The 70511-nt window shown below is 49.0% G+C and overlaps 2 protein-coding genes across 3 annotated transcripts; both read left to right on the top strand.

Annotated features, from left to right (window-relative positions):
- Positions 1-30102: 30102 nt before the first annotated feature.
- On the top strand, positions 30103-69062 carry COL6A2 (collagen type VI alpha 2 chain). Of its 2 annotated transcripts, none has more exons than XM_066369976.1 (28): positions 30103-30305; positions 51383-51522; positions 51702-52300; positions 52546-52566; positions 53300-53365; positions 53919-53972; positions 54055-54099; positions 54409-54435; positions 54684-54710; positions 54826-54870; positions 55486-55539; positions 55948-56010; positions 56667-56729; positions 56990-57079; positions 57782-57844; positions 58392-58454; positions 58668-58730; positions 59114-59176; positions 59456-59506; positions 59817-59852; positions 60209-60271; positions 60503-60565; positions 60742-60777; positions 61052-61097; positions 61305-61457; positions 61635-62087; positions 62264-62302; positions 65254-67902. In XM_066369976.1, exons 2-28 carry the CDS (start codon positions 51384-51386, stop codon positions 65547-65549), a joined length of 2781 nt encoding a protein of 926 aa, XP_066226073.1. In that variant the 5' UTR covers positions 30103-30305; position 51383; the 3' UTR covers positions 65550-67902. The 2 variants fall into 2 exon arrangements, with proteins under 2 accessions (XP_066226073.1, XP_066226074.1); XM_066369977.1 differs by lacking the exon at positions 65254-67902 and adding an exon at positions 67956-69062 and having other exon boundaries at positions 30154-30305.
- LOC136393289 (lysM and putative peptidoglycan-binding domain-containing protein 1-like) lies at positions 40066-40882 on the top strand. Its single transcript, XM_066365898.1, has one exon. The coding sequence runs from the start codon at positions 40066-40068 to the stop codon at positions 40747-40749; it is 684 nt and encodes a 227-aa protein (XP_066221995.1). The 3' UTR covers positions 40750-40882.
- Positions 69063-70511: the final 1449 nt, after the last annotated feature.

Here is a 70511-nt window from a genome sequence, read left to right as displayed (position 1 = left end):
AGTTCCCATTGAAATACTGGTTAGTTTGTTGATTTAAATTTACTTGTTCTTTATTTTAAATATTGTATAAATATGTGTTCCCGTTTTGTTTTTTTACTTTAAAATAAGATATGTGCAGTGTGCATAGGGATTTGTTCATATTTTTTTATAGTCTGGCCCTCCAACAGTCTGAGGGACAGTGAACTGGCCCCCTGTGTAAAAAGTTTGGGGACCCTTGCCTTACACCAATACCACAGTGTTAATCATTGTAGCTTTATATTAAGTCTTAAAATCAAGTGGTTTAAAACCTTCAACTTTCTTCCTTTAAAGATTATTTTGTCTATTCAAAGTCCTTTGAATTTTCATATGTTTTAGAATCAGCTTTTTAATGTCTGAAAATAAGCTTGATGGGTTCAACTGAGATCACATTAAATCTAAAGATCAATTTGAGGAAAACTTCTGAGCTTAATAATGCTGAGTCTCCCAATTCATGAACATGGTATAGTTCTCTGCTCAGTCTTCTTGATTTTCGGCCATGGTTTCAGCTTTCATTGTATTGATCTTGCACCTGTTTTTATAGATTTATTCCTAAGTAGTGTGTATTATTTGATGCAATGGTAAATAATCAGATGGTAAATTTTTCATTGCTAGAATCTAAAAATCTGGTTGGATTCCTGTATTAGTGTGGCTTCTTGCAGGAGAACTTAGTGTAGTTTGTCTGGTCAGCTCTGCTCTGGCACAAGCAGAGCAGTGAAGTGATGGGGAAAGGTTCTGAAGGCAGCAGACCAGAGCCCAGCCTGGCCTGGGGCCCTCTGACCTGCATCCTGTGATGTGGCAATGCACTTTGCCCTCTGCCAACCCAGTTCCCCAGGTCCCCAGAGATCAATTTGTCCCCAAGGTTTGTCTCTGGTTGAGGTCCTTTCTCCATCTAGGCATCCCCTCTGGCAAGACTTCAGAGGGACCCATCAGCTTCCTCTCCCCCATGACCCATATCTGGCCAAACACATGCATTCCTTCTCACTCCTCTTTCTCTGAGTGGAGTATGGTTTGTCCCCAGCCCAGCTCTTTGCTTCTTCTCTGCCTTGCGCAGCCTCCTCACAGTCCCAAAGGTCCCAGGCCTTCACCATTCAGCTTCCTGCCATTCACCAACAACAGAAAAACTCCTCAGGCACTGGGACGTGAAGGCACCAGCAGCAACTGCTGCCTCCAAAGAAAGAGCTTCACTAACCCTCTGCTCTCCACTCTGGACCTGTTCATGGACAGCTTGTGAGCCCAGTGCCTCCTAATCCAGTCTCAGTACCCCAGCAAAAGATTTCGGTGTGGTGGTCTAGACCTTCTCCACTTGAGATTACATCTTGGTCCATCAGCCAAAACTTCAAATTTAATAACTTTTTATGTGTCCTCTGTGGTACCAAGCTTCCCCAGGCTAATGCTCAGAATCTGGCCAAGCTGAGAGCCTCGACAGCAGTGTGGGGTAGTGGAAGGCATCCTCAAGTTAGCTGGTGAGCTTGATACTGAGACATACAGTTCATATCTCAGCAACTCAGCTCCTATAAGCTTATTGCTACTCTTGCCATGAGTTATAACAAGTTTTCAGAGCAGAGGTGCTTCAATCCCTGTGGTCATTTGGGGTGTTGGGATCCTTCCACTGATGGCTCTGTCCCCACGAGTTCTTTGGGGTGCCCATCACTGGAGCCTTCTGCACCTAGGGAAGTAAAAGGAAAGAGGAAATGTGGAGGATTGCCCAGAGATGGTTCATGGGCCAGACCTGGAAGTGGCACGCATTACTTCCACCTATGATCCACGGCCAGAACCCAGCCACATGACTCCATCCAACAGGAAAGAGGCTGGAAAATAAGGTGTAACTGTGTGCCCCAGAGGCGGGTGAACACACAGCAGGCCTGAGTTCAAGCCTCTGACCTGCCATTCATGACCTGTGTAGCTCAGCACAAGCTGCCTTGCTGGGTGAGGTCTCCTCATTACCAAGGGGAGGGTGAGTATCAGGAGCGTCTGTTCCTTCCTCCCTTCCACTTCGATTCTCTGCCTTGATTCTTTCATTTTGATTCACTATTGTCAAGACAGTGAGCTCCAGGACCTCTCTGCTGGTCCTTGGGAGCCATGGGGAACATTCACATGCCCAACTTGTGAACTCTCACTTGCCTGACAGATATCCAAGTGGAGAGGCCAGAAGCTCCAGTCATTGTGTTAGGAGTCAGCATGCCTTCCATAAGCCCCAGCGTTTCCTGTTTCCTCTGCCTGATCTGTCCTCCCCCTTCAGTTAGCTACCTTATTTTTGCACAGCCACCAGTGGCCTGTCAGTGCTGTGCTGTGGCGTTGTAGAATTCTAGACGGAGAATTGGGACAAACAGGAAGGAAAGAAAAAAGAAAGAAAGAAAGAAAGAGAGAGAGAGAGAGAAGGAAGGAAGGAAGGAAGGAAGGAAGGAAAAAAGAAAAAGAAAGAAAGAAAGAAAGAAAGAAAGAAAGAAAGAAAGAAAGAAAGAAAGAAAGAAACTGCCGTTTTGAAATTTAAAAACTGAGTCCACATAGCATGAGATTAAAAACTTTTTCACATAAACACTAAATAAGTATCTCTCTTGCCTGTTTTTCATTAAATTCACTAAATCTGTTGGTGGTTGGTTGTCCTGCGGTATGTACAAACACACCATGTGTAAGTCTACGCAGAAATAGCTTCACTTTGATTTTTGCCAACATCACTCAGTCCTAACTTTGAAAAAAAAAATCCTCTTTCATTAACTTTCAACTGACTTGAGATTCCCTTTCCCCAACTGAGAATCTTCCAATTTAGCCTTTTACTAGAAGGCACTCTGAGAAAGCTGAGCGAGTAAATTATTACTGCTGCTGGTGTCGTGTTTGCCAAGCTTCACCCACTGTCCTTCGCGCCCCAGCCTTTTGGCCCTCCGAGAAGGGAGCCAGCACTTCTGGACCATGCAGTATCTTTCCTTCGCTTGGCTGTTTAGTCATCTCCCAAGTAATTTGGCTTTGTCCGTGGCCCCTTCGAAATGTTTCCATTTATGGTTAGAATTTGGTTTTTCCAGTTTCGTCCTACAGATGGAAAAGCTTAAGTGAACAGGCTGCTTCAAGAGCTTCTCCCAAGAGCAGCCGAAGTGAGAGCCTGGGGGCTAGTGGCGAAAGGGGGCTCCCGGGCAGCTGTGACTGAGAAGACCACAGCTGGGTAGGGGTGGCCAGTGGTAGGACCGCTGCCGTCCAGGAAGTCTGTGCCACTCTTACACTCCTCCCTGGCACACGTCACCAACTCCCATCATACATGGGACACGTGCCCACTAGGGAACCACAATGAGTCTTGATACAGTTAGTTTTATTGCTTAGTTTCTTCTGTGTTTATTTCACATCTAATCCACATCTCACTGGGGCAGGAACCACCCAGTGGAGGGGCAGATGGTGAAGGGTAGAAAACCCCCCAGATTGGTCACTGCCTCAGTCCAAGTTCAAACCCAGCCCAGAGCACAGCCTTGACCAGGGCTGAGGTGGCCATGACAGTCCTGGATTTCTGGAGACCAGTGGACTGCATGTACATCAAGCTTTGCAAACCAACCTGCAAGGCTGTGGACCTGGCCCCCAAGCCCCTGCATCTTCTTCATGCGCAGAAATCTTGCTTTCATCTTTTATCTCCAACAATACCAGCCCCTCAGGGATTCCTGAGCACTTCTGTGGTTTGACCCTCCATGTTATCCACTCCTTTCCACCTGGTCCAGTGGAGGACACAGAGGGGGCAGAAGCTCCCTCCTGCAACCTAGACAACCAAAGAGCGTCTCTCCCCAACAGGGCTTTTCAATCTATCAGCTCGAGTGCAGCCAGTTTTTAAAATAACAGTCTCTCCCTTTATGCTCCATTACAGATTCATTAAAGAACAAAGTATTGTCTTTATCTCTTTGTTTTTACCTCAACTATAAGCCCTGTGAAAGCTGAGGCTATTTCTTCTTCACCATGCTGGATGCTCAGTGGAAGGGAAAGAGGGGGTAAGGGAGGGAGAAAGGGAGAGAGGGAGGGAGGGAGAGAGGGGAAAAGGAATGATAGTATTCATTGCATGCTCTTGAGCTTTATTCCACACCTCCTCTCAAGAGACTTTCTTTTGTGCATAGAATCACTGTTCATTCCTAGAAAAAACAAAACTTTCCCTTAGGGGGCTGGGTTTTCCTCTTTCAACCAGGGAGAGAGGTTTGACCAGTTGTCACAGCCTAGGTGGGTTTCTGTGTGCCTAGAAGAAATCCACATGAAAGTATATAGGGTACATCTCTACTCCAGACTGCTTCTGGAGTTCCTGTGCTCATGGGGCAAATGATGTAGCCTTGCCGCTCTCATTTATAGTTACAAAGGCCCCACAGGGACCTGCACGTCTTCACTGTCAAAGTAAAATTTCAAAAAATTAAAAACATAACTCTCACACAAATAAGGGATGAGGACACGGCAAAGAATCTATTCAGAGAGGAACTGGGGAGATGGTAGAGCCAGTTCAAATGGCTCTTAGAAGAGCAGAGATGATCTGTCCATCAGGATAGACTTTCTGAGATGAATATGCTGAGTGAGAGGCCAAAGTGCTATGTCCTACAGAGCAGAGGTCCCCAACCCCTGAGCCGTGGACCGGTGCCGGTCTGTGGGCCATTTGGTACTGATCCACAGAGAAAGAATAAATAACTTACATTATTTCCGTTTTATTTATATTTAAGTCTGAATGATGTTCTATTTTTTAAAAATGACCAGATTCTATTTTTTAAAAATGACCAGATTCCATCTGTCTAAGACTCACTCTTGATGCTTGTCTCGGTCACGTGATACATTTATCCATCCCACCCTAAAGGCCGGTCTGTGAAAATATTTTCTGACATTAAACCAGTCCGTGGCCCAAAAAAGGTTGGGGACCACTGCTACAGAGCAGTCAAACCATAACCTTTAGAGCAGGGGTCTCAAACTCGCGGCCCGCGGGCCACATGCGGCCTGCTGAACAATTTTGTGCGGCCTGCAGACTAATCCACGAAGTTCAAAATATTTTGGATAAAATTACGTAAGCCTAGGGGCCTACTTGTATTTTTCATTTCTCTAGCATCCTAGCTAGATATTAGCTTAGTTAACAGCAGTTGTGATGCGAACTACAGTTTCTGGTCGTTTTGTGACACTGAGTAAACTGCATGTACGATTGTGCTTGTTGTACTGATTTTTTTTTGTTTTCAACTGCAGAGAGAAAAGCGTTGCGTAACAGTTGCCTTTTGTAGACCTAGTGCGGCCCGCCGAATGGCTGTGATCTTGCTCTGCGGCCCACATGCTGAGTTGAGTTTGAGACCCCTGCTTTAGAGTTATCCTTTCTACCAAACAGGGACTGTTTGCATCTGTCCTGGGAGGAGCCTGCAAGCCAACATGAAGCTCCACAGAGCCTGCACCTCAGGGAATGGTGATGTCAAGGACAGGCAACCAATCTTAGATAACCCTTGGGGTAGCTGGTTAAACCATGCCCCAGGATAACATTAAAGGAACACATCACTCACCTTTTTGCCTTATTTCCAAGTTTTAAATAACCAAAGACTACAACCAAGGTTGCTAGACAACCAATGCTTCCTGAGCTCCCCCATCCTTCAGTGTGTCTGCAGACAAGTTATGTTCATTTACTTCTCTTTTTTTTTCTCTCTCTCTCTTATATGGCCATCTCAAAAAGTCAGAATACTATTGTTGTTTATAGTATTCGCTTAGCAGAGCTGTATGAACCATACTCTAAATTTTGAGAAATTAACAGAATGTTTTCTATTTCCAAGGGGAGTGCTTAATGGAGTGTGATTTCCTCAACCCCCCTTGGGCCCATGGAGCACACTGTGAAATAACCAGGGCACAGGGAAAGCTGAAGCACTTCATCCTGAAACTCTCTGAAGGTTAAAGAGGTCACCTGGGTGGAAACATTTGTTAAGATGTTAGCCATCATTTAAGAAATCACTTTTAGATGATTCTGTAGGAGAGAAAACACCCAACTTTCCCTAACGTACAGTCACATTGACTCACTGCTCACTGTCTTTGTGTCCTTAGCCAAGTTGTCTCCGCCACCTACCCAGACTCCTTTTCCCATTTGTCACAGGATTGGAGGTTCTATGAAGAGTTGGAGGAAACTATTTTATTTTGGAGGAGAAAATCAATTCAGGTAACATCACAGTGTTGTAGGACCTGTCTTGCCCTCCTGGTTCAACTTTTCCACCCTCGAAGTGTCATTGTGAATCTGAGCATTTTCAGCTCTGACTTCTTCCTCCAGCCTTGCTTTTTCACTGAGGAGGTGACCATGATGAAAAAAAGTATCATGAGAATCCACTCAGCCAAAGCTTACAGTGGAAAGTGGGTCACAGGGTGACCACAGTGAGTCATTCTGGATGGGGGAGAACACCCCCCCACACCCCAGCTACTTGGTCCTCTGGGAATTTCCAGTGGAAAGTCTCCACTTCTGACCAAGAAGGATGGGATGGCCTGTCCCAAAGGGAACACTGAAGGAAATCAATGCAACTCAATTCAACTTAAAATAAATGTTTATTGAGCTTTTATGACCCTCTGTCTGCCAAACCCTGTGTGTTACCATGAAGTGGGTCAGAGGTCACATACATTTGGATGGTTCCAGGAAAAGTTTTCATGCAGGAGTCTTGAAATGTGGTAGTTATTCACATAGATGAGGCTGGTGGGATAGCATTGCAAACCTTAGGGAAAGCATGCATCAAGTCGGGGAGGTGGTGCCCCACACATGGTCCCTGGAGGATGGAAAGCATCTACTTTGACAGGAGAATTTCCTATACCGGTCATGTTGCCAACTCTCAGCTAGGCTACTGTGGGGTGGAGGGCATCTCCTCAAGGTCCACCCTTTATGGTAATGTTTTTCCTTCATCCTGACCTTCTTAGTGCTGTCCTCGTTCCCCATGATCCCAGAGTCCCCAGGCTTAGTTTTAGACTGTGCTTGACTCTTCCTTCCCCCAAAACCATCAAGCAGTTGTCAGTACAGATCCTGCCCCCATGGCAACCTCTCATCCCCACCCCTCCCCCCTTCAACCTCTACATGACCCCTATTTTGGCTTTTGTAAGACATTCTTCCATTTTTTCCAAACCAGTCAGACATGTCTCTAACTCCCAGCTGTAGTGATCGCCTCCTTGTGTAGAACATGGCTCTGGTTCTGGGTTTCCAGAAAGGAAAGGTGCCCAGTCTGAGCATTGGGCTTCAGTGTGGGACAACCTGGGTTAGATTAGAAAGCTCGGTTCCCGTGCGGAGGACCCGGGTTCGATTCCCGGCCAGGGCACACGGGAGAAGCGCCCATTTGCTTCTCCACCCCTCCGCCGTGCTTTCCTCTCTGTCTCTCTCTTCCCCTCCCGCAGCTGAGGCTCCATTGGAGCAAAGATGGCCCGGGCGCTGGGGATGGCTCCTTGGCCTCTGCCCCAGGCGCTAGAGTGGCTCTGGTCGCAATATGGCGACGCCCAGGATGGGCAGAGCATCGCCCCCTGGTGGGCAGAGCGTCGCCCCTGGTGGGCGTGCCGGGTGGATCCCGGTCGGGCGCATGCGGGAGTCTGTCTGACTGTCTCTCCCTGTTTCCAGCTTCAGAAAAAAAAAAAAGAAAAAAAAAAGAAAGCTCGGTTCCACAGACAACTGAGAAATGTGGGAGTACCATGTTTGGTCAACAGGCATGGTCCTCTAGACAGGACTGCCCCCCAGAATGTTTAAGTAGTCAAACTGTGATAGGTTCTAATAAAGAGAGCTAAAGTGACACTCTCTCTATGCCTTCCCTTTGTTCCTGCTCACCCACCTGCTTCAGGCACTGAAAGAATAGGGAGGGGGCACTTCCCTCACACTTCAAAGAAGCAAACACAAATTTGAAGGAACAGGAGCAGCCAACACTTCAGGAATGTGATCCCCTACCGGCATCATTAGCTGCACTGTGAGGAGAGCACCAGGAACAGTCCTGCACCACTAGATAAGGAGTCCAAGTCTTCATGCTAAGTGCTCGGACCCAGAAGAAGTCAGCAGCTACCTTCCACGGGCTGTTTTCCAGCTGATGCAGCACGGCCCCCGGGATGGACGCTGCCTTTCAGTTCCCTCCCTGCTCCAGCTTTAAGGCCTTCCTCGCTTGCTTCCCCTCCACTGTGAACTGTCATTACCCAGAATAGCAACAGCCCAAACGTGGGTTCCAGGACCAAGAGGGGGACCAGGAAAGTGGGGGGGGACACACAGAAGGACCTCACCACATGACCATGACCTCACCCTAGCTCAGGAACCACAAGTCCCTGCAGCTGCCTCATGCAGGTGACCTCTTACCCCAGACATGCTCACAATGAGCCTGGCAAGCAGGAAACATGGATGTCATCTACTCCCAGCAGAAGGAAGACTCATGAACCAGAGGGAAGCTCACGAAGCCATGTAGGTCTACAGCCTTGGATCCAGACCCTGGTGATAGAAACTCCAGTGGGTGCTGCAAGTTCCAGCCCCACCTGAGAGTTTGTCCAGGCTCAGTACTGGGTGAAATGGTCCTACCTTCTTCTCTCTGCTTCCCTCACAGAGTAAAGGGGAGTAGTGAAGCTAATTTTGTAACCAAAAATGCAGGTTCAGCTGTCTGCCCCACTGAAAACCAAACTTTTGAGACAAGTGCTAGTGCAAAAGAAAAGAAGTTAATTTGAGTGCCACAACCCAGGAGAATGGCAGACTCCCCTTTCAAAGACCATCTTCCTTTCCTGCTCAATCAGGCCTGTGGTTCTGAATAAGGAGGGAAGTGCTTTCTTCTATCCAATTACCTTGCTAGTTTTTGATGTGCTTGGGCCCTGTCCACTAATCTTTCTGGCTTTTGGCATGCTTAGGGGAACACAGGCATGTTCCCAGTGGGGGAGACTGCCTGGTGCTCTTTGACTGTCTTCAGTAATAATTCCCCCTTTCACAGTGTAGAGGAGATGTGTTGTAGAATTGTGCACATGCAACTTGTATAATTTCATTAACTGGTGTCATGTCACTCCAATAAATTTAATTTTTAAAATTCTATCCATTATCCCATGACTCTTCCCCAGTTAAATACCTATCTGTGATCATCCAATGATTATAAATTAAAAGTGAACTTTAAAAATGACAATGAAAAAAATGTCTCCCTTCAAAACTCTAGACCCTTGTCATCTTACAAGGGTAAATAGATGGATGTCTCATCTTCTGTAGTTTCTTCCTGCTGTCAAGAGCATAGTCTTACCTATCCTCTGGTTTAGAGATTCTTGCTGTCTCTTAAAAGAAGAAGAAGGTCAAGAATGGATGGAATTCTTTATGTGAGGGAGAAGGACCTCTATCTTTGGAAGGCAGTGTACACAGTGTCTAGCAGAGGAGGTTGGCATCTCTTCCTGCTCAAGCCCATGGTTCTTGTAGGGATAGGGAGGGGAGAGCTTTCTTTCTATCCAATTATCTTGATAGCTTTTGGTGTGCTCAGACCCTGTCCATTCATCTTTCTAGCTCTTGGCATACTGGGTGTAAGAACTTCCTCTGTGTCTTCTCGGCCAATGTGGGAGACTCCTAGGTGCTACCTGACTGCCTATGATAACAATTTCGCATTACTCTCCAAAAGACAGTTGAGTGGATAAATGAATTGTGGTTTATCCACACAATGGGGTGTTTTATCCAGTCCCATAAAGGAATAATGTACTGATCTGCGCTACAACAGGTTAAACCTTGAAAACACTATACATGGTGAAAGAATTCAGATGCAAAATATCACATATTGTGTGATTCCATTTGAATGAATTACCCAACATCTGCAAATTCATGGAGACAGAAAGGCAACTGGTGACTGCCAGGGGTTAGGGTAGGGAGGAGAGGGGAAGGGAGCCACTGCCTAACGGGGACAAATTTCCTTTTGGGGTGATGAGGTAATGGCTGCACACACTGTGATTGTATTAAATGTCAATGAATTGTATACTTTAAAATGGTTAAAATGATGGATTTTATCTCAGTGAAATAAAGAAGAAGAGAGAGAGAGAGAGAAATAAAGAGAGAGAGAGAGAAAGAAAGAAAGAAAGAAAGAAAGAAAGAAAGAAAGAAAGAAAGAAAGAAAGAAAGAAAGAAAGAAGAAAGAAGCCTAAGCAGACTGTCTCTCCTTGGTAAGTGCCTTGAGGACAGGCTCTGAGTCTCAGTCTTTCTGGGGACCCCTCCCCTGGGAGGCAACTCTGAGGGTCCTGATAGTTGTGCAGGTGTGACAGAAATGCACATGCTGAGGCCCAGAGGAGGCCATGAGTCACTTCACAGACAGACAAAAGCCCAGTGACCACCCAGAATACCAGCTGACAGGAAGGCTGAGACCCACCCATTGGCATGTGTGTCTGGCACCCTGCAATGCCCTTTCTTCTGGGGCCTGGTTAAAAGACTGATCCCACCCCATTCCATGCCATGGAAAGGGCATTGGCAGGGTCTAGCATCTCGTCTACTCTGTGAAGACCTGAAGTTGTACAAGGGCCCAAGTCAGATCCTAGGGAATAAACTACAGCCCCTCTAGCCTGTCGCCTTTGGCTCTCTGCTTTTCCTTTAAGTCAGAAGAGATCAAGCCTCCTCCTTTCCGGTCCCCTGAATTCTGATGTTTAATGTGCTAATAGCCATCCCTCCCCTCCTATTTATAACCACTTAATAATGCAGACCAGTGTGTCTCTCTGAGGTCGGGTGGTTTTATTTAATCCACTGAGTAACCTAATGTAACAGTTAGAGTAGTGTGTTTCTCCCGACCCTGGCAAAGACTTACCTCACGTGGTGGCACCCTCCTGGCACCGAGACCGAGGGGCAGCCCCTTCCCACATGGAAAAACCAACTTGCTTTTCCGCTTCTATGAGTGGAAAAGTATGAGTGAGCACATGTGCATCTGGGTGAGGGTGGGGCAGGGGTGCGGGCAGGACAGAGAGCACCGTTAGGGCCATGTGTGCTGAGAGTCCCTCCTCTCCCCGCACACATGGACGTTTTTGAAGTCGGTCTGGATTTGGGTGAAAATTTCGTGGGTTTTTTTGTTTCTCCTCCTGTTTCTCTGGTAACATCAGAAACAAACACACACACAGCTGTGTCACCAGCTCCCACTACATTTTTCCAGCAGACACCTAGAGCTGGAAACTCGGCAGGATGTGGATTCCAGAAACCCAGACTAACTCTCACTAACCCTCTCTCCCATGCACTCTGTGCCTCAGCCCCGCCAGAGCTGGCCCGCCCTCTTCCGGGGCACCATGAACAAAGAGCCAGGATCCCCTTTCCTCCACCCTGGGACAGGCTGCTCCCCAGGCCCCTGCAGCAGCAATCTCCGCTCCCACATCTTCCACCCCTGCTCATGATTTAAACATAAGAACAAAAACGTTCGCAGCACGTGCTTCCTCTCCTCCTGACAGCCAGAGCTTTTGATGATGATACAGGCTGTATGTACCCCGAAGCTGAGGGATCCTTCCTTGTTTCTAGAAATCACAGGATTTGGTTGCTAGGAAAATATTGTTCTTTTATGCCTACTGTCTCATTGCAAAGTGAAGCATCTGAGGAGCAGATAGGCCGCGCGGCAAGTTAGTGGCAACATCAGCGAGAGGAGCCCTCACTGCCACGCTCCGGGCAGCACTCAGCGCAGTCGGCTCATCCCTGCTGAGAGAGGCACGCTGGAAGCCCCAGGCTCCAGACTGCTTCGCCCATTCTGCTTTTGCCGACTTGTTCCACTTTTGTCCGAAATAAGAAATTTCATATTTCTACCTGGTTTTGAATCTCAAATCTGTACTTTGATGATACAGAAAATTTTCTAATACATGCTAGCATATCCATCAAATGGCCCCTTTTACTCAGTTCACCAGATGGTCACTGAACACCTACCATGAGCGAAAGCTCCAAGAGTCCCAGTACCCTAATGCAATCATTTTTCCTGGGCCCCTTCCACTGCGGCACCTTCGGCAATTGTTCAGCCACCCCAAGCCTGTTAGATTGGAGAAGAGCAGAAGACTCTCAAATTATTTTATTATTGTTTCCTAAACATGACCTCACTGAGCACCCACTTTACTTTCCATGAGAACACATACAAAGGTAAATACAGTGTAACTTTATAGTATTCTACAGCTTACAGTATAGTTTGGGGAGAGAATTTCCAGCAAAACAGTACTTTGAAAAGCAACATGTAACTCTCCCAACCAAGAGTCCTATAAAAATCTAGGCTAGAAATTCCCTACCCACCCCTTAAAAATGTGTTCAGGCTAGAAGCCAAGGGAGAGGCTGGGCTGTTGCCCAAAAGCCTCAAGGCCTTCGTGTAAGTGATAAGCCCATCAGGGCCAGCTAAGGCCGTCTGGGGCTCTTCTCTTGCGAGTGACCAAGGCCCCTGACATGGGACCAGAGAGAACACAGACCTGGGACAGCTGGGGAACATAGATGCTCAAACTGTCTTGTCTCTTCTGAGAGGTGGCGGCATTTGGGTCACGTCGTCAGCTGGGGACACCCAGGACTGTTCCTGGACTAGCAGCCCTCCTTGGCACAGGATTTGTACTCCTTTCCAGAACTATCTCCAGAGCGCTGGCTGCCACGGCATTCCTCATTGGCTGCTGGATGTTAAAGTACACAAGCCCACGCAGGGTAAATCGTTGTCACTTCATCTGGCTCCGAAGGAATTTTGACCGGAGCTTACCAGTTTCAGACCGGTCCATTTCAGTTCTAACACAAATGGAATCAGTAGACCATTTAGACAGAGACTTTTCTCCAAAACACTGAATAATCTCTCAGCTTAATAAAAAAAAAATGCTAGCGTTTGAAAGAAAGGAGACAAGACATGCTAGTTCACGTCCTTTGGGAGGCAGATGCCAAGATAGGGTTAGTGCAGGTGTCTTGGGGGGGACATTTGTGAAAGACAAAATGGGAGGGGGTTAGGGGAGGGAAGAGAAGGATGGGACAGGAAGTCTGGATCTGCCCCAGTGGCTAGGAAGGCTCAGGCAGGCAGTGGAGGCTTCGGGAGCCCAGTTCCCCTTTCATGGGCCCAGTACTGATCTCTATTGCAGAGAATTTAAACATTCTGAGGTAGCTGGATCTGCCTCAAAAGTATGAGTTTGTATTTTTGGGTCCATGTCTATCATAGCCTCGATCCACACCACTGTGACCACCCATTCACATGCCCTCCGTGTCATATCTGGGTAACTGATAATGAAGACTGGAACATCCACTGGCCCAGTCATTTTGTCTGCTTGGTGGTCAGGGCCTCTTCCATGGTGAATATTTCCTGGTGGGTGTCAACAAGTGATACAAAGATCTTCACATTTTATGTCTACTCCCAAATGTCCATTCACATGCCTCTATCCCAGAATTCATCATCCCTGATCCTGTAGTCTTTTATTTCTGAGTTCCTGACCAGACAGACAGGCCATTAAATACTGCTCAGGAATCTATACATATTCTTATCCTGGCCACTGCTCCTTACACAAAAAGTGGATGCCCAGGTGCTCCAAGCACTGCCTAGAGAAGGGTAGCTGTCCTTCTCCACTGTCATCAGAGATACCCTTGACCACGGCTGGAAGGCAGCTGCCATTTATTTTCAGCTTGTTTCCATAACAGTCTGACCCCATCTATAAACCCAGATCAGACCTTTTCTTTCTTCTTCATCCTGCCATACAAAGCCCCCCACACACACACTCCAGCCATAAGTGTGAGCCGGGAGAGGCACTGGTATCATTTTTGTGGTGACATGGGGGTCAGAGCCTCCTGTTCATGCAGCTTACTCAGACTCTCTTGTCCATCTTCTGAAAGTCTGCTGCTGGACCCGTGCGGCCTTATAACATTATGAGTCCAACAGACTGTGCCTCAGAATGGGGAGTTTTAGACACACGTTATTGGTTGACCCCTGATCAAGTGTTCCATCCCATCAAGGTCATTAACATTCCAGGAGCATTTTCTCCAAGTGCATATGATTGTCTGCTGCAGGTGGCATGAGCTTGACCCAAAATCCCTCTTTTACATGCTGCCTGATCAACAGGAAGTCTCCCATGTAATTGACCTATCACATTCTATGAGATGTCCAGGTGGTCCATATTTCTTTGGACAATATTATGACAGAGGTCATAAGAGCTAACAGAACCTGAGACAAAACTGTAAATGAATATTTTAGTCCAGCCCACAACATTCTAGACTGTTTCTGAGAGGCTTTCTCATTAGAATATAAAAGAACACATTCACCAAACCAGTGGTCACATACGACACACTGAGGTCTCATTAACCGGCTCCAGAAGCAACACTGCATCTAGCACTGCAGCCACATTCCAGTTACTACTAGGTTACTCTTGTGGTAGATTGTAGTCTTTCTCCAGGACCCATGCAGGTGCTGCAGGGGTGAATTCGCACAGAGATGTGATCGGGAGCCAATGTGAGGCCTTTGTGGTGGCACTGCTTCCCGTCATCTCCTCTGGAATGCCATGCTGTTTCTAATTTTACTCTCGTGGGGGGTGGGGAACAGTTTCAGAGATTTCCATTCGGCCTTTCCCATTACTATAGCTTTTAATCCACAGGTCACAAAGTCAATGTGGCATTTACTCCCAGGGTGTTAGGAGAAGAGACAGTGATATCAAGGCCGGGCGGTGGGACACAGTGCACGTTACATATACAGAAACAGACTTCTTGACAGCCATTATGCAAGCCACACACAAGTGGGACAACATAGTTAGAGCACTGCAAGAAAAAAGTCCATTAACCTGTAATTCTATAATCTTACAAAGTAATCTTAGCAAAGTAATCTTCAAAATCGAAAGCACAATAAAGACATTTTCAAGCAAACAAAAGCTGAGAGAAACTCTCACTCACAGAACATCCCCTCCAGGAAATGATAAGAGAAGTCCTTTGGAAGAAGGAATAGTACACCAGATGGAAATCTAAATCTACATAACGAGGAACAAGGTGGGTAAGTATAAACAAACTTTTCTCCCTTTAAAATTATAATTGACTGTAAAGCAAAAATAATAATGCACTTTGGGGTTTGTAATGTGTGTTTAAGTAAAATATGTACTAGCAGTAACCTTAAGGGTGGGAGAGGGACATGGCAGTTCACCATTGTAAATTTATTACAGCACAAGTGATTACAAGACATTTGAAGAAAGGGAAACACCACCGGCTTTCCCGGGTATCCAGCTTCCAGATGACAAAGTGTGGCCTCCATAACCACATGAGACAATTTCTATTTTAAAAAATCTCATCATACATATGCTTATATATATGGATAGCCATAGCTATAGGATTTACATATAGGATCCACATATATCTATATACATCTTATAGATATAGACCCACTGGTTCTGTTTTTTTCTGGAAGATGCTAATACTCTTGCAGGGGTCCTACAGCCTAGAAGCACAGAGACAGTGACAGGCCTGGCCCACAGCGTCCTTCGGAATTCTTCCTGTGCCGAATCATGGTCCTGCGCCTTTCTCCTCACTGAGGGGTCTGGCAGACCCAGTCCTGGCAGCCACCAGACAGCCTCATGTGGCCCATGGAGCAACCCTGGTGGAAAAAGTCACCGATGGTTTCTCTGTGCTGCTGGCTCCCCAGGTAGATGCACCTCCCAGCCCTCCTGACTTCAGATAATGCAGAAAGCAGCGAAAAGGCCTGTTCTGACTTTTGTGTTTCAAAATCTTAGTCCCTGAGGGGGCTAGAAGGACCTCAGGTAGAGTGGAAGATTCTAGAAAGATCCTGCATTTCAGGCTTAGCCTGGGTTAGCCAACCTTGGCAGGAAGAGTGGCTTCCAAGATGGGGCGGGGCCATATTACTTCTACTGGGCTGGGCAAGGGTGAGGGTCTGACAGCGGGTCACCTGGCCCAAAGCCTCCTGGAATTGCCCCGCACAGCAGAGTCAAAACAGAAGGTGCATCCCTAAAGGGCCTGACCAGAGAAAAGGAGATGACCACTGGGTCCTGGGGCTGAGGCACCAAGGACCCAGCTGGGCAGTGGATGCTCTTGGCTCTGACCTAGGCAGAGATCTCCACTGTCCATCCCCTGCCCCATGCCACAGGGGCCTCCTGGATTCTCTAGAGCCGAGTTATAAAATTCCCAATAATGGAAACTAAAGAGCCACCATCTCAGGGGCATATAGCTGACTAGCCACGGAGCTGAGTTACAAGAAAATAAAGACCATGGTGTCCTGACACCCTGAGGGTGGGCACCTCAGACAGGACTGACCACATTGGCTAGACAGGCTCTCGGGGGAACACCAGGCCCACCAAGCTGCCAACTGTCAGCAAAACCCGAGGATTCAGATGGAAAAACAGACAATGCTTTTTATAATAATGATTTAAAATATTGATAGAAATGAAACAAAAAGAAATAAAATGCTTGAAAAATGTAATAAAAGTGTTCATTCAATTACCAAAAACAAAACCTTCAACAAACCAGTAAGGAAAAGCATAGCACATGAATGTGTAATCCACAGAACAATAGATATAGATAGACATACACATGAAAAAATTTTCTGCTTTACTAATAATAAAAGAAATACAAAATTAAAAAAAATAACAACAACAAGGATTCAGGCCAAGTGGTTCCAGATGTGGGGTCAGAAGTACTAACACGCAGCTGCTGGCGAGTGGGTGCCCAGTCAGGAGCTCCCGATGGCCCAGCATGGACGGGACCTGAGGGGTGCCCCAGGCTGCACAGGGCTGCTCTCAAACAGCGACCTCCCCACACTAGTCTCTGCCAGCAGCACACATAATTGAAAACAGACCCCGTGTGTGACTCAGAAGAAGCTGTTGCCTCCCTCCCCCACCACTCACAGGCTTTTTTCACCTGGGTTTCACTTCCTGTGAGCCCCTGGCTCGGTCTGGCTGACATGTGTAGGCTACACAGCTGATCTCATCCAGCTGAGGCCTTCTAGAACGTGCTGCTCCGTGCATGTCCACCCTAACCCAGGAAGTGCTCACCGCAATTTCTCATCCCTAGCAAGAGTACACATGCATACGTGCACTTACATACATAGAGATATTCATACACCTGCATGTGCATGTACAAATGCATGTATATGAGGGGATGCACATATGCACAAATACATATACATGCATATACATAGAGACACATGCTGATATACCTACATGCATGTATTGTGCGTGCCTATATAAATACAAACAGATACAGATACATATATGTATACATACATATGCACAGCACATTCCACCACTTCATTATGCCTATGAGGACATAGGATCCAAGCACGCTGAAGTGACCACTCTGGGCTACCTGTCTCAGATCCCTACCCAGGGGTTCTGCTTTGGGAAAATGCAAGAGAGACAGGCAGCTGCCATGGGAATGTGAGGAGCACCGAGACCTTCTTCCCAGCCACACAACTTTCCCTTATTCCTTGTCAAAAAGCAGCTTTCATGCTCATAGCAAATCGGTCCCTGCTCTGTGGGGATGCACTGTGGGGTGCTTACACACTGGGCTGTGTGCCATGGGGAGCTGTGTGCATTCATGAGAGGCCTGTGTACCATGAGTGTGCCATGTGCTGCACTCGGATAGAACATACATGCCACCTGCTCCCAGACTTGCCCAAAACTTGCCTGAGCACCTTCATCTCCTATCGCCCCTCCTCACATTACCCATTGTCGCTCCTGGAAGCTGGTTCTGATGAACTGTCTGGCCCACATGCACTTCACCTCTGGCCTCCTGGCTCTAGAACCTACTACCAGGTGACCTGGGAGTAGCCGTGCTCTTCTCATTATAATTCATTTTTATTGAGGTATACCTGTAATTGATATGTAACATTATATTAGTTTTAGGTATGTAAAGTAATGATCACCATAATAAGTCTAGTTAATATTACCACACATAGTCACAAAAGTATTTTCTTATGATGAGAACTTTTAAGCTCTACTCTCTTAGTAACTTTCATATATACAATAGAGCAGGGGTCCCCAAACTTTTTACACAGGGGGCCAGTTCACTGTCCCTCAGACCGTTGGAGGGCCAGACTATAAAAAAACACTAGGAACAAATCCCTATGCACCCTGCACATATCTTATTTTAAAGTAAACAAAATGGGAACAAATACAATATTTAAAATAAAGAACAAGTAAATTTAAATCAACAAACTGACCAGTATTTCAATGGGAACTATGGGCCTGCTTTTGGCTAATGAGATAGTCGATGTCCGGTTCCATATTTGTCACTGCTAGCCGTAACAAGTGATATGACGCGCTTCCGGAGCCATGACACGTGCGTCCCGCATCACCGGAAGTAGTACTGTACGTGAGCGAAGCTACGCTTTGCGTCGCTCTCTCACTGACCACCAATGAAAGAGGTGCCCCTTCCGGAAATGCAGTGGGGGCCGGATAAATGGCCTCAGGGGGCCGCATGCGGCCCACGGGCCATAGTTTGGGGACCCCTGCAATAGAGTATTGTTAGGGGAGGGCGTTGCGGGGAGGAGGGCAAGGGGGATCTGGTGGGGAACAGGAACACGGGGGAGACGGGAGACGGGGAGGTATTCGGAGGGACACTAGAATATATGTGCACCCAATAAATTAAAATAAAATAATTTTTTTAAAAAATAGAGTACTGTTGCCCTGGCCGGTTGGCTCAGTGGTGGAGCGTCAGCCTGGCGTGCAGGGGACCCGGGTTCGATTCCCGGCCAGGGAACATGGGAGAGGCGCCCATTTGCTTCTCCACCCCCCCCCCTCCTTCCTCTCTGTCTCTCTCTTCCTCTCCCGCAGCCGAGGCTCCATTGGAGCGAGGATGGCCCGGGCACAGGGGATGGCTCCTTGGCCTCTGCCCCAGGCGCTGGAGTGGCTCTGGTCGCGGCGGAGCGACACCCCGGAGGGGCGGAGCATCGCCCCCTGGTGGGCAGAGCGTCGCCCCTGGTGGGCGTGCTGGGTGGATCCCTGTCGGGCGCATGTGGGAGTCTGTCTGACTGTCTCTCCCCGTTTCCAGCTTCGGAAAAATACAAAAAAAAAAAAAAAAATAGAGTACTGTTAGCTACAGTCACCATGCTGCACATCACATCCTAGGCCTTACACTTATTTCATAACTGGAAGTTTGTACCTGTTGACCCACCTCACCCATTTCATCCACATTCCACTCCCCATCTCTGGCAACCAGCTATCTGTTCTCTGTACCTGTGAGCTCAGTTGTTTTGTTTTGGTTCTTCATATTCCACATATGAGTGAAATTATATGGCATTTGTCTTTGTCTGACTGAACTTAGCATATGCCCTCAAAGGGTCCATCCATAGTGTCACAAATGACAAGATTTCATTCCTTTTATGGCCGAGTAATATTCCATTGTATACATGAACCACATCTGCTTTATTCACTCATCTACTGATGGACACTTAGTTTGTTTCCATATTTTGGTTATTATAAATAATGCTGCAGTGAACATAGGGGTGTGTATGTCTTTTTGAATTAGTGTTTTGGGTTTCTTCAGATAAACACCCAGAAATGAAATTGTTGGGTCATATGGCAGTTCCATTTTTAATTCTTTGAGGAATCTCCATACTGTTCTCCATGATGGCTGCAGCAATTTGCTTTTGTACCAACAGTTCATGAAGGTTGCCTTTTCTCCACATCCTGGCCAACTGGTGTTTGTTGATTTACTTATGATAGCCATTCTGACAGGTATAAGGTGATGTTTCATTGTGGTTTTGATTTGCATTTCCCTGATGATTAGCAACTAGGATCTTGTCATGTACCTGTTGGCCATCTGTATGGCATTTGGAACGTGAGCATCTTACTGGGAGCTGGGAGCACACTCAGTGAGTGTCAGGAGGATGCAGCCCACAAACTACTGAGGTCTCCAGGTGCAGCAGGTCATCAATGCCAGCTCCACGTGCAGGGCAGGTGCGAGAGGCTGTCAGTTTTGCAAGGAGTTGGTGAGCCTTGCGCTTGGCTGGCAGGAACACCCCCAGAGCATATTTTTTCCACAAAGTACATTTTAAACGGCACCCACTCTTAGCCCACAGTCTGTTGGTGAGAAGTCTCAGACTGAGCTGGTGCTCATAGGCTGATATCTAGGTGACAGCAGGCTGAAGTCCAACCGCAGGCCCTCAGGAGGACCTGCTTCTAAGCTCATTGGGGCTGTTGGCCGAATTCAGTTCCCTGAAGCTGGAAGACTAGGTCTCCTGAGCGTCTGTTAGCATAGAGCCCTCACAGCTCTGTCCACATGTCCCCTTTTTCTCAGCAACTGAGAATCCCCTCCTGCACACCGAATCCCTGAGAGCTATGCAGTGAGGTCAGGCCCACCAAGGTGGTCTCCCATCCTAAGGTCAACTGCTTAGCCACCTTAACAGCACCTACAAATGGGACATGGCCCTCACAGGCCTGACCCCAAGGGCCACCTGAGAACTCTGCTGCCATGGGCACAAGCCAGACCCTGAGCTGGGCGCTGGGAAGGGCAGGCTTCAGGGAACAGTGAGGCTGGGAGTGGTGTGAGCCAATGCAGACCCCACAGGCCTCATGGGCATGAAATGACCTCTCTGGGACCATTCGACTATAGGAGCCACAAAGGCATGTGCCACTCATTTCCCCTCCACTGTGGCCACATGGAAGGCCTGTTCTGCAGAAAAGTGGGTGTTTGTTTCCACAGTTATTCACAAACAGCCAAATTCTTTCCTGACAAATTAGCTGTGGCACATTCACCTGGACCCTGTTCTCAGGCTGGGGCAGCCAAACCCCAGTCTAGACTCACTGTGTGTCTGATGATCACCCAGGTGGGACCCTCAACCTAGCAGCCTCCTCAGATCCCCTGCCGACCTCACATCACCTCATCCATGGTGGCCTTATGTTCGCAATGAGGGAGGGCCTGTGTAGCCAAGGGCCATGCGGGAGGGGCTCTGGGTGTTGAGGGTGGCTGAGCCTGAACCCCTCCTGGCCCTGAGAGTCCCTGATCCTGAAGAGAAATCTCTGGGCCCTTGTGGCATCTCAAAACATTCCGCATCATCATTACCCAGAGCCTTCAATCGGGCTCCTTAAAGTTGCTTCCAACTCACAAATCATTTTGGTCACCGCTCACAGCGCAGTCCCCCAAGTGCAGGTCTGTGGGAATTCATCAGTGCTGCTCATTTGTTCTGGGTCTCCAGGCTGTTAGCCCTCAGACAAGCTGGTTCTGTTTAGGACATGATTTGTCAGACAATTTAAAATTTCTTTCTGCCAGAAAGTGGTTCCATCAAAGGGAACTGATTCTACTCTGTGGCTAATGTCACTGAGTCTCCTCCACCAGAGTCAACCCAGAGGGCGGGGAGGGGGCAGCAGGCCATGTGTGGGTGCAAACCAGGGGAAGGGTCTGTGCAAGGGTCTCCAGGAAACAGTAAGGCACAAAATTGGCTTTCTCATAGCCTCCCCCCTTTCCTGACTTCAGGGAATGTTGCAGTTGGAGGGAGTAGGGGTCACACAGTCCCTGAGGTCTGGACCTGTGGGAGTAGCTGGGGTTGGGGATCTGTGAGATGTGTGTCCTTCCAGGTGGTCCCAAGCAACCCTTTTAGGCAGTGTTCCTAGTTGACTGCATGCCTGTTTCTTGTGCCCAAGGGGACCTTTGGCCTCCTAACTCCCTATACTGGGCAGCAAGGATCTAAGTGGGACAGTCCTCCATGTGTATACACTGGTCTCCTGCATCAGACAGAGGATCTGCTTCCTGCCCCAAGATAGGAGAACCCCATACACCCACCCAGGGCCCTTGCCCTTCTTTCTCCCTCGAGGCTTCATGAGTATAACTGAGGGACATGTCATGAGCACTACACCAGCATTATTTATCCATCATGAATATGTCTGCATCTTCACCTGCACAGCAAGACCTGTGAGAACAGAGGTTATGCCTTTCTAAGGTCCCAGCCCCTGACATGATCAGAGCCAGCCTTGGGAAGAAGGTGGTGTGGCTAGATAAAGATGAGGAAGGCTGCAGTGGGGGATAATACAGACTAGCCGTGTTCACATCCCACAAGAGCTGGAGCCCAGTTCTCCATTGCTTGAGTCATGGTGGCTTTGTGTCTGACTTTGACCAACAAAATATGGCAAAGTGATGCAGTATGGCTTCTGAGTCCACATCTCAGGAATCTGCACTTCTGCTCTCATTTGGTCACCATGAAACCAGGTCTAGATTATCCTTCTAGAGGAGCAACAGGGAGGAGAACTAAGATCCTGGCTCCACAAGACGTACAAGTAATGCCATCCTTTCCAGCTAACCTCCTCCAAGCTTCCAGCTGATGGCCACCACAGGAATGCACTCAGGTAAACCGTTAGATGAACTGACTGTTGAGTTCAGCCCAAAGTGTCAAACCCCCCCCCCAAAATAAAGCAAATAAAATGGTTGTGGCTTTTTGGGGGGGGTGTCTTTTTAAATTTATTGATGGCTTTAAAGAGACAGAAAGAAGAAGGAAGAAAGGGAGGCAGAGGGAAGCATTCATTTGTTGTTCTACTTAGCTGTACATTCATTGTTTGCTTCCCATATGTGCCCTGACCAGGGATCGAATCTACAACCTTGTCATTTCCAGATAATACTCTAACCCATTGAGCTAACCTGCAGGGCCAAATGGCTGTTTTAAGCCATGAAGTGTCGGGCTGGTTTGTTATGAAAGAACAGATAACTGATTCGATGATGACGGGACTGCCAGAGGTCAGGATGGTGATGAAGATGGTAGTGATGGTGATGTAATAGTGGGGAGGTGATAGTAGCGGTCATGGTGAAGATGATGACTCCAGACCTCCTAAGTCATCCCAGAAAGATGAATCTTTGTTCACTATGGTTCTTATGCATTTTATTGTGTCCAGTTCTTTGAACATATGCAATGTCTTTAGGATTACACGTACCTTTGAGAATCCAGTGAGACCTGTAGGCCCTCATTCCAGGAAGATACACATAGACAAAGTTTTGTCCAGACTTTGGGGCTTGGTGACCCTGCCCCTGGGGGAGACCCCTAAAGGGAAGTCCTGTAGTTGGTTACTTGGCGTGCTCACACCCAGAAGTCCAGGCCAGCCCCAGGAGTGTTCGTCAGTGTGGTCTTCCTAAGTCAGCAGACCTGTATGACCTTCTAGCGACCATTTCTACTTTGTACAGCACAACTGGTTAAGAGGAGATTTTTATGAGATGTAAATATGTTGAAGTATTTGTAATTTAATTTCATATAGTTTAGTTATACTCAGAGGTAGTGGAGGGAGAAGAAGTTCAAAGACCTGAAACTTTCTTCCCTCCCGTTCCCTCCTCCATGAGCATTGTCTCCTGTGAGGCTCTCATGATACAGGATCTGACTAATGCAAGTGTGTGAGGGGCGCTCTGTGGATGCCACCTTGGGGTACTGCTACCCTCCGGCTGACTTCACAGGTCAAGAAATGCTTGCCTGACCAGGTGGGGGCACAGTGGATAGAGCATCAGACTGGGACATGGAGAACCCAGGTTCGAAACCCTGATGTCGCCAGCTTGAGTGCGGGCTCATCTGGCTTGAGCAAGGCTCATCAGCTTGATCACGGGGTCACTGGCTTGAGCAAGGGATCATAGACATGACCCCATGGACTCTGGCTTGAGCCCAATGGTCGCTGGCTTAAAGCCCAAGGTCGCTGGCTTGAGCAAGGAGTCACTCGCTCTGCTGTAGCCCCCCCCCCCCAATCAAGGCACATATGAGAAAGCAGTCACTGAACAACTAAGGAACTGCAACAAAGAATTGATGCTTCTCATCTCTCTCCTTTTTTGTCTGTCTGTCCCTATCTGTCCCTCTCTCTGACTCTCTCTCTCTGTCTCTGTCAAAAAAAGAGAGAAATGAGCATATGCCCGAAGCCGGACATGCAGCGGAATTAACGACCCCTCAGCAGCATTGTTGTGGTTGGATTGAGTCCACCAGATGCTCACAGCTCCTTTCCATCCAGGGGTCAGCTATTGCCCACCAGCATGTATCCCTCAACCTTCCTGTCACCTAGTACCCTTGCCTTCCACATGAGGGTTCCTCCTCAGTGCCCGGCCTCTGTCCCGGCTTCCACTGAAGAAGTGAGCAATTGTCAACACAGAGTTCTTACAATATGTGAGTGTTGTAAAAAATTAGACCAAAGCAGAGGGGTCCTGTCGCCCAAGACCAGGTAAAATTACTGAGACTGGTGATTTAATTTGGGCTTAAAAAAAAAAAAAGCCCACTGCTCTACCACCAACTTGGACACAAACTGTGACACACTGTCCATTGCCTTTTAATGGTGGGTTTTGCAATTTCTGAGTAGTCCCTGAACCGTTTTAATGGGGGAGAAGAAAATTACTCTCAACCCAAGAGAGCAAAGGAAAATGTGAGTGTAGAGTTATGTTCTGAAATGTCTTCTTAAACGTGTTTCTAAGGCTGTAAGAGAAACACCCCACCACCCAGAATGGTCCCACAAGATGTGCTGAGCATGAGAAAGCCACAGAGGGCTGGTCCACACGGAACCACTTATTGCCTCCTCAGCCTGAGAACATGTGGGCAGACAGACGGAAATGGCATTACTCAGTGCTCCTCCAGTTGACAGACCAAATATAGAATGTTCCTGGCTAATGGCTCACACATGTCTCTGTAGGTATCCGTTAATCCCCTAAGTATCAAGGCATATCTGCGTTATTCATCTGTGCGCCATCTCCCCACAAGCAGGCTCGAAAGCAGCAAAAGGCAGTCATGTGACCTTAGCATGGGCTTCCACACTGGAAACTGGGAGCAGTATGACCCATGTGGGGCTTGTGCACATCAGACAGCCAACCACTCCAGGCCTTTCAAATAGAGAGCAGCCAGGTCAAAGCCTGCCAAGTCCTCGGGTCCAGGACACCTGGTGGTGGCAGGATTTCCTTAGGTGCCTCTCCATCCCTCTGCACCTCAGAATTCCTGAGCTGTCCTGCCTCTGCTTGTAGGAACAAGGGGACAGTGTGGGTGCTGGTGTGATTGTGGGCCCAGCAAACAAGGATGCCAAGAGGGGCATAATGAGGAGGAAGCAGACTGAGCCCACCTGCAATTCTAGAACATCAGAATGAGTCCACCAGTCAGCACATCAAGAAAAACAAATCTGGCCCTGGCCAGGTAGCTCATTTAGTTAGAGCATTGTCTCAGTACACCAAGGTTGCAGATTCTATCCGCAGTCAGGGCACATACAAGAGTCAAACAATGAACACATAAGAAAGTAGAACAACAAATTGATGTTTCTTTCTCTCTTCCTTTCTCTCACTGATCATCTCTCTCTAAAATCAATAAATAAATTCTTAGAAAAAGAAAAACAAATCTGGACAGAGAAGAGACAATAAAGACACAGTAAAGGAGAGTCTGGTCTCTCCAGGGCTGTCTCAATAAAGCCATAGTGGGAGGCCCTGTTGGTTTTCAAAAAAACGTGGGCACCTGGTGTCATTGCTGTGGTTTGAGGTCAGTCCTACACCTTGCAGACCCCACAGTCACCCCACAGCAGAGGATGGGATGAACCACCATGTGAACCCAGATGACAATATCTGGGTCCTGTATCCACCTGTGAATGTGCACAGGGCCCACTCTGTGCCTTGAGCCTGACCCTGCACCAGCTGGCCCTGTGGTGTTGAGAAAGTCATTCAGCCCTCCAGCCTCTTTCCTTTACAATAGAGGACAGGAGAGAGCTACATGGAGGGGTTCATGAGCTATACACATGGTGTCACACGTGGCACACTCCTCGGGGGCATGAAACAGTTGTATGGCTGATGTTATCATTACCGCCCAGAGAGGCAAACAGAAACCCAAAGTGCAGGGCCACCCATTAGTGGCCATTACAGCAGGACCCCTCCACAGATAGAAGGGGTAGGAACAGCAAGCCGTGTCCCAACAACGCCACAAAGCAAATGCCCAGCCTCTCCGATAGGTCTAACTCAAAGCCAGACACTGATGTCCACATGGGCAGATGCTGGAGGCAGCAGTTGCCCTGCCGAGGAGGACGAAGTGTTGCCCTAAAGGTGAAGGCTCTGCAGATGCACAGCCTTGCTGCAGCCCCCAGGCTCACCATGAGCTCTACAGGGCATCTTTTCCTACACTGACCCCTCCTATACCATGTTGTCCAAGCCTGGGCCAGCTGCACAGACATCCCTACTCCGGGCCCCCAAGCTGGCTGCCTCCATGCCACCTAAGATAAGAGCCAGAGCAGTGTTCCTAAGAGTGAGCTGTGTTGCCCTCAGAACCCAAAAAGGCCTACCAAGCCCTGTGCTTCCCCCATTGAAGTGGGGGGTTCAAGATACAGCAATTAGTCTTTTACTTTGGGGGGACAGCCAACACACCCTCGACCACCAGACCCCTACAAACTTCCCTGAAGTGCAGATCTCTGGATTTACACAGAGGTCATCTTTCACCCTTGGGAGTACATGTGTCTTATGGCCTTCAGAACCCTAGAACCTCTCATTTGTCCTGCCCAGTCAGCATGATGTCATCACTAATCTGTCTAGTGAACTGTGGGATGTCCAATTGGTCAAGGTCTCCTCAAACTATATGAGGACAAAGGAGGAGATAGCATAGCCCTGAAGCCAACCATAAGCGAGTATTAGTATCCCTCTCATGTGAATGCAAACTATACTAATCCTCTTTTCTAAATAGGATGAAAAAGAATTTGACTTCCAATCAGTGGCCTTATTAATCTGCTGTGACAAGGATACCACATCTGGCAGAGATGCAGTTAGGTTGCTACGGTAAACCCTCAGGGTCACTCTCCAGGATCTGATGTTCTCTGCAAGGCCCAGACCAGTCCTTGACCTCACAAAGACACGATGGCCCACCACACCTGTGTCCACCAGGACTTGAGCTCCAGGTTTACTATGTTGTTTGTGGTTTCCATCTAAGCCATGGAGGAGGGAGTTCAAGGTTTGCCCTTGGGCGTCCCTCCTATAATGTCTTTGGGCACACAGGCCAGGATCGCAATTTGCAGGTAGTTACACACTTGGGGACCATAGAAATAACCACTGGGTGCTCTGGTGACTAGGGGACCCACAGTGACCAACACTTCAGAATTCTTTCTACTTCCTGACTCCTCCTCCAACAGTGAGGCATGGTGACATTTTAGGTCTCCAGGTGTGTCTATTCAGAATCTGTGTCCAGTTGTCCTCAGAATGTCTTGGCAGATCCTTCCCCAGTGTTAAGTCACCCAGTAAATGCCGTTCACCTCTTTGGGGGAGAATTGGGGACTATTACAATATATGTGTGTGGAGGTGTGGCCTGGTCCCTCCTCCTGGTTACTGGCCACCTCTGCAGTCAACAGTTCTGGATGGGAAAATTAGCTCTAGTCCAAGAAGAGAATAGGGGTCACATCTTCTTTCTGGGTCCCTGCCTCTTTGTTCCTCCTTGGCCACCTATCAGAACAGCTTAAACATGTCTGCTCTACTCAGTATGGGCCAACATTTTCCCCAGAATTCAGTTTGCTCATGACCTGAAGAGCTTGCCAGGGGATTAAGTTTCATGTTCCGAGAAAGTGTTTCCAAGTCAATAACATTTGCTTCCCGTCTTCTGCCCTGGCCCCTCGTCAGTGACCCCACAGCTATCCCCAGGGCATGTGTATGGCTCCTGCAGTTGTGTGCTGGCAGCTCCTTTCAGCTGTGATCAGGCCCAGCACATCCCCATCCAGGTTTCATGGCCTATCTTACTGGTCACTGGCTTGGCAGCCAGAGAACAGGGTGGGGTGCCATCTCATGAGGGTTCCTGGAGCCTTAATAGGGGTGGGGGGCTCAGCATCTTCCAGCAGAGGAAGTGCTGGATCTTATAAGGGAGGAATGGCCCTCCAAAAGTTGTGAGAGGTCAGAGACCTACAGACCCATGTCCTCAGGCTTCCTCCACTCGGATGACCTGGTCTGTGTTTCGGGATCTCAGGTTATTCTGGCTGGGGTCTTGACCTTCACAGACTAGTGCAGTAAGCATTCAAACACACCTAGAGCCAGAGTCCTCTCATTATATCCTCTGCCGGAGATAAGATTTCCCTTCTGGCCCAAAAGACCTCTGGTTCTCACTCTGAGCCTCTCACTGTTGATGCACCGCACGGGCCTCCTTTATTCCTCTGCAGGGCCATCCGTGCAACTCAGCAGCCAACTCAACCCTCCCTTCACACACCTGAGTCTTCATACTTGCAAGCTGCTCCCTTCCACAGGGACAGTTTCCCAGCTCACCCTTCATGAAATCTAGCAATTGGGCCTTCATTTGTGCCAGGAACTACCTTTACCTCTCATACCAGCCAGAACAGTGTCCCCTTCACCTGCCAGTGGTAGGCAAGCTAGCAGGAATCCCGGTACTCACTGTGTCCACTGGGGTCCTCCAAGAAGGAGGCACCAGGGGCTGGATGTGATCAGAGAGCTACGGGGCAAAGGGTGCGAAGGATCCAGAGAGGGCTGAAGATGATGGACTATCCTGCAAACCACAGATGAGAGCCCTGGAAAGGATGGAGGTAGGGGAGATGGGAGCTGGGTGGGAGAAGTGGCAGGCTGTTGGGAATACTTGGAGCCAAATGACTCCATAATGAAAGGAGTGGGCCTGTATTGATATCCCAGGAGCAGCCAGTGAAAAGTGGAGCCCTGTGAGAGGGCGGGTAGGTGCAGAGTGCAGCACACAGGCCCTCAGTCAGCGTGCTCCGGGAGAGGGCCTGAGCTGTGTTCACGGCCGCCATGAGGCTGCTGCACTCTGCACATGTATACAGTCACACGTGCACTCGCATGTTCACAGGTGCACACACACACACACACACAATGACAGTCTCTACATACATACACACACACACTCTCTCAAGTGCCCCCTGGCTCCGGGAACCCACTGCCCACAGGAAAGGAGCTGTGGCCGAGGAGAGCAGTGACTGACATTGCCCAGGGAAGGAGGCAGTGGGAAGCAGAGTAGGCATGATGAATGTGCAGCGTGAGGGGGCTCTGGGAGCCAGAAACAAGGGGGAGGCCATGTGCTGGGGCGCAGGCAAACTTGCAGGACTTTGGACAGCAGAGCAGGGGCAGCCTGTTCCTCCTCACACAGGAAACTGTTCCCCTTTGCTCAAACAGCCACTACTGCTAGGTTCACTAAGAACACAGTAGCCTGCCTGACCTGTGGTGACACAGTGGATAAAACGTTGACCTGGAACGCTGAGGTCGCTGGTTTGAAACCCCGGGCTTGCCCAGTCAAGGCACATAGGAGAAGTAACTACTACGAGTTGATGCTTCCTGCTTCTCCTCTCTCTCTCTCTCTCTCTCTCTCTCTCTCTCTCTCTTTCCCCTCTATCTAAAAATCAATAAATAAAATAACACAAACACACACAGTAGCCTCTACAGACTTTTGGTACCTTGCTATCCAGCCAGGAGATGGGACCCGGGTGCACAGAATCAGGGCACAGATGGAAAAAGGTTGTCAGGAAGACCAGGGAGTGTGCATGCAGGAACACACAGGTGACCAGGAAGCTCTGGGGTCTCTCTCCTTTGGTTGGGGGAGGGCTCAGTCAGAGATTTGCAAAGCTGCTCATCTAGGCTGGAGTGCACTGTGCTGTCTGTCCCCCGCCCCAAGTGGCTTTAAGATCCTATCCCACAGCCCAGACACCTAGAACCCAGTCTTGCCAACATCTCATCTCAAGGAAAAGTCCTGGTCCTGGGAGGTTGCCCCTCCAGGGTTGAGAGTGGAAATCCCCACTAAAACTTTACCAGGGACCTCCTCTCCCCCTCTCCCAGACTCCTCTTAGGTAGGGACATCACAGAGGCCCCAGGGCCCAACAGCAAAGACACCTATAGGGTTTTTAGAGGGAAGAGGGCCAGGTTGCCTTTGCACCCCCCAGACGGCCCCTGCTCTCTGACGTCACTCTATAGTGCTCAGGGCGCAGAGCTGGAGGAACCCACCTAGCACTCATGTTCTGACCAGTGGCATTGCGGAAGCTGTGTCCCTGGTCTGGCCGAAGCTCCTCTGTGCCTGAGCAGGGGGCACTGAGTTGGGAGACGCCCGGCGGAAGGACCCTGCGGTACCTCCGCCAGCGTCAGCTCCTTCAAGGGGGAGTACAAGTCTCCTCGAGTGGACTCTGCCAGGGAAATGGGGCGAGAGCAACAGTTGGACCGGCCAGGCGAGGGGAGGGCCTCTGACTTTGTCCTGAACTGTTTCTGGAGAGGCGGCAGCGCCCCACCTTCGCCGCATCTTGGTTGGGGGCGGGGAGTGCTTTCCCTCTCCCACTCCCTTTCTGCCCTCCCGGGTTCCTCTCCTGTTCCCCTTGCCGGTCCCCCGCACAGGTCTATCCGCGGGGCCGTAGCGCCTCCCGGTGGCCGCGCCACGGGGGGGCAGGGTTGGGAGGGGGCGGGGTGGATATAAAGACTGCCGCCCCTCCCGTCGTCCCCTCCCTCCTGCCCACTCGGCGCCGACTCTCGGCAGTCAAGACCCGGAGCCTCCTTGGGACGTGTCTGGCCAGGGCGCCCCGTGTGCGCTCAGGGTCAGGTAAGTGCCCCTCGACCCCGGGACCGGGACCCGCCTCGTGGGGAATCTGTGGTCTGGCCCTGGGACCCGGACAAACCGTCTGGCGCCGTGTACTGGACAAGACAGTGCAGAAGCACAGAGGACCCGGGTCCTGCGGTCACCCCGGGTGGGCTCTCTCTGGCTGGCGCTCCCTCCCCCCCATGGGCTCTTACCGCCGTAAAGGGCCCTCCAGGGCCTGACTTCACCACTGGCCCCTAGATCAGAGGTGGGGCCAGGGGCTCCGAGTTAATGGTGTACTGTCCCCCGCCCTTGGCCTCTTCTGGGACAGAGTTGGGAAGTGGGGTACTCCTTATTACTGGGTTCGGTGTTAAGATGCAGCAGTTTAGGCTGTCTGCTGGGACCTCCTCAACTCCCCAAGTCACCAAATCGCTGGAGGAGCTCAGCATCTGCAGTCAGAGCCCTGTGGGGCCCTGGGAGGTCTGGTGTTATCTGTGGCCTGGAGGACACCTTCAGAGGGTTGAGGGCCCAAGTCACCCCTGGGAAGGCCCCCCTCCCTTTGATGTGGAACCGGTTACAGGGTCTCCAGTGGGGCTGGCCCCTCTCCCCTGGGCTGAGAAAGTGTTCCTCCTCCTGGAAAGAGTGACCAGGCTAGAATGAGCTCCTGGCCACAACAGAAGACAAGGGTGTCTGCCATACCCCAAGGGTAAAAACAGGGTAGAGGGAGGACAGGTTACACAGCCCTACCCTTGGAACAGCTACAACCCAGCCTCCCCCCATTCCTCTGAGGTTGGAGGCGCCTTCCACACCCTGGCCTCCTCCTCCCCCCAAAGTCTGCTGGGGAGACTAAGCAGGGAGCTGAGTGGCAGTCATAGGGAGTGAAGTGGGAACCCAGATGGCCATGCCTGTGGTGGCTTTCCTGCTGGGCCAATCCCACCCTACCCAGGACTCCTCACCCTTGCCAGCAGAGCTCCAGGGGCCAAGCACCCTCAGGGCATGGTGGGGTGGGGTTGTCAACCTCTGAGAGCCCTACTGACTGTAGTAACATAGTAACAACACAGAGAACAGCAGCAGGGTGTGGTGGCTCAGATGTCCCCATCATTCCATGTAGTGCCCGCCTGTACCCAGGGAAGAGACTGCCGGCTCCTGCGCCCATGCCTGGGTCTACCTAGCTGAGAGGGACTTTGCGTTTAGATGGACGCCCAAAAAGGAGTCTTGAGATCCAGAGATTTCCCTGTTTTTTTCTTTTCAGTGTGAGAGTTCTGACCAGGAGGCCATCTTACATTTGTTTAATAGCCAAGGCCAGTTGGCAGGACAGACACCAGCTCTAGGAGGGAAGTTGTCTGCCTTCCTTCAGTCATTCAGAGGCAGGAGAGTGGGGCAGAGGAGGGAGCCTGGGCCCCTGGGCAGAAGTGACTCAGAATCTCCTGACCAGATTGGTAGGGCTGGGCACCCCGGCCCCAGGTGTGTCCTCTTGGCTGGACGTGGGTTTTAGTAGGTCTCTGGGCCATTCTGGCCACTTTGAAACTGCCACACTGTGCTGGTGAAAGTGACCTGGGAGGCCTGTGAAGACCACAGCTGGTCAGGGCAGTTGTTGGACACGTCTGCAGTGGAAGCCACAGGGAAGGCAGAGTTCAGGGGGAAAGTTGGGCTTGATCCACTGGGCCACCTGGTCAGGTGGGGCACAAGTTCCTGCACTGGGCAGTGCACACCCCTACCCAGTGGCGACCACATTGCCAGCCATCAGGGGTGGCTCTTTTGTGGAAGTCCCCTGCCCCTGCAGTCCTTCAGGTGTCGTAGGGAGCCATGGGCAGCAGAGGCCTTCAGATGAGCAGGGCCAGACCAGGACAGAAAAAGAACAACCAGTGCCTGGAAAAGGGGCTGGGCCTGAAGGCCTTTCCTCAGCCTCAGCAAGGGGTGTGGGCCACGCCCAGCCTCCTCTTTAGCCTCTGGTTTCTCATCTGTAGAATGAGGTCAAGATTAATAGCACCTGCCCTTTCTTACCTGCCAGGGCTGCTAGGGTCTCCAGGTACATGGGTGTAGGTAGATCATGTTTGCAGCCACAAAACACTTTATAATGCCAGAAAAAGAACTAGCTCTTGTGATTGTAAGAAAACACAAATAGTTTCATTCCTTTTAAACATGGCCCCACATTTCGATGGGCCAGTGCCTCCTGTGGCTCCTTTTGCACATTGGTGCAAAGCCGGGGAACCCTGGTGCGGAACGCACTTGCAAAGAAACAGGGTTCATAGGATACAGTTCATTGAACAAGGCCTGGTGGGCCGGCCCCATCTGAGGGGCACACGTTGGGTTTTGGCTGTATCATATCATATCATTTAGATCCACAGGGGACCTAAAACACGCCACACCAGTGGGTCAGCTTTATGGCGGCCCATTGTAAACACTGTGGTGAGCAGATGGAGGGTGGGGACGCCAGCTGTGCAGGTCCCTGCCCCCAGGAGAGCAGAGCCTGGGTCAGAACTTCTGAAAGGTATCCAGGCTTTCAAGCTGTTGTCAGACACCCACCAAAGAATTGGAGAAGAACCTGGTGTCTGTCACCAGGGACAGACAACAGGCCGTGTCGCTGTCTTTTTTTCTTATTTGCCAATTTCATAGATGAGGAATGCCACCTTGTTGGTTTGTCTGCATGTTCTTAGAGGTTATTGTGCGGTTCAGCATTTTTTTATCACTAACTGTTTGTAGTGTTGTTACCCATTTGCCGTGTGGGTGCTGATTTTTTACTAATTCGTAAGAGCTTTCTTTTCCCCAATTTTTATTATGAAATACATATAACAAAATTTACTGTCTTAGCCATTTTTAAATGTATAGTTCAATGGGATTAAGTACATTCATATTGTTGTGCCCATCACCACCACATCCATCTTCACAATTCCTTTTGTTTCATAAAACTGAAATCTGACCCCACTGAACACTTAACTCCTATCCCCTCTCCCATGCCCTGGTAGCCACCATTCTGCCTCCTGTCACTATGATTTTTGAGATACTAAATATCTCATACAATTGGAATCATACAATATTTGTTTTCTTGTGACTGACTTATTTTATAAGCATGAGTTCCTTAAGGTTCATCCATGTTGTAACGTGTCAGAATTACCTTTCCTTTTCAGGCTGAATAATATTCCATTGTATGTATATACACATTATACTTACCCATTCATCTATCAATGGACACTTAGGTTGCTTCCACGTTTTACCCATTGTGAAGAGTACTGCTGTAAATATGAGTATACAAATATCTCTTTGAGAACCCACTCTGAATTCTTTTTAGTATATGCCCAGAAGTGGAATTGCTGGATCATATGGTAAATTCACTTTAATTTTTTTTTTTTTTCTGTATTTTTCTGAAGCCGGAAACGGGGAGAGACAGTCAGACAGACTCCCACATGCGCCTGACCGGGATCCACCCAGCACGCCCACCAGGGGGCGACGCTCTGCCCACCAGGGGGCGATGCTCTGCCCCTCTGGGGCGTCGCTCTGTTGCGACCAGAGCCGCTCTAGCGCCTGGGGCAGAGGCCGAGGAGCCATCCCCAGCGCCCGGGCCATCTTTGCTCCAGTGGAGCCTCGGCTGTGGGAGGGGAAGAGAGAGACAGAGAGGAAGGAGAGGGGGAGGGGTGGAGAAGCAGATGGGCGCTTCTCCTGTGTGCCTTGGCCGGGAATCGAACCCGGGACTTCTGCACGCCAGGCCGACACTCTACCACTGAGCCAACCGGCCAGGGCCCACTATAATTTTTTTAAGGAACCACCATACTGTTTTCTTTACCTTCCCACCAAACAATTTTAATTTCTTCTTTCTTTAATTAATTAATTTGTTTATTTATTTATGAGAGGAGAGGAGGCAGAGACAGACTCCAGCATGCGCCTCGACCGGGACCCACCCGGCAAGCCCACTAGGGGGCAATGCTCTGCCTATCTGGGGCCCTTGTTTGATTGCAACCAGAGCCATTTTTTAGTGCCTGAGGCAGACACCATGGACCCATCCTCAGCACATGGGGCCAACTCACTCCATTCGAGCCACAGCTGCAGAAGGGGAGGAGAAGCGAGTGAGGGAGGGGTAGAGAAGCAGATAGGCACTTCTCTTGTGTGCCCTGACCGGGAATCAAACCCAGGATATCCAAATGCCAGGCCAACACTCTACCACTGAGCCAACCAGTCAGGGCCCAAACAATTCCAATTTCCCCACATTCTTTCCAACACTTTTTATTACCTGAGTTTTTTTATAGTTGCTATCCTAATGAATATGATGTAATATCTCATCATTTTGATTTGCATTTCCCTAGCTAGTAATGTTGAACATCTTTTTGTATGCTTATTGGCCATTTGTAATTCTTCTTTAGAGAAATGTCTATTCAAGTCCTTTTCACATTTTTGAATTGGGATTATTTGGGAGGTTTTTGTTATTGATTTTTCATCCTCTAAATATTATGAATATTAATCCCTTATGAGAAAATGATTTGCAAATATTTTCTCACATTCTGTAGGTTGCTTTTTTACTCACAATTTTCTTTTTTATTTTTATGAAGTCCAGTTTGTCTTTTTTTTTAAGTTGCTTATGCTTTTAGTGTATATCCTAGAAATCATTGCCAAATCTGAAGTTGTGAAGATTTGGCCCTATGTTTTCTTCTAAATTTTTATAGAATTAGATCTTTCATTAGGTCTTGGATCACTGTGAGATTATGTTTATGTATGGCATTAGGTAAAGTTCCAACTTCATTCTTTTGCATGTGGAAACCCAGTTTTCGCCTGACCTGTGGTGGCACAGTGGATAAAGTGTCGACCTGGAAATGCTGAGGTCGCCAGTTCGAAACCATGGGCTTGCCTGGTCAAAGCACATATGGGAGTTGATGCTTCCTGCTCCTCCCCCCTTCTCTCTCTCTGTCTCTCTCTCCTCTCTCTCCCTCTCTGTCTCTCTCTCCTCTCTAAAAATAAATAAATAAAATTTTTAAAAAAATTGAAAAAAAAAAGAAACCCAGTTTTCCTGGCACTATTTGTTGAAAAACTTCTTTTCTCCCATTAAATGGTCATGACACTCTGTTGAAAATCATTTCATTATATTTGTGAGGATTATTTCTGGGCTCTCTATTCTATTCCATTGGTCTGTGTTATCTATATGCCATTACCACACTGATTTGATTATTGTAGCTTTGTAGTAAGTTTTGAAATCAGAAAGTATGAATTATTCAACTTTATTCTTGTCTTTTAGGATTGTTTATGCTATTTGGGGTCTTTTGAGACTCCTTGTGAATTTTACAATGGATTTTTCTATTTCTGCAAAAATCAACATTGAGATTTTGGTAAAGATTGTATTAAATGCTACTTTGGTAGTATTGACATCTTAATATTAAGTCTTCTAGTTCATGAACATAACATAGGTTTCCATTTATTTATATATTTAATGTCTCTCAGAAATGTTTTGTACTTTTCAGTGAGTAAGTATTTTACCTCTTTGGTAAAGGCAATTCCTAGGTACTTTATTCTTTTGATGCTAATGTAAATAAAATTGTTTTCTTAATTTCCCTTTTTTTTTTTTTTTGTATCTTTCTGAAGCTGGAAACGGGGAGAGACAGTCAGACAGACTCCCGCATGCGCCCGACCGGGATCCACCCGGCACGCCCACCAGGGGCGATGCTCTGCCCCTCCGGGGTGTCGCTCTGCCGTGACCAGAGCCACTCTAGCGCCTGGGGCAGAGGCCAAGGAGCCATCCCCAGCGCCCGGGCCATCTTTGCTCCAATGGAGCCTTGGCTGCGGGAGGGGAAGAGAGAGACAGAGAAGAAGGAGGGGGTGGGGGTGGAGAAGCAAATGGGTGCTTCTCCTATGTGCCCTGGCCAGGAATCGAACCCGGGTCCCCCGAACGCCAGGCCGATGCTCTACCACTGAGCCAACCGGCCAGGGCCTAATTTCCTTTTTTCATTGTTCATTGTTAGTGTACAAAACTGCAGCTAATTTTTGAGTGTTGACTTTGTATCCTGCTACTTTGCTAAATTTCTTTTAAGTTTTTTTGAGGGCCCTTTAACGTTTTCTAAATATAAGATTATATCAACTGTAAACTGATATTTTTATTTCATCTGTTCAATTTGAATGCCTTTTATTTCTTATTCTTGCATAATTGCTCTGGCTAGGATTTCTAATACTATGTTCAGTAGAAGTGACAAAAGTGGACATCGTTGCCATTGAGTATGATGTTTGTTATGGATTTTTTATATATAGCCTTTATTATATTGAGGTAGTTTTCTTCTAGTCCTAATTTGTTTAATGTTTTTATTATGAAAGTGTGTTGAATTTTAACAAAAGGTTTTCCTGTATCAATTGAGTTTATCATAAGGGTTTTTTCCTTCATTCTGTTCATATGATATATTACATTCACAGACTTTTATATGTTGAACTGTCCTTGCATTCCAGAAATAAGTCCCACTTGGTCATGGTGTTTACTACTTTTACTATCCTGCTGAATTCTGTTTGTTGGTATTTTGTTGAGAATTTTAGTACCAATATTCATAAGGGATATTGGTTTGTAGTTTTCTTTTCTTGTAGTGTCATTGCCTGGCTTTGGTATAAAGGCAATGTCAGCCTCGTAGAATGACTTAGGAATAATTTCCTTCTTTTCATTTGAAGTTTGATGAATTGAAATTGAAAAGTTTGAGAAGTATTGGTGTTAGTTTTTCTTTAAACATTTGGTATAATTTACCAGTGAACCATCATGTCAAGGGCTTTTCTTCATTAAGAGATTTTCAATTACTGATTCAACCTTCTTACTACTTATAGGTCAGTTCACAATTTCTATTTCTTCATGATTTGGTCTTTCCAGGTTTTGTGTTTTTAGAAATTTGTCCCATTTTATCTAGGTTACTTGATTTGTTGGCATACAATTGCTTATAGTACTCTCTTAAAATCCTTTTAATTTCTGTAGATATGGTAGTGAAGGCCCCAGTTTCATTTCTGACTTCAGTAATTTTAGTCTTCTCTATTTTATTTTTCATAGTCCATCTAGCTTTAGGTTTATCAATGTTGTTGCTCTTTTCAAAGAACCAACTTTTGGTTTCATTCATTTTCTCTGTTGTTTTTATATTTTGTATTTTATTTATTTCTGCTGTAATTTTTATTCTTTCCTTTTGCTAGTTTTGGATTTAGTTTGTTCTTTTTCTAATCACTTAAGTTGTAGACTTAGATTATTAATTATAAATGTTTCATGTTTTTTATGTAAATATTCAGAGCTGTAAATTTCCCCCTTAGCACTGCTTTCACTGTGTTTCATAAATTTTGATATATTTTGTTTTCATTTTTATTAGTCCCTGACTATTTTTTAGTTTTTCTTGTGATTTCTTATTTGATCTATTGGTTGTTTAAGAGTGAATTATTTAATTTCCACATTATTGTGAATTTCCCATTTTTCTTCTGTTATTGACTTATAACATTATCTAATTGCAATCAGAGAAAATACTTTGCGTAATACTTTATTTTTAAACCTATTGAGGCCACCATTGGTGTTACATTTCCCCCCATAATTTCAAGCCTCTTCCTCTCTGACTGACTTTACTTCAAGGGGATTTAAAGGTTTGCATCTTTTCCCTACATTTCTTTTTCTTTTTCTCCTTTTGGGAGCCATATACTGAGGACTATGACATTCAAAAGTAACTGCATATACATGCCCAGGAAAAGAGGAAGGCTCAAAAAAATTGAGAAGACCTTACATTTATATCACAAGCTGATCCTTGGCACAGATATAGCCTACAGTAGTCAAAACAAAGCAAACAAACAAAAACAGCAAACCCTAAGGAAAGGAATCTGATTTACCGTTACCACATTATTAGATTTAAATATCCAGTTTTGAACAAAAAAAATCACAAGATGTACAAAGAAACAAGAAAGTATCGCCCACTCAAAAGAAAAAATATGTAAGCAACAGAAACTGTCCTTGAAAAAGATCTGATGGTAGATCTACTAAAGAAAGACTTTAACTCAACCATCTTAAAGATGCTCAAAGAACTAAAGGAAGGCATGGAGACAGCCAAGAAAACAATGCCTGAACAAAACATAAATATCAATAAAAAGACAGAAAACCTAGATAGAATCTAGAAAAAAATAATTGAGCTGAAAAGTACAATAACTAAAATTCAAAATATTATATTAGAGAGATTCAGAGACAAATCTGAACAGACAGAAGAAAGAATGAGTGAAGTTTATGATAAGACAATGTTCTGAAGAATAGAAAGAAAAATGATTAAAGAAAAGTGAACAGAACCTATCGTATCTGCACACATGTTGTGGGAGTTCCAAAAGGAGATAGGGGTTGGGGGAGCAAAGAAAATAATTGAAGGAATAATGTCTAAAAACTTTTCAAATTTGATGAACAACATAAATATAAACATTCAAGAAAATCAACAAACTCCAAGCATAATGAACTCAAAGAGTCAACTGAGACATATTATAATCAAACTGCCAAAAGACAAGAGAATTTTTACATCAGCAGGAGAGAGGTGGTTAATCTTATCCAAGGGATGCTCAATAAGGTTATCAGCAGGTTTCTCATCAGAAACTTTGGAGATCAGAGGCAGTGAGCTGATATATTCAAAATGCTAAAAGAAAAAGAAAACTGTCACCCACGAATCCTATATCCAGCAAAACTGTCCTCCAAAAATGAAGGTAAAATTAAAATATTTCTAGATAAAGACCTGAGAAAGTGTGCTACCGTGAAAACTGCCCTGCAAGAAATGTTTAAGGGAGTCCTGCAGGGTGGAGTGAAAGGAAGCTAGACAGTTACTTGAAGCTGTATTAAGAAATAAAGATCTTGGCCCTGGCCAGTTGGCTCAGTAGATAGAGCATCAGCCAGGCATATGGACATCCCAAGTTCACTTCCCAATCAGGGCACACAGAAGAAGCGATCATCTGCTTCTCTCTCCCTCACTTTCTCCTTCTTTCCTTCTTTCTCTCCTGAAGCTAGTGGCTTGATTGGGTTGAGTGGCCCTGGGCACTGAGGTCAGCTAATTGATCCAAGTGTCAGCTTCAGGCACTAAAAATAGCTCAGTTAAGTCGAGAATCCGCCCCAAACAGGGGTTGCTGGTTGGATCCCGGTGTAAGTGGATGCGGGACTCTTGTCTTACTATCTCCCCACCTCTCACTTAAGGAAGGAAAAAAGGAAGGAAAAGAAAAGGATGGAAAGGGGAGGGGAGGGGAGGGGAGGGGAGGGGAGGGAAGGGAAGGGAAGGGAAGGGAAGGGAAGGGAAGGGAAGGGAAGGGAAGGGAAGGGAAGGGAAGGGAAGGGAAGGGAAGGGAAGGGAAGGGAAGAGAGAAAAGGAGGAAAGAAAAAAGAAAGATCTCAGTAAAGATAAGTACAAGAGCAGTTATAAAAACTGTTACCCCAACCCTAGTGGATCAACCGCTGAATGAGGCGGAGCCGAGAGGTAGGGGGGCCCGAAGGCAGAGCTGCCAGACCTAGTGACAAACTGAGCCGAATGTTGAGGAAAGTGTCTGGAGTTCAAAGGTCAGAAGTCAATGTTGCGCATTGTAGAGGGTCGAAAGTCGGAGAGGTACTAAGGAGAGACTCAGGTAGGGACTGAATACTCAGAGTACAGATTTGTGGGAAAGGGGCTTGAAGGAAGGAGAAGCGAGGGTGGAGGGGGTGCATAGTGCTGGGGGAGACGGGGAGACTTGGGAGAGAAGACAGAAAGGAATTCCCTGGTTATTCGTTCCCAGTTTCCAGGCCTGTCACTATCGGTCACTTATTCAGGCGTCCCGCAGTTAAGACCCCAGCTGCCTGCAGGGTGAGGAGATGGCTTCTCCTTCTAGACAGGCCCCCCTTGGTGGGTCAGGACTGCTTCAAGGGAGCCAGGCTCGTTCTTATGGAAGCCTGGTGCAGTCTGCCTGCTCCCCAGTGAGGGAAAGACGCCTGGAGCATCAGTTGGCGCCTGGAGACACCCTGGCTGGACTAGCACTCAAATACAGGGTGACGATGGAACAAATTAAGCGTGCAAACTGCCTTTATACTAATGACTCTATCTTCCTGAAAAAAACCCTCTACATCCCCGTCCTAACAGAGCCCAGAGACCTGTTCAGTGCTTTGGATTCTGAGAAAGAGAAAGCTAGAGAGGAAGAGATTCTGCTGAGTAAGGATGAAGTTTGTCCACACTCTGCTGAGAGGAAGAAACAAGAGACAGGTTCAGGACGTTCCATTGGTGAAGTCCTTCCCACACCTGGCTGGGAACCCCCCAGCCCCATCAATGACCTCTCTGCCTCTGATTTCCTCAAGAAGCTTGATTCCCAGATCAGCCAGTCAAAGAAGGCTGCTGCTCAGAAGCTGAAAAAAGGGGAAAGTGGGGTGCCTGGGAAGGAGTCAGGTCTTCACTGGAGCTCCCCTCAGACGCAGCAGCGAGCAGTCCTGGGTCCTGTGCCACTGACGCAGACCTCTCGAACCCAGACACTTCGGGATCAGGAGGATGAAACCTTCAAATTCTGATGATGTCCCCAGAACCAACTGAGAGAAGCAAGATGATGAAGGAGCAACTTGAGGGGGAGAGGAGTCGGAGGTGAGGCTCAAGAACACGGCTTCCCAGCCCACCTTCCTCACTGCTGCCTAGCTCATCCATCAAGAGTTCCTTGGCCTGGCCCAGTTTTATTGGCAAAAGTAGGGGGTAGGAAATAGAACCCTTCTCAGTTCTTGGGCTGAATCTAGAGTTGTCCTTTAGATTCAAAAGGCTCTTTGCTATTCTTTTCACCATTCCTTGGCCTAGAGCAGGGAAGCAGGGACTCCCTAGCCCTCAACTTCCTCCTAATCTCCAACTATGTTACTTAATTTATTTGGTGCTATGTTGAAGTAATATTTATTTGCTGAATTTTATTCTTTCCCACTCTTAGCTGAAAAATGAGATTTTTATAGCCCTGGTGTAAGAGAAATCCAGGAACAGCGAGCTAGTGACTGCTGGCTGCCCACCTTCTCCACCTTCTTAGCCAAGCATGTTATTGAGGACGGGGCAGTCAGTGATCTAACCCACTGCAGAAATGGTGGGCTGTGCCAGGCCTTTTCCTCAATTTCAGAGTAAACAATTTGGACCTAGTCTTGACTCACCAGTTCACTATAACTTTTTCATAACTCTTGGTCTGAGAAAAAAAACAGTGATGTAGATACCCGGCACCCCGTTCACCCTCCTAACCTGCTGCTCTGTTCAGCCTGTGTGAGGCTAAGGGATGGAAGAAGAATTGCCTTGGTATTTGAAGAGGACAGCTTCAGGGGTCCTTTTGTTGTGGGGAGCTTTTTGTTGTACCCCCTCTACACCAGAGCCTGTTGATCTATGCCTTGCTCCTCACTGTGTATTTATTTGCAGTTTGTAACACTGATCTGCAGTACAGTGTTTTTGAGTTTCTTAAATAGAAGTAGGCAAGGGAACCCCAATATACTGAGTCTCCTGTATGGAAACAGTGAGTGGTGAGATAAGTGGTGTTTGTGTACCTCCATGATGTTAGAAGATATAAGAAGCTGGAGAGATTAAACACTTGAGTCCTATGCAAAAAAAAACAAAAAAAAAACTGTTATTATTGTAACAATAATGTATAACTCCACTTTGGTTTTATTTTATTTTTTTTTTCTGTGGGTTTTTTTATTAAGTGGGAGAGACAGGGAGGCAGACAGACTCCCGCTAGTGCCCCAACCGGATCCACCTGGCAAGCCCTCTATGGGGCATTCTTTGCCCATCTGGGGCATGCTCTGTTGCTCTGCAACCTAGCTATTTTAGTGCCTGAGGTGAAGCCATGGAGCCATCCTCAGCACCAGGGGTCAACACGCTCAAACTATTTGAGCCATTTGAGTGAAGAAGCAGATGGTTGCTTCTGCTGTGTGCCCTGACTGGGAACTGAACCCAGGATTTCCACATACCAGGCCGACACTCTACCACTGAACCAAGCAGCCAGGGCCCCACGTTGTTTTCTACCTGATTTAAGAAAGCTAATTTTTTGCCAATATATCTCCACGGACAAGTGAAATAAAAGACCAAATAAACAAATGAGACTACATCAAACTAAAAAGTTTTTGCACGGCGAAAGACACTATTAACAAAATAAAAAGACAAGCCACACAATGGGAGAACATATTCACCAATACATCTGATAAGAGGTTAATAACCAAAATTTATAAAGAACTTCTAAAACTCAACACTAGGAAGGTAAACAATCCAATTAAAAAATGGGCAAAAGAACTAAATAGACACTTCTCCAAAGAGGACAAACAGATGGCCAATAAGCGTATGAAGAAATGGTCAATATCACTAATCATCAGAGAAATGCAAAGTAAAACCACAATGAGATACCACCTCATACCTGTCAGAATGGCGCTCATTAACAAAACAACACATAATAAGTGCTGGCAAGGATGTGGAGAAAAGGGAACCCTCCTGCACTGCTGGTGGGAATGCAGACTGGTGCAGCCGCTGTGGAAAACAGTATGGTATTTCCTCAAAAAAATAAAAAAGGAAACTGCCTTTTGACCCAGACATTCCACTTTTACGAATATATCCTAAGAATCCCAAAACACTAATTCAAAAGAAGATAGGCACCTCCATGTTTATTGCAGCATTTACAATAGCCAAGATCTGGAAACAGCCCAGGTGTCCATCAATAGATGAGTGGAGAAAAAAAGCTGTGGAGCCCTGGCTTGTTGGCTCAGCAGTAAAATATCAGCCCAGCGTGTGGAAGTCCCAGGTTCTATTCCCAGCCAGGGCACACAGTAGAAGCACCCATATACTTCTCCACCCTTCCTCCTCTCCTTTCTCTCTGTCTCTCTCTTCCCCTCCTGCAGTCAAGGCTCCATTGGAGCAAAGTTGGCCAGGGTGCTGAGGATGGCTCCATGACCTCCGCCTCAGGTGCTAGAATGGCTCTGGTCGCAACGGAGCTACACCCCAGATGGGCAGAGCATCACTCCTGGTGGACATACCAGGTGGATCCCGGTTGGGCACATGCAGGAGTCTGTCTGCCTCCCCACTTCTAACTTTGGAAAAATACAAAAAAAAAAAAGCTGTGAGATTTTATTTATATTTATATATATAATGGAATACTATGTGGCCATGAAAAAGAAGGAAATCTTACCTTTTGCAATTGCATGGATGGACCTGGAGATTATTATGCTAAGTGAAATAAGTCAGGCAGAGAAGACAAATATCATATGATCTCACTTATATGTGGAATCTAATGAACACAGTCCACTGAGAAATGGAAGAGAGGCAGAGGCAGGGTCACAGGGAGCAGAGGGACAGCTGTCAGATGTAAGGGAGATAAGGGGAGAGATCAGAGAAGATGAAGGGATTAATGAAACTATATATATAATACATAGATAGAGATAACAGGACAGCAAATCCCAGAGGGAAGGGGAGGAGTGAACCAGGGGGAGGGGACAAAGGGAGGCAATAGGGGACATGTTGTTGGAGGGTGAGGATGTTATATCAAGTGGCACAATTGAATCCATGTTAACACAATAAATTAAAAAATTTAGTAATAAAAGAAAAGAAACCTTATACGCCTTAAATAAGGAAGGAAGGAAGGAAGGAAGGAAGGAAGGAAGGAAGGAAGGAAGGAAGGAAGGAAGGAAGGAAGGAAGGAAGGAAGGAAAAGAAAAAGAAAGCTAGGAACTATATGATTTCACACATAAGTGGGATATAAAACTGAAACTCATGGACACAGATAAAAGTGAAGTGATTACAGAGGTCAGTAGGTAGTAAAGAGGGACAAATATACAGGGACAGAAAATGATTTGACTTTGGGTGATGAGCACACAACACAATTAACCATTCAAATTTTCTAAATAAAGTTTAAAAAAAGAAATGAGTACTTAATAAAAAAACAACTATTAGTCTAAAAGTCTATTAGTATTATTGTAACTTTGACTGTAACTCCACTTCTTTTTTTTCTACATAATTAAGGAGTTAATGTATTAGAAGTATCTGCTATGTTTTTGGACATACAGTATATAAAGATGTAATTTTCATCTGGAACTAATACAAAATAATAATAAATGTAAATTGTAATTGAAGAAATCTTTTTCTTAATTTTAAAGGAACAAAGCCCTGGCCGGTTGGCTCAGTGATAGAGTGTTGGCCTGGCGTGCAGGAGTCCCGGGTTCAATTCCCGGCCAGGGCACACAGGAGAAGCGCCCATCTGCTTCTCCACCCCTCCCCCTCTCCTTCCTCTCTGTCTCTGTCTTCCCCTCCTGCAACCAGGGCTCCATTGGAGCAAAGTTGGCCCCGATGCTAAGGATGGCTCTGCCTCAGGCGCTAGAATGGCTCTGGTTGCAACAGAGCAACGCCCCAGATGGGCAGAGCATCGCCCCCTGGTGGGCATGCTGGGTGGATCCTGGTCGGGCACATGTGGGAGTCTGTCTGACGGCCTCCCTGTTTCCAACTTCAGAAAAATACAAAAATAATAATAATAAATAAATAAAATAAAGAAGCATGTTATTTTGTGGTATCAATAACTGAAATGGCTGGAGATGGAGTTTTATACATTATTAAAGTCAAGCTGGTATAACTTCAAATTAGAATAACTTTAGGATGTTAAATGTAAGCCCCATGGTAACCACAAAGAAAATACCCAAAGTATATATACAAAAAGAAGTGACAAAGGAATGTAAATGTTTCACTACAAAAATCAACTATACAAAAAAGAAGGAAATAATGCAGGAAATGAGGAATAAAGAACTATAAGACATATGAATACAACGGCAAAATGATGAAAGTGAGCCTCTCCTTATCAGTAGTTACTTTAATTATGAATGGGTAAACCCTCCAATCAAAACACAGAGACTGGCAGAATGGATTTGTTAAAAAAAGATTCAATATATTGCTGTCTACAAGAGATTTACTTTATATCCAAAGATACAAATAGATTGTAAGTGGAAAGATGGAAAAGGTTATGCCATGCACAAAGGAACCAAAAGAATGCACGAGTAGTTATATTAATATCAGATAAAATGGACTTTAATCAAAAACAGTTATGAAACAAAGAAAGACATTATATATTAACAAAGGTTCAATACAGCAAGAAGATATGACAGTTATAAATATTTACACACTAATGAATCATCAAAAATTTAAACCTTAAGAATGTAAAATCTTGATCATGCATTGGGACAACTGTTGCCTTGCCTCTTGGTCTGTTTCCATTCTGCTCATGTTGTTTTTGCTGTAATGAAGTTCATGTGTAGAAGCCCAGTTATCAAGAGTATGAACTTGGACTCAAGTTGCGTGGGTTTGGACCCTATTAGCTAAAGACCTTGGACAAGTTACTTAAACTTACTTTAAGTTTCCTCATCTATGAAATGGTGTTATAATCTTACCTATGTCCAAGGACTGTTGTGAGTGCTAAGTGTTGTAGCATACTGTCTGGTGGAGAGTAATCACAGAAGATATTTCATTGTCATTTTATCCTTTCTATTTTCTTTTAAGACTTTTTGGTCCCTATTTTGCATTCAGTTACCTCTCCTGAGATTTATTTGGGTGCCCTGTGTGAGACAGGATTACCTTTATTTCTACAGTCATGTCCTCAGTTTGTGGATGTTGCTATGCTCACTGCTGTGTGGTCTGCTCATTCCAACACCGAAACCACAAATGCTTAATTATTGTAATTATATTTTATTATCTGCACTTGATAGCATGTTTCCTTTTAACCCTTTATTTTTTTATTTTTCTGAGCTACTTTTACGTGTGCTTCCAGGTGAATCTTAGATTTATTTTGTCAATGCAGACCAGCAAAAAAGCAAACACTTTTCTTGAAGATTTTAATCAAAATTTTCATTCAATTTTAGATTTAGTTAGAAACAAATGATAGCCTTAAACATTGTGTTTCTCATCCAAAAACAAAATTCATCACTCGGATGTGTTTCTTAGAATTTTTTAGTTTTTTTCATAAGTTTTGTGTATTCTAAAAATAGATTCTTGGTAATTTTATTCCTTGGATTATAGTATTTTTTCATTACATTATTTAATTGGTTGTTGCTAACAGAAGATCTATAGCTTTTTGTATATTATGTATGTATGTATGTATGTATGTATGTATGTATTTGTCACTGCCTCACTACATTCCCCTCTCCCACCTTTCTCTTTTTCCCCTCAAACTTTGTTCAGTTGATGTCATTGGATTTTCTGGGTAGACAATCCCATCTTTAAACAGACAGTTTCCATGACTTTCTTTCCAAGTCTTATATTTTAGGGTTTTATTTTCCCCAATCTTATTGCTTTGGCTTCCAACACAACACTGAATAAATGAAGTGAGAGGAACACTTTTTGTCTTTTTCTGTTTTTGTACTCTAATGGACATTCTTTGAGAGCAGGAATTTTTAATCCAGGATCAGGTCCGTAGATAGACCCTATGAATTCATAAAGGATTTCATTTCTGATGTATGCATATCTGTGCATTTGTGTCAAGGGAGATTATCCAGAGCCCTAAAAGCGTCTGTAGCACACGAGAACCTCTAATTCTGTTTTTGTGTAAAATGATATTGGCTCTTAATTTGAAATTTATATCCTTTATAATATTAATCCAACTCCTAAGTTTCTTGTGAGGTTTTGCCTTGTCTTTTTTTTTTTAAATCATAAATGGACAGTTGGGGGTTCTATTAAAGCAATAACATGATTTTCTCCTTTTTATAATTAATCTGAACTACATTAATATATTCCCTAGTGTGGCATCATTGTGTTTCTAACTAAATTTTTGTTCTGGTATAGTGGTCCTTAATATGCTACTAGATTTTATTTTCTAATATTTTTTAGGATTTTTGCATTTATATTCAAAAGTGAGATTAATGTGTAGAGAGGTCCTTCTAGAGATTTCTTTTGTCAAGTTGCAGTCTCAAGTTTTGCCAAGTTTAAAAATAAGTTGAAAAGAAGCTTATAATATTATGTTCTGAAGCAGATTAACTAGCAGATACATGTTTGTCCAAGATGATGCAAAAGAACTCATTTAAAAGCTGTCTAGGCCAGAGCTTTTTGGGGATGTATTTCCTTCCAGTGTGTCCATTTTTTCCAAGGCAGAGTCCAGCCAGTTCCTTGCCTCTTATCAAAACTTATCCCAAAAAATTGGCTTTCACATTTATTACCTTAGAGCTACATGTGGTATGTGCTCTTAAAAACAAGCAGCCACAAAAGCCTTTCTCACATACCATATTATTTTATTCATTAATTTTGTATATTTATATATTTGTTACTTATTTATTAGACTTTCTAAAAAAAACTTTCTATTTTACTGGCCTTTTCACAGAATCAAGTTATCTATTTATTATTCTACTCTGGTTATGTTTTTAATCAGTTGATTTATTTTTTTCTCTCTTTCTCTTGCTTTCCTAAGATTCATCTTGTTAATTTTCTTTGTCTCTAGTTACTTCAACTGAATGCCTAATTTGTTACACTAATTTCTTATTTTATAACAAAGCATCTAAGGCTATATATTTTCCTCTGATTATGGCTTTGGCCTTCTCCTGTGTGTTTTTTTTTCTCATTGTCACTAAATCCTATGTGGTTTTTGTAAGACAGAGTATTTTAATTTCCAAATACTTTGGGGTTTTTTTATATGTATTTTATTAGTGACTGGTTTTGCATTGTAGCTCAGAGAATTTCCAATTAAAAAAATAAATTTAATCTTTCTTGTGGCTTACTCTAGGATCAAATTTTGTAAAAATTTTAAAAGAACATATATTCCTTACTTAGAGGTTTCAAAAACATTAAGATATAATATGTATTTTTTTTACTCACATTATCCAAATTCTTTGTTTAAAATATATATATTCCCTACCTGTTACTATCAAAGTTTTATAAAACATGACATTCAAATTCGCTATTTTTTGTTTATGTGATCTGCCAATAACTTAAAAACATGAGTTAGTCTTCTGCCAGTTTTGCAGTTTTTCTTTAATTTTTTAGATTTTACTTTATACAGTTTTATGTTATAAAATTTAGTACATAAAGACTTATAACTAGACTAAAGCCTTTATCTTTTCTTTGGCTCCATCCCATATGTTTCTGTCTTAAATTGTACCTAGTCTCACACAATACTGCCGCTCGAGTGTCATTTATATCCACCTCTCCCCACTTCATTTTCTTTGCACCGTCTGTGACGTTCTATTTCAAGTGTGACTCTCATAAACCTCATGGAGATGGGTTTCATTTTTTGACCCAACTTAAGAATGCTTGTCTTTAACAGAAGAGTTTAAACCATTCACATTTATTGTCACAACTGATCTAGGTAATATTTCTGGCATTTAACTGTATGTTTCCTGACTCTTCCCCCTTCATTTTCTCTATTTTGTGGTATTTCTCACATTTCTTTGCTTTTTAATTTATTTGTATTTATTTCTCTCTTATTTGGAGAAATTTCTTGTAGAAACTTTTTAAAATGGTATATAGGTGGCATAGATCTGAGTCAATTTTCACCTGAGACTTTTGTTCTTGTACATGAAAGAAGAGATGACTAGGAAGACTTTGTTGGTTCATTTTATTTTTCTCAAAATTCTCAGGTTTTTTACCTCATTGTCTTCAGTCTACAATTCTGTGGAGAAAAGTTTGATGCCTTTATTAGTTCTCTATTGCCACTTAATAAATTGCCTCAAAATGTAGTGATTTAAAACAAAAGCATTTACTATCTCATCATTTATTTAGTACAGGAATTTAGGAGGGGCTTGACTGAGTGGTTCTAGCTCAGAGGCCCCAAGGAGGGGTGCAGTCACAATGTTGGCCAGGGTCGTGGCCATCTATAGCCTTGACCGAGATGCAGTATCTGCTTCTAAGATGGCTCACTCCCCCGGCTGTTGGCTGGAGGCCTCAGCTCCTTCCCTCTGCAAAGGCTCCTTGAGAGTATTCATGTTTAGCTGGCTTCCTCTTTAGCAAGCAATCCAAAAAAGCCACAGTCTCTTTTATGACCTAGTCTTGAATGTCACACACCTTTACTTCCAGGTTATTCTGTTGGTCATACAGTCCAGCAATGATTCAATGTGAGAGGACTTCATAAGGGCATGGATACCAGGAGATAAGAATAATTGGGGGCCAACTTGGAAACTGTCACCACATTGTCAAAGTGATTTTTCCTGTTAGGTGTTTCCTATATTTTGTTGTTGCTATTGTGTATTTCCCTATGTAGATACTTTTAATTTTTTTTAAAATTAGAGCAAAGAGTAAGATTTTCCACCAGTACACTTTATTATGTGGCCTCTTTATTGTGTTATGTGTATGTGTATAAGAGTGTGTATGGGTATAGCATGTGTTGTGTGTGTGTGCCACCTGTATGTGTTATGTGTGTGATGTGTGGGGTGTGAGTGTGTGCACATGCACACACACGGAGAGTAGGGCCAGTCTGAGTGCAGACTTTCTGGCCCCTTGGTCCTCTTCTCCCCCATCTGTAGCATACCAGTCTGACTGGCACCCATAGCACCCCCACTGAGAAATCTCCCCCATGGGGGCAGCAGGGTGAGGGGTAGTGGAGGATGGAACTGTGCCTACATTCTGGTGTTCAGCTGAATTAAGGCCCCCTGACTAATTTCCCATGGTGGCCATTACCAAATGGTTGATGGATCTAGACCCATTGGCTGTGACTGTCAACAATTCGACTCCCTCATGGCCTCCAGGTTCTTTAGAGCCCTAGCTTACCCCACCCCTCACTCTACCTTCTCAGTCCCCACCTCAACTATGTGGCCCCTAACCCTTCTCTTTGAACCAGCTCTGCTCAACCAGTAGGTCCCTTCCTTGGGCTAGTTTTCTCAGTCTGGCACATCTGTCACCCTCTGCAGGGAACCCTTGTGGATTCTCTGGTGCTCCCACTGAGCTTGCTTTGATCTCAGCAACTGCCAAAACCTACAAGGTCACAGCTATTACTTGCAGGATCACAGCATCTTGTCCTAACCATGTCCCCGTGTCAGGGAAGTAGGGTCATGCCTTGTTTACTGCTAACTATGCCAGGACTAGCCGCTGTCACCATAAATCCAGGTGTAGCAACATCTGCCCCCCTGAGTCCAACCCCTCTCAAACATAAGAGGTTCCCACAGTGTGTAGGGGCGTCACCAGTAAAGCTGTATTTAAGTGCCCCAATGCCTCTGCTTCCCCACAAAGCTCTCAAGGCACTGCCTCTCATCCTCAGCCCTGCGAGAGCCTAGCCAGCTAGTGCTGCTCCCAACCAGCACTGCCCCAACTTCCTGGTGGGGCCACATCTTAGTTGGGTCTGCCCTGTGTACTGGGAGCTTTACAAAGCAGCTACGTGGGTGCTTGCATGAAGCAGGCTGCAAGGGTTCCCACCAAAGGGACCAAGCCCCTTCCTTACCTTCCCACAGAGAGTCCTTGTACCTCTCACATATGGTCCCAAACCCTAGCCAGCCCGCCCACCCATGCCAGCCTCCAGGTTCTCTCCCTGCCTGTGTAGGCACAGAAGGCAGCAAGTGGCAGGGAAATCTCAGACTCATGAACACATGCCGGGGTACAGTGACTGGCTCTGCAGAAGATCCCTCAACCCCAAGCATCCACTCCTTGCCGGCCCCCTAGGCCTGTCTGCATTTTAGCTCTTATATTCCAGGCCATTCTCCCTAACCAGTCAACATGGGGTCTTTGAACTGCTGGAATCAAGTACCAAGGCCCACCCTCCCTACCCCACCCTGGGCCTCTCTCACCCTTCGCCTGATGCCCCTCCTCCCAATCTCTCTCTGTCTCTCTCTGTCTCTCTCTGTCTCTCTCTCTCTCTCTCACACACACACACACACACACACACACACACACAAGCACGTGCGTTCCTGCAAGCTTGCTCGCCCCTCTGCCCTAAGCACCTCCCCCTCCTCACTTTGCAGTCACTGGTATTTCAGTCCCTGAAAATCTACCTATCTTCCAGACCCAGGCTCCAGGGCAGGAACAGCAGTGAATATGCTAATCCTACCCAAAACAGAGACCGAAGCTGGCAGTCTCTATTCCCACTAAAGTTTGTGGCCTCCACCCAAGGTTCTGGAGCCCAAATGCTTGCTGACCCACTTGTGTGTGCTGATCCCATCATGGCAGGAAGAGGACTATGGGGACCAGGAGGAGCTGCTACACCACACACGCTCCGTGGAACGTTGTCTGCAGCGGTGCTCTTCCCTGTTGCAGGATGTCAGGGACCATGGGTGCTGCCAAGATGTTCCAAGGTTCCTGCTCCGCCCTCCTGTTCTGGGGGTTCCTGGGGACCTTGAATGCCCAGCAGCAGGAGGTCATCTCACCTGGCACCTCTGAGAGAAACAACTGCCCAGGTACAGCCATGGGGGCTCCTGGGGTCAGCAAAGGGGCAGCAGGCACAGCTGGTGGAGAGGCAGGGCTCATTGTGCAGGTGTAGGGCAGAGCCCAGGACCACCCACGTGCACGGGGGCCTCAGGATGGCTCACCGTAGGCCCTCCGTGTGCAGTCCTCTCACTTCTTCTGTGTCCCCCAGAGAAAGCCGACTGCCCCGTCAACGTGTACTTTGTGCTGGACACCTCGGAAAGCGTCACCATGCAGTCCCCCACCGACAGCCTGCTCTACCACATGCAGCAGTTTGTTCCGCAGTTCATCAGCCAGCTGCAGGACGAGCTGTACCTGGACCAGGTGGCCCTTAGCTGGCGCTATGGCGGTCTGCACTTCTCCGACCAGGTGGAGGTGTTCAGCCCGCCGGGCAGCGACCGGGCCTCCTTCACCAAGAGCTTACAGGGCATCCGCTCCTTCCGCCGAGGCACGTTCACCGACTGCGCGCTGAGCAACATGACCAGGGAGGTCCGGCAGCACGGGGGCAAGGATGTGGTCAACTTCGCAGTGGTTATCACCGACGGCCACGTCACTGGCAGCCCGTGCGGTGGCATCAAGCTGCAGGCTGAGCGGGCCCGTGAGGAGAGCATCCGGCTCTTTGCCGTGTCCCCTAACCGGAACCTGAACGAGCAGGGTTTGCGCGACATCGCCAGCACACCCCTCGAGCTCTACCGCAGCAACTACGCCACCATGCGGCCAGACTCCACCGAGATCGACCAGGACACCATCAACCGCATCATCAAGGTCATGGTGAGCAGGCACCACGCCCCAACCTCCCGGTGCCATAGCCCAACCACCGACATGGGCTGGAGAGTGGGATCCAGAGCCCTGGGACCCAGTCCCTGGGCATGCCCCTGTTTACCCCTCTGTGAGTGAGACCACTGAAGGGGCCCTGCTCCCTCCTGCTCTGGTGTTCTGATGTTCTGCCTTCCCTGCCACATAGGGAACTGCCCCAATCTCGTTGCTAACCAGGGTTTTCTCTCTCTTTTCTCCAGAAACATGAGGCCTATGGAGAGGTGAGAGGCATTTCTTTCCTTGCTGCTCCAGCTGCACTCTTTGGCCTCTGAGGTGCTGACCCACCAAAGCTTACACAGCTTACCTTGCCAGCTCCCTGGCACTCCCTGGACACCAGGGAGAGAGACCCTTTTGCTTCATGTAGGGCCTGAGACTCTTGAGTTTGGGATGAGAGGCTTCTGACCCAAACCAGCTTGTTTAAACCCAGGAGGTCAGTGTTAGGGTCATCCACTGAGCACGCACTAAGTAGATGAGTGTTGAGGCCCTCTGGACTGACAGGCTCCATTCACCTGAGTCAGGCCAAGAGAAGACAGGTGGCTGGTTAGGTACCTAGTATGGAATCTGCAGCCTTGGGTCCCTGCTACTCCCCCACCCCTTTGAATCCCAGTGTCAGCTCACTGCCCAGGAAGAAATGCCTCCCACTCAGCTAGGATCCTACAAGCACACACTTCCTTAGAAGAGCTGCTCACAACACAGTGGTATAACACACAAGCACAAGGGTGCCTGGCCAGCTGTTATTTAATCCTTGCTACTGTCAGTCATTGCTCAACCCAGCCTCAGTTTCCAAAACTTGACTAGAGCTTATATAGACCCCCACCCTGGTAGATACTTCCTGAGTCTAGTCCTTCATCCATCCCTGTGCTTGGGACAGCCTACCACCAGCAGGCCGGGGACCTGGGCAGTGTCCTCCCCCCCTCCCAGCTGAGACTCATCATGCTGGGCTTCTTGTTTCAGTGCTACAAGGTTAGCTGTCTGGAGATCCCCGGGCCCCCCGGGCCCAAAGGCTACCGTGGACAGAAGGTAAGATTCCCAGGAAGATAAGATGCCCTACCAGGAAGCCCTGATCCCTCTTGAACTGTGAATTTAGGGCCAACTAAAGCTCGATGGACTCAACACTTCTAATCCTGGAGGAACTAAATTCTATTTTTATCTACTTCTTCTTAAAAGGCATTTTGAGAAAAGTAGAGACATTTTTTAAATTATGAACTTTCATTAAAATACTCGTACAAAGTAAACAAGTTGGTGTTGTGGGCAGTTTTAAGGTGGGTGCCATCCAAGCTGGTATGGAATTAGAGCCACTGCTACAGAGGCCTGGCAGGCACCCTACCCTGGGACTGTCAGAGCTGAGAAACAGTCAAAATGGGCCCTGGTCTGACAGAGGCCAGATTCTCACGGACAGCTGAACTTACCCTGGGATGTCTCAATGTGACATTGCCATTGTCACCTGGGTGGGACCAGCAGCCAAGCAATGCTGACCATGAGACTTAGTCTTCCACTACTCAGAAGCCAGTGACAGGGTCCCTGGTGGCCCCTCCCTGCCTCAGTTTACTCATTTTCTGCTGTTTGCTTTTAGGGTGCCAAGGGCAACATGGGTGAGCCTGGAGAGCCTGGACAGAAGGGACGACAGGTAAGTGTCCCCACACCCCATCCAGTAGCCCCTGCTCTCCAGGTTGGGATTGCAGCCATGACTCTTTGTTCTTCTTATACAGGGGGATCCAGGCATTGAAGGACCCATCGGATTCCCAGGACCCAAGGCAAGTTGCCCCTGGCCCTGCCCTAATGGTTGGAGACACAGCGGTAAACCAAGGGCCACCTGGCTCCAGGTGGAGCCAGCCTACAGGGTCAAGATGTCTCTGGCCCAATCTGCCCTCCCTTCCCCAAACCCAAGGAAGTGAAACATCTCAGTATTTTGAGTGTTATCCCCAAACCAAGCATCTAACCTTAAGTATAACCCAGTCATGCCTCCTCACCGAAGGCTGAGTCCCACCACCCACTCTGATGGACTGCTGGGTCCCACACACAAGCCCCACCTTAATGCTGCTTTTCTTTTCTTCCGACCTCAGGGTGTTCCTGGTTTCAAAGGAGAGAAGGTGAGATTCCAACATTGAGTAACCAGACTCCATACAGCTTCTGCTTAAGCCTCAGCCCCAGCTCCTCACAGTGTCCTCAGCAAGCCTGTGGTTCTTGCTGGGGTCACAATGCAGCATCCTGGTGGTAGTGGACTTGTTCTGGGGTCCTTCTGGCCTTGTGTTTGGCTAAGAACAGACTTGGGACCTTAACGCGGTAGGTCTGTGATGTTGGAGACCTGAGCTAATGGCCTCACTTCCCTTCTGTACAGGGAGAATTTGGAGCTGATGGACGGAAGGTAAGCCACATGGTGGGCTGAGTGGGCAGGTCACCACACCTCACCACACCTCCTTGCCGCCCCAAGGGAATGATGATCGGGGCTGACTGGAGTCCCCTCTTTCTTCTCCTTCCAGGGTGCTTCCGGCCTGGCTGGCAAGAACGGGACCGATGGACAGAAGGTAGAGTGCTCCCCAGGATGTGTTATGTGCTGAGCAGGAGGGTCATGCACTGCAGCATGTCAAATATAGGAATGAACAAGGAAGGACTCAGGTCCGTCCCTGGGGCACTGGCCACTGCCAAGAATTTGTGCCATTGGCAGTCCCAGTTTGCACCTGTCTAGGGGACTCAGGGCAAATAAGAGCATTGCAAGAGTAGTAATGGACATTTGCTTCTAAAAACCAAGGATCGGCCTTGCAGGAAGTTCCCAGTCTGTTCTCCAGAACCCCAGATTGGCCTGAGTGGCAGTTCACACACATACACATGTGTACGCAAACATCATGTGCAGACACTCACATGTGCACACACAGAACACATGCACTTTTACATGCATATAGACATGCACCACATGGAACACTGGACATCCACGTACCTGGACACTCACGCTCGCAGGTACAGCCAGGGTCCCTGCCGCCTTTGCAGAGGTGCTGCCATCACAGTCAAGCCATTAAAACACAGTCACACGTGTGTCCGGTACTTGTAGGCCAATATGGACTGTGCCTGCCATTTATACCTGTCATTGGTGTATCATCCCTCTTTCTCACCCCTAACACATCTCCTACCTTATTCTCCTTCAGGGCAAGCTGGGGCGCATCGGACCTCCTGGCTGCAAGGGAGACTCTGGGAGTCCGGTAAGCATGGCCTTGGCTCCTCCTTGCATTAACATTAATCCCCTAAGGAGGCTCCAGATGCCAGTCGCCAGTCTCCAGTCGGGAAAGCCGAGAGTCCCTGACCTGGGATTATTCCTTCAGCCCTGCCCTGCCTGTCCCTAACCCCCAGCCTGGATTAGGGCAACAACAGGATGAAATGGCTTCTGGGACAGCTGCTTCCCAGAGTCCTGATGGGCTTGGCTCTGAGGTTTGGTTGTCCTACCTAAGCCTGGTGGGTTCCAGCCACCAGGACCCAGGTGGAGTGTCCAGTCCAGAAGATGGAGGGGCTGGTCACCTTTCCTGTGTCAGCTGGCCCTGGGCTAATGAGAAACCCCAAGTGCAGCTCTCAACAAGAGACCCAGGACAGCCTCTCTCTTCCTTCTCTCCCAGGGCCTTGATGGCTACCCAGGGGACGCAGGCAGTCCTGGGGAACCTGGAGACCAAGGTGCCAAGGTAGGCAACCTGGCCAAGAAGGCGATGGCCAGAGCAGACTGGGGTCACTGACCGCCAGGTGGCCTTGTCTCTGCTGCAGTGCCAGGCCTCTGCGGGAGACAAGTGGGCCAAGAAGCACAGCAAAGGGGTCCTATCTCTGCCCACCAGACAGTCAGGGCAGGAGGCTTAGGCATGCCTGCCTGGGCTGTTGTGGGCGCTCACGCTGAGGGGTTGTAGGGTGCCCTCGCAGAGCCTCACCAGCTCTTGTCTAACTCAGGGCGTGTGTCCTGGGTCAGGCAGCTGTGTGGTGCTAGAATGGCCACAACAAGCCCATCCTCCTCCCAGGGCTCCAGGGTGCTCCCAAGAAGGCTCTTTAGTGCCTGAGGGGGTTCTGCCTCTCAGGCTACCTGAGGCTTCACTCTGCCTGCCTGCATCCACTCTTCTGGCCACCTAGGACACCGGAGGGGCAGGAAGGGTAGCCATTCCCCTGAGAAGCCAGCACCCTCAGACAGAAGCTGTGCCTGATTAGTTCACCTGGAAGGCTGCATGAAGGCCCTATCCCCCAAGAGTATGCTTCCCCAACATGGGACAGGAAGCATGAGCCGCAGCCCTTCCAGAATCCTGCCTCAAGGCCAGCATCCAAGAGACATAAGGCTGATTTCTCCAAACTTTTCCAGGGGGACCCTGGCCGCCCAGGACGCAGAGGGCCCCCAGGCGAAGATGGGGCCAAAGGAAGCAAGGCAAGTACCCCTGAGGGTTCCTGTTTCCTGCCCCAGCCACACACCAGTGGTGCCCACTGAACCCACAGAAGTGGGGGGCAGGAGGGACAGCAGACATCCTCATCAGCTCCGTGCCCTGAGCAGGCCACCAACCTCTCTGTCCCACTGCCAAGTTATGGGGCACCCACTCCTTAAGGCAAACACAATCCCCTCTGACCAAGTGAGGCCAAACCTGCTTATGTGGCCCAGGTCATCCTGCCTAAGTGATCACCTCTCTGCAGGGGTATCAAGGCAACAACGGAGCCCCAGGAAGTTCTGGCGTGAAAGGAGCCAAAGGCGGGCCTGGACCCCGGGGACCCAAAGGCGAGCCCGTGAGTCCACACCCGTCTGGCCCCTCAAGCCCAGGTTCCAGAGCACTGTCTCCTCCAGCCCACCTGCACAGTGCCTTCCAGCCTGTGCCCTGCTCTGGGTCTTTCTGAACCTGAGGGTACCCCACTGCGCCTCCACGACCCTGTTGACGCAGAGGAATGGTTTAGCCACACCGCTGCCAGACACTCAGTGCCCATGAAGAGGCCCTGAACCCCCACCTTGCCCTCCTGGGCAAGGGTTGCAGGACACCCCTGAGGGCTGAACACAGACCTGGTCACACAGTCTGTGGGTCCCATGCTGTGTCGTCATCCCACCAGCCAGCCCTGGAATGTCCTGCCTCGGGGTGGGAAGGGCCCAGTTCCAGGGCTGATCCTACAGAGGGTGCATCCCAGGGCTTGGACTGGCCTGGAAGTGAGCTCAGTGACGAAGGTGGTAGCTGGTCCAAGCCAGATCTCAGTCATGTCAACTGAAGCTCAACCTGGACTGACAGCTGACCAGGAGCCCTCCCCCTTTTTCTTAAATAATCTTTGGGCTGGGCCCAAGGATTTAGGAAACTGACCAGGCAGAGCATGAGGGTATAGGCTGAGGTCCTCTTAAAGGGCCTCCAGACCCCAAAGCCAGAGTCCTCATGGGTAGAGCAGAGTGTGGGTTCTCCCTGCAGCCCCCACCATCAGGACCCCCACCCACATGCCCACTTTCTGCAGGGGCGCAGGGGAGACCCTGGAACCAAAGGCAGCCCAGGCAGCGCAGGTCCCAAAGGCGAGAAGGTGAGTGTCCATTTCAGGGAAACATGGCGCCGTTGCCACATCTGCCTCTGCACTGGGTCCTCACTGTGGTGCTGATGACCCCCTGTGACAAGAGAGAATGAAAGCGACTCGGGGGCCTGTCAGTGGGGGCACTCCCTGCAGGGCCTGGGAAAGCAGGAAGCAGCCAGGTCATCCCTTCCTACACTACTTGCTGAGGAACTTTGGGGTGGGGAATGCAGCCAAGTCCACCTGGGTCATGCACAGTGGTGCAGGCTGCAAATGCCCCACCCTCAGCATCCCACCAGACACACCTTCCACTGTAGCTGGTGCAGGATGTCTTGTTCTTGTGGCAAAATCAGAGCTTCTGTGAGGTGTGGGTGAAGGGCTTGAAGGAGGGGCCTCCTTTGGGAATGCGTGGTGACTCCTGACTATGCTGCCAAAGGCTGAACCAGCAGGGGTGCCATCTCAAGGTCCCCCTCCACAATCTGGGATCCTCTCCAGAGAGTTCAGTGCCCCCTTTACCTCCTCCCATACACACACCACAGATAACCAGCCTCTCTTTGCACAGGGAGATCCTGGCCCAGAGGGACCTCGGGGCCTGGCTGGGGAGGTTGGTGGCAAAGGAGCCAAGGTAAGTGTGTGGCAGGTGGCACCCACTACCCTGGGTGGAGGGGGCTGAGACTGGGACACCCTGCCCTTTTCCCTCTGCAGACCCTGCCAGGGCTGTTATGGTCAAGGCTGAGGACAAGGCCATGCTCAGGATCTCTTGGAGGGCAGCAGCTCTTCCCATGCTTTGACATCTGCAGTGTTGATGACAGGGTCTCTGAGTGCCTTTTCTTTCCAGGGAGACCGAGGCCTGCCTGGACCCAGAGGTCCCCAGGGGTCTCTTGGAGAGCCAGGGAAGCAGGTCAGTGGCAGGATACCTGGGAGGAGCCTGTGGCTCTGGGCTCAGTCTTCTGTCTGCCCTCCAACCTCACTGCCTCATTGCCCTCCCCTGTAGTGCCACTTGGGTTGTTCTGTCCCTGTGGCAAACTCAGGCAGTGCAGCAGGGGCCAATGGGCCCCGTGCACCTCACATCCTGGCCCTGCCCTGAGGGATCAAGCTTTACCAGGTGGGAGGGAGTGAGTGGGAGGCATGAGCAGGGTCTAGGATGCCCAGGGGGCATGTGGAAGGGGAGGAGCCAGGTAGTGAACCTCAGGGCAGCAAGGGAACAAGACAGTGTTTGCCTGGTGGTCAGAGCTGGACACAGTAGGTCTCTGTGCTAACTCCCCATTTTCTTTCTGACCTCAGGGATCTCGGGGTGACCCTGGTGATGCTGGTCCTCGAGGAGATTCAGGACAGCCTGGTCCAAAGGTATGCCGCCCCTCGCCCCTGCCTGGCTAGACTGGAGAGAGGGAAGGGGCTGAGGCTGTTCTCAGCTCTAGAATGATGCCTGAAGTGACCTGCTAGCCCGTGGTGTGGGAAGGTGGCAGGTGGTGGGCAGCCACTTCTGTTCTCACCCCGGGGGAAGAGCGTGTCCTCCTCACGGCCCCACCCCACCTGCCCAGCCACCCAGCCCCTTGACCCTCAGTCCATGACGACTATTCAAACTTCCCCCTGGACCTTCCCTGACTAGCCTCCCTCCTCCTCCAGGGAGACCCTGGAAGGCCTGGATTCAGCTACCCAGGACCCCGAGGAGTACCTGTAAGTCCTGGGAAGGGGCGGGCATTGCCAGGAGGGCCCTGAAGGTTCATACTAGTTCCCTGGAGGACCTTCATCCTGGGGACAGGGTGTGGAGGGGTACGGGAGTCACACATGGGTGCAGACACAGGTCTCCAGAAATTGTCTGGAATGCAGTCCTGGCAGCATTTTCCCACAGATTATGATAACTTAGACAACCATAAGGGAAGAGGGGGGCTGCTGAAAACCTCCAGGTCCCCAACTATGTCCTGGGGATCAGCGCACCAGCCCCCGGGAATCTGTGCCAAGTAACCCCCCCTGTGCTTTCTTCCAGGGAGATAAAGGCGAGCCAGGTCCACGTGGCCCGGAGGTACATAAGGGTCTCTCTGCACCTGCCTGAGGTGGTCTGTGCCTTGCACCCCGTGGCTGGAGTGCCATGCTCCTCACCTCATGCTTGGCCACCAGCAGCTGCCCCATGCTGAGTCCTGAGTATGGTAGCCAGCCGGCTGAGTACTTGTCTCACTCAAACCAAAAACCACCATCACCTGAAACGCCCTGTGCTGTTGCCATCTAACTGACCCCCGGAGCTAGGCACAAGTTCTCCCAACAGAGCACATGCATGTTTCCGGCAGACTCACTGGAGGGCTTGAGAGGCTGGGAGGGGACAAGCAGAGCATCCCCACAGATGTCCCCTCCGCTGGAGCTAACATGTGTCCTGTGTCCCAGGGCGGCAGAGGCGACTTTGGACTGAAAGGAGCACCCGGACCAAAAGGAGAAAAGGGTGAGCCTGTAAGTGTTACCCTCGTCCCTCCTCCCTCCTTTCTCAGGCCTCCTCTTCGTCCTCTCTCTTCATCCTTCCTTGTCCATCCTCTGCCTCCCTTCTCCTCCCTTCTCATCTCTCCTTCTTTCCTCCTTCTTCCCCTCCTCCTCCTTCTTTGTCTTTCCTCATCCCAGAAGCCAGGGAGGTGTGCAGGAATCATGAGGCATTTGCTGAGCGCCCCCTGTCCTTTTCCTTCTCAGGCAGATCCTGGTCCCCTTGGTGAGCCAGGCCCTCGGGGGCCGAAAGGAGCCCCAGGACCCAAGGTAAGTCATTCACCGGTCCGTTTGGCCTTTAGCCTATAGCCTCTTGGCCAGACAGACCAACGCACACCCTGAGCCACAGGGCTTTGTCCATGATGAAAGCAGGGTCAGTGTGGGGGACCCTGCCCAGTCTCAGCCATGACAGTGGTCACCTCTCACTGTCACCCTTCTTCCTCCAGGGAGAGCCCGGACCCCCTGGAGACCCCGGCCTCACGGTATGTGTCAGTCTGGGATGGAATCAGTGTCCTTTCTCCTAAAACCAAAGAGCAAGGGCAGCAAGGGCAATGTCAGAGGGCGAGGTCAGCAGGAGTGGGGTCATGGCAAGGTCAGAGGCCAAGGTCAACAAAGGTGAGTTAAGGTGCAGTCAGCAAGGTGAGGTCAGCAGGGCAAGTTCAGAAGCGAGAACAGGATTTCAGACTCTCCCTATAGCAGCACCCCAGGCCCTTCTCAAGTTCACTGTCCTGGCTGGGCTGACTCGCTGTGTTGCAGGAATGTGACGTCATGACCTACGTGCGGGAGACATGTGGGTGCTGTGGTAAGTTTCAGCCACCACACGGCAGAGCTGTTGGGCTGCCACAGGCTTTCATCCAGGGGTCTGGGTCATGGTCATCGTCAGAGTCCCACACTCCCTCTTGGGGTCATCATTTCCCACTGTGCACCTGGCTGTGTGCCCCTGTAGTCTGGGGGTGTGACCCAGGCCTGGGTCCCTGCACACAGCCATTGCCCCTCTGCCGGCCCACAGACTGTGAGAAGCGATGTGGTGCCTTGGACGTGGTGTTCGTCATCGACAGCTCTGAGAGCATCGGCTACACCAATTTCACACTGGAGAAGAACTTCGTCATAAACGTGGTCAACAGGCTGGGAGCCATTGCCAAGGACCCCAAGTCCGAGACAGGTCTGGACCTTCAGGGGTGGGGGTGGGAGGCCAGTGGGCAGGACACTCTAAGATCCAGTTCTGGGAGGGATGTTAGCTTGAGCAAGGGTCCCAAGGCCCATCCCCACTTGAGGGTGGCGAGTGCGGGTGGTGACATGGCACAGGGCCAGCCCCTGAAGTCTACACCGGCCACCACAGGGACCCGAGTCGGTGTGGTGCAGTACAGCCACGAGGGCACCTTCGAGGCCATCCAGCTGGACGATGATCGCATCGACTCACTGTCCAGCTTCAAGGAGGCTGTAAAGAACCTTGAGTGGATTGCGGGTGGCACCTGGACACCCTCGGCCCTCAAGTTCGCCTACAACCAGCTGATCAAGGAAAGCCGGCGGAAAAAGACCCGTGTGTTCGCGGTAGTCATCACGGATGGCCGACACGACCCCCGGGATGACGACCTCAACCTGCGGGCGCTGTGCAACCATGAGGTCACGGTGACAGCCATCGGCATTGGGGACATGTTCCACGAGAAGCATGAGAGTGAGAACCTCAACTCCATTGCATGTGACAAGCCCCAGCAGGTGCGCAACATGACGCTCTTCTCCGACCTGGTGGCTGAGAAGTTCATCGATGACATGGAGGACGTCCTGTGCCCGGGTGAGTGGCCACGGGGCCTCACGCTACCCCTGGTCTGCCCAGCCTTGTCCCTGCAGGTGGGAAGGGGACCTCAGGAAGGAAAGGGCTGGGGCATCAGTGGGCCACTGAAGGAGCCCAGCCACCCTGGACAGCAGAGCCTGATCGCTCCCCTCCCCACCTCCTTTTCTCTCTCCTAGACCCCCAGATTGTGTGCCCGGACCTTCCCTGCCAAACAGGTAACACAGGGTGCTGTCAAGCCCGCCGCCAGACTAGCAGTGGCCAGAGCCCAGGGGCCCTTGCAGGGAAGTGCACTGTGGGGTCCCTCTTAGTGAGAAATCCTCAGATTCAAATCTCAGCCCAGACCTATGACTTTCTCAGCCCATTGGGCCTCAGCATATCTGAGGAGAAGACCGGGGGCCCAGGGTTTGGTGTCTCAAGCGCTTTGGCCACTCCACCCACCGGGCACATGTGGGGAGGGGGTGCTGTGAGCCTGGCCCTGTGCATGATGCCCAGGTGCTTGGGCCTTGGGGTCCCCTCTGCCCAGGAGACACAGGCACCCAGGGCCATCTACCAGCTGTCACAGGTGGGATCCCTGGACCCAGTAAACAAAATGGATAATTTAAAAAACCTTCTGGGAGGTGAACATGTTGACAGCCACACAGAGGCTGATGTGCTCTCCTAGACCCCTCTGGGAGAGACTCCAGCGTGTGTTTAGGGGACCGTGCCCCTGCCCAACATGATGTACTGTGTGCATGGCTGAAGCCCTAGGGGCACACAGAGTTTGTCCCCAAGGCGTCCGGCAGAGGCTGGGAAAGGGGCAAGACAGCATTGTCACTACCCTGGGCATTGTGCTAGACCTCTGCAGCCGCATAGCCTCTGGGGCACAAAGCCCACAGGTACCGCAAGGGTGGCAGCAGCAGAATCTCCACTGGCAATTCCTGTGTCCACCAGTCTGGGTCCTGGAGCCATTGCTGGCCCCTCCCAATAGGATGTGCTGCAGTTGCCTGTTCCCTCTAGGGAGCATTGAAATGGGGACCACAGCTGACTCTGGAAGGTGGGGCCACCGTAGAGGGAGCAGGGCCATGATGGCAGGTCAGCAGAGGACATCCACATCTATTCATGAAGTCAGCATTCCAGGGTTTGTGTGTGGGCAGGTTTAAGGGTGTGGAGGTGCCTGAGGAAAGGAACGTGTGGGCTTGGTGGCAAGGGTCCCCACTTACACTAACAGAGAACTTCCAAGGAAATGCTTGTCAAAGTCACACCTGTGACCAACTGTGGGGTCATCCCAGAGACTTCCTGGGCCTAAAGTCCCCCAAGAATGTATGGTGGGGATAGCTGTGTAAGGTGGCCAGAAACACCCAAAACCCAAGATGCTGCCTGAGAGTGCTCTCCCTCCTGGAGCAAGGAGGCGGTGGTCCACTTGGAGACCCAGCCAGCCCACAGGCTGCGCCCCTTCCTCCGGGGTGCCTTAGTCTTCCCAGGGTAGATCCCAGAGTAAATGTGACCTCTCCAGGGTAGAAACCAGACCCCAGACTCCAGGTTCCCAGCCCCGGCATTGTTACCCGGCCCTGACCTCACCATTGTTCCATGTTAGACAAGTCTCTCATGAATGAATGGGCTTTGTCAGATGGTTTATCTGGGTCTGTTGATGGGATCATGAAATTCTTCAGCCTGTTGGTGTGACAAAATGTGGTCATTGGTTTTTAAATGTTGATCTGGCCTTGCAGACCAGGGACAAACTGCACTTGATCGTGGAGTATAAGTCTTTATATATTGTTGTATTCAATTTGCTAACATTTTGTTGATTTTTATATCTCTGTTCATGAGAGATCTTGGGCTACGGTTTCCTTTCTTGTGATGTTTTTGTCTGGTTTCAGTGTTAGAGTAACACCAGCCCCCAAGATGGTGGCCTAGCTTCCCATGAGCCTCCAGGACCTGACAGAGAAAGGGAACAGGCCCCTCTCCCTGCCCTCTCTTAACTGCCCCCTACTGAACTCACAAGCTCATCCTCTTCTAAAGCAATTAGAAATTTCCAAGTCAAATAGACACTGTGGCCAAAGAAAAGGAAGCTGACATAGCTGTACAATACAATACGTTCTGACATGTGGGCACTCTGGCCTGCCACAGGCCAAGCATCGTCCTTGGCATTTTGAGGCTGCCAACAGGTCTGGGGGATGCTGACATCTCTGGCATGATCCTGACCTTTTGGTCCAAATGACCCCATCCACTCAGAAGTTTAGCTACATCTGAGCTTGGATTGGGTGAGGGAGCATCTTGACTCTGTCAGAGTCATGAGGGTCACAGAGAAACAAAACTGGGCTCCAAGTAAAGGCAGCAAAGACTGATTTCATGCTGAGATCACTACTGCAGGGGAGAGGAGGTCCAGGGTAACCTGAGCTCACCATCCCCCAAACAAAGGCAGGGGACCCTCTAAAGGCTGGTGCACTGAAGGAGAGGCACAGAGGGCATTGGGGAGGGGTTCATGTGACCAGGACACCTGGGTTTGTTGTCTGGCATGTACCCAGAGTAGAAACAGACTTCTCAAACCTTTAGGACAGGAGGCAGGGGTGCACGTTGAGTAAGGTGCCCACAGAAGTGAGGCCCTGACCTCCCAGGGGGCTAGGAGAGAGCAAAAGCACCCCTGAGTATTTGCAGCTCCCAGGTCCTTGAAGGGACAGTTCTAGGTAGGTAGGGAGAAATGTTATGTCTCAGAGAGCAGAGAAGGTATTATAACTGCAAGCCTTCTAAAGTAACTGTTCTGAGAGGGATCCTCTCACCAGGATTGGGCTGCAATAGACAGGAGAATTTTCTCCTGGCAGCATGGAGGGTTTTAAGGAGCTAGGGTCATCCCAGGGCACAGCCTGGAGCAGTCAGCAGCCATACTAGAGTCTGATCAACTCTCTGTGTAGCTGTTTGCGCCAAGAGAGTTGTAGTTCCTAAGGTCTGTGGGGACCAGAAGGCCTGCTGCTCCTGTCTCCTTGGAACGTACCTTGCTGCTGGTCCCCAAAGCCCCTGTTTAGCTCACCACTGCAACGAGTCTGTCCCTTCATCCAGTCCCTGGCCGAGCCTCAGCCCCATTCCTGGCTTTGTTTCTGATTCATCACCGAGGAGAGAGACCCGAGGAGGGCAACTGGAGGCCCACTCATGCCAATCAAGTCCCTTAAAGCCTTCTCTGGATGCCCCGCAGATGGACCGCGGCCTGGCGATGCGCCCCCGGTCACCTTCCTCCGCACGGAAGAGGGCCCGGACACCTCCTTCCCCACGACCATCCCCCTGATTCAACAGTTGCTAAACGCCACGAAGCTCACGCAAGACCCAGCCGCTTACTCCAGGCTGGTGGCCGTGCTGGTCTACACCGCTGAGCAGGCCAAGTTCGCCACAGGAGGCGAGCGGCAGGACTGGATGGAGCTGTTCATTGACACTTTTAAGCTGGTGCACAGGGACATTGTGGGAGACCCTGAGACCACACTGGCACTCTGCTGAAGCCAGAGGGTTGCCGACACTCAGGCCAGAGCTGCCCCAACTGGGCCATATTTGCTCCCTGGTCTGCCCGCTGTGCACTGGGGGCTTATGACAACAGGAATCTCTCAGTCTGGAGGTCAGACATCAAAATCAAGGTGTCAGCATGGCCCCGCTCCCTCCAGGGACTCCAGGGAGGGTCCTTCCTGCCTCTCCCAGCTCCTAGCTGCCTGCATGGTCATATGGCCTCCCGTTCTGTAGCCTAACCTCTCTTTGCCTTTCTCATAAGGACACAGGTGGCATTTAGGGTAAACCAGATAACCCTGGACAATCTCCCATCTCAAAATCTATAATTTAGGCCCACCTGCAAACCCCTATTTCACTGTATAAAGTCAAATTTGCAAGCTTTGAGATTAAGATTTAGACATCTTTGGGGTGAACAGTATTTAGCCAACCCCCACCAGCCCCAGTCTAGCTAAGCTGTCTCCACGTTTGGGGGACGTAAGAGTCATCCATGAGGGCAAACCTGCCAAAGCTGCTGGCTGACAGTCTGAGGAGGGACCAAAGATACCACCTCCTCTCTCCCTCCCTGCTGCAAGTTCTTGAGGAGCGGCAGCGGTGCCCCATTTCAAAGACTGCTGCAGCAGGTGCAGGCATACATGTGCTTGCTCCTCAAAAAGCCAGGTGAATACAGAGGAGCCCTCCTCCTGGGCCTAGACCCCTGTCATTCCTCCTGTCTGTACCTTCCGCCCAGTTCCCAGGGGCACGGTTTCACCTCCCTGTTGCACAGGCTCCCTGCTGTGGGTGGGGTTAGTGGAGTGAAATAAGGGAAACAGTAGAGCCCTCCAAACACTCCAGCAATTCTGGCTCAGCCTTTAGCCTCTGTGCCTGTCACCTCTTGTTGCAGAAATCCCCCCCCCAAACCAGCCTGCTTCCCCCCATGTCTGTCTGCTTGTAGGACTTGAGGTCAGGGCACTCAGAAAACTGTGTGCATTTAAAGAAGCTGCTCTTCATTTGCACTGCAACCAGAATAAGCTGTGTCATTAATAAGCTCCTTAAAAAAGCATCCTGTCTGCCAGCTCTCTGCACCTCACAGAGACACACCAAGGGGGCATGTCCTTTAGATGCTATGAGCACATCTTAAACATTACATAAAAGATGAAAAACAGAATGTGAGTGCCTTGCTGTGGTCGAGTGATGTGCTGGGGTGACCTACTCCTGACTGGGGGCTGGTTCACAGCAGTCACGTTCCTGCTTAGGGGGCTGCCGTTCCTGAACCAGGTGCTGGGCTGAGGCCCTCAGGCATTGGTGCTGCAGGTCAGGACCTCCTTCCTGATGGGGTCCCCAAGTGGCCGACACCGAGGGTGGACAAACCTGGGTTGTGAACAGACTCCATTCTGGTCCACGTCCGGGAAAGGTACCCACAGGGCTGAGGAGCTGGATGACCAGCCCTGTTGCTGCCCAGCCCCAGCGGCAATCAGAGATGTATCTTGAGCAAAGCCTCCAGGAAGGAGCCTGGCTGCATGTCTGTGGCAGATGGTCCCACATGTGTGGAGAGAGGGTTTTCAGGCTGTGTGTAGTGTCCATGTCCCCCAGAGACCCAGCCTCAGTCCTGGCTGCAGCCTTGCCCCCACGCTGTCTGTCATGTCCAGGCCTGGGCACTGCCCAGAAGGGGTCAAGGGTCTGATCACATAACAGTAAATTAGTCACCTAGGTTACTGCAGGGATCTGGCCATACCTGTGCTCACTCACCACCAAAGCCTTGTTCAGTCCAAGGGGACGCAGGCTCTTTCTCTTTCCAGTGCTCCAAGAGCCAGGAAAGATGTGGCCTGGCCAGTGCCAGGCGGCCCTGGGACAGGGGAGCCTGACGCAGGTGAGTCCTTGCATCCAGCAGTCTTCAGGGCCAGGGTCTTCATGAGGTCTTTTTACAGAATTATAAACATTATGACAGCCTCCTACTCCTCTCTCCCACCCCACTCCCCATGGACTCTGGCCCTACTAGGGTTATGCATTCTTGGGCCAAATGAAGGGGTTTTGCTGACCTGTTCCTGTCTGGAGGGCCTGAAGGAGGCACTAAGCAGAGATGGTGCTTATAGTGTGGAAAAGGCCTTCCATCTCGGGTTAGGGGACATTTCCTGGTGGGGACACAACCAGGAGAGACTGTGAGGGTCTGAGGAGACAGTGTGAGACTCTGGACACCTGCCCAGGGGCTTTGGGGGAGTTCTCAGCAATGGGTGACTGGGTGCAAATCCCCCAAGCGCTAGCCGTCCTTGTTGTCCCATTGGGAAGGCTCATAGAAATGCAATGCAGGGTGTGGTAGACCAGAGCAGGTTGTATGGCCTGGGTGGGTTGTGGCACAGAGGGGCTTGGGCAGGGTCAGTGGGGGCTTCACCTGGACTGCCCCTGCCCACCGCCCTTATTTCCCCCCAGAGCTGTACGTGGCCCAGTGCACCCAGAGGCCTGTGGACATCGTCTTCCTGCTGGACGGTTCTGAGAGACTAGGTGAGCAGAACTTCCAGAAGGCCCGGCACTTTGTAGAGGAGGTATCCCGGCGGCTGACATTGGCACGCAGGGACGATGACCTACTCAATGCACGTGTGGCACTGCTGCAGTTCGGGGACCCTCGCAATCAGCAGGTGGCCTTCCCACTGACCTCCAACCTGACGGTCATCCATGAGGCGCTGGAGAGTGCACGCTACCTCAACTCCTTCTCACATGTGGGCTCGGGCATCGTACACGCCATCAACCAGGTGGTGCTCGGCACGCAGACTGGGGCACGCCGCCATGCTGAGCTGGCTTTCGTGTTCCTCACGGATGGCGTCACAGGCAACGACAGCCTGGACGAGGCAGTGCACTCCATGCGCAAGCAAAACGTGGTGCCTACCGTGGTGGCCGTGGGTGACGATGTGGACATGGACGTGCTCTCCAAGATCAGCCTGGGCGACACGGCTGCCATCTTCCGTGAGAAGAACTATGACAGCCTGGGCCAGCCCAGCTTCTTCGACAGGTTCATTCGCTGGATCTGCTAGCACCCCCACCCACCCCACCTCGCACCTCCAGCCCCGCAGGCACTGTCCTCCTGTCCATGGTGCTACTCAGATCCCACCGAGAGAGGTCCAGAAGGCTGCAGACTCGATCTCTCCAGGTGTGGGTGTGAAGTCAGGAGTGGAGTACCCCCCCATTCCCAGCTCATCCTGGGGTCCTGCAGTCTGGCCAGTGCTTCCCACCACCCTCTTCTCTATTCAGCAGCGCTCTATTCTCCACACCCTTCCTGGTCCCCACAGGCTTCTGGGGTGTGTTTCAGACCCTCACCAATAGACTCTGTTTCCCCTTCAGCCCAGCCTCATCCTTGGACTCTCATCCACCATCCAGTGCCCTCCAAAGGCTCTCTGATAGCCCTGCCAGACCTCCTGGCCCTGCTCCCAGGTCTCCACCTCACCTCTGGGGCCACCTGCCCCCATCAGACAGAGCTGTGACAGCAGGCCTAATGTGTCCCTGTATGCACACACCCCAGTTTAATAAAGGCTTTGAACCACCTCCTTCTGTTCCCCAGCTTCCATGTGTCTGTGCCCACCAGGGACCCATGAGAGGCCAACTGGACTCAGACTGTTCACATGCCTGTCAGCATTTATCATAGTCCAAGTGCATAGACTGGACAGTCTTGTCAACGTTAAAAATAAACTAGCCAGTCATTTTACAAGCAAAAATGAGTTTATTCAGGAATAGCAGAGGGACTGCAATTTGGAATATGCAAACCATGGCAAACCAATAGGCGAGTCCAGAGAACAAAGGAAGGAAAGCTCACTTTATAGAGAAAAGGAGAAATTGGAAGGGGCATTTAAGTCCTTTGGAGGACAGTGAGAGTTCAGATGGATGGTGGCTTCCCATTGGCTGGGCTGTTGCTGAGAAAATGAAAACTCTCCTGCCTGGGTAGTAAGGTGGTTTTCCTGTTGTGGAGTACAAGGTAGCTTCTTCCTGCTGGAGTCTTCAGTGTGTGGTCCTGCATGAGTACTCCCCCTTCAGGGCTTCCCTACCCCAATTTTAATGAGGTTTCCCTTATTCATTTTCACAGCCTCAACCCTAAAATCCATACCTGTCTAGTCAGCTTCGGCCTTGAAAATTATGCTACTTGGTCAGTGAAGTCACCCCCTATCCTCAAACCAGGATCAAAGTGCTTAAAAGTGTTTGTTGGTTTGCATGAGGATATTTTGTGGATAGCTAGATAGATTCTTTTTTTTTCTTTTGGCAACCTCAGTGACCTCTTGTTCAGACTCCCAGGTCTTTTAAGCTCACCCTTGGTGAGCTGCCCTATTAAACCATTGGCTCCCACAGGCAGATGCTCTACTCTTGCTAGTAGAAGTTTTCTGTACTGCCCTAACGAAGTGCCACAGGTGGCTAGAACATCAGTAGTTGATTGTCTGAGCCTAGAGGCTCCAGCAAAGGCTCTGGGAAGGATCTGCTCCAGGCTTCCTCCAACTCCCAGAAGTTCCACAATTTGTCAGCATCACCCCAATCCTCACGTGCTGCCTTCCCTGTGGCTGTTGTGCCCATATTTCCCCTTTTTATTAAGACATTTAGGATTCAGGCCCATCCTACTCCAGTATGAACTTATCTCAACCCTCAACCTAACAAACTACAACTGTAATGACTGTATATCCAAATAAGGGTCAGACTCTGAGGTTCTGGGGTCTAGAACTTTAACGTGTGAATTTGGAGAGGCACAATTCATCCCAGAACCTGCTGTTCATCCCCTTGTGGAGAGGACTAATTCATTCAGAGGTACTTGTATCTCTCTCATTATCTATCTACCTGGGTGGGTGTGGGGGACATGGCATGTGCAGCTGTTGGGGAGGACAGCACCCCATGACAGCCATGCCACTGTCTGTGAGCCTGGTGCAGGACACCAGTGGTCCCAACCAGCTGCATGGTGCACAGAGCACTTTTTTCTTGCAAGGAGGATGATCACTCAACAGCCTGCAGCCAGAT

The sequence above is a fragment of the Saccopteryx leptura genome, chromosome 2, assembly GCF_036850995.1.
Source record: "Saccopteryx leptura isolate mSacLep1 chromosome 2, mSacLep1_pri_phased_curated, whole genome shotgun sequence".
Lineage (NCBI taxonomy): Eukaryota > Metazoa > Chordata > Mammalia > Chiroptera > Emballonuridae > Saccopteryx > Saccopteryx leptura.
This window is presented reverse-complemented; position numbering and strand designations above follow the sequence as displayed.

Excerpts from the sequence above, each read along its gene's own strand:
- LOC136393289 (XM_066365898.1), top strand. The coding sequence starts at position 40,066 with ATGGCTTCTCCTTCTAGACAGGCCCCCCTTGGTGGGTCAGGACTGCTT.
- COL6A2 (XM_066369977.1), top strand. The coding sequence starts at position 51,384 with ATGTCAGGGACCATGGGTGCTGCCAAGATGTTCCAAGGTTCCTGCTCC. Across the intron at positions 55,540-55,947 it reads AGGGAGACTCTGGGAGTCCG|GGCCTTGATGGCTACCCAGG; the intron begins GTAAGCATGGCC and ends CTTCTCTCCCAG. Across the intron at positions 56,011-56,666 it reads CTGGAGACCAAGGTGCCAAG|GGGGACCCTGGCCGCCCAGG; the intron begins GTAGGCAACCTG and ends AAACTTTTCCAG.